The sequence below is a fragment of the Salvelinus alpinus genome, chromosome 21 (genome assembly GCF_045679555.1).
Source record: "Salvelinus alpinus chromosome 21, SLU_Salpinus.1, whole genome shotgun sequence".
In the NCBI taxonomy this organism is placed as follows: domain Eukaryota; kingdom Metazoa; phylum Chordata; class Actinopteri; order Salmoniformes; family Salmonidae; genus Salvelinus; species Salvelinus alpinus.
The window spans coordinates 36,180,111-36,251,159 of record NC_092106.1 but is presented as its reverse complement, the minus strand read 5'-3'; the positions used below and the strand labels follow the sequence as shown (position 1 = coordinate 36,251,159).

The 71,049-nt window shown below is 42.6% G+C and overlaps 4 protein-coding genes across 9 annotated transcripts in view; 2 read left to right on the top strand and 2 right to left on the bottom strand.

The window, feature by feature from the left end:
• Positions 1-10,763, bottom strand: part of LOC139548289 (RAC-beta serine/threonine-protein kinase-like) — an 18,869-nt gene extending 8,106 nt beyond the window's left edge. Inside the window, exon 1 of one of the 2 annotated variants that reach the window (XM_071357875.1) lies at positions 10,636-10,763. The gene's annotated coding sequence lies outside the window, so the exon portion shown is untranslated. Of the gene's footprint in view, positions 1-10,230 lie in introns of both variants that reach the window. The other variant, XM_071357876.1, reaches the window with a different exon arrangement.
• Positions 10,764-18,124: 7,361 nt separating this feature from the next.
• Positions 18,125-37,557, top strand: LOC139548287 (scaffold protein ILK). Its single transcript, XM_071357874.1, has 13 exons — positions 18,125-18,256; positions 19,763-20,050; positions 32,589-32,754; positions 33,229-33,324; positions 33,431-33,527; positions 33,646-33,729; positions 33,989-34,074; positions 34,251-34,360; positions 34,541-34,668; positions 34,881-35,002; positions 35,139-35,238; positions 35,391-35,521; positions 35,656-37,557. Exons 2-13 carry the CDS (start codon positions 19,962-19,964, stop codon positions 35,803-35,805), a joined length of 1,359 nt encoding a protein of 452 aa, XP_071213975.1. The 5' UTR covers positions 18,125-18,256; positions 19,763-19,961; the 3' UTR covers positions 35,806-37,557.
• A 3,434-nt stretch (positions 37,558-40,991) lies between these two features.
• Positions 40,992-58,011, top strand: LOC139548285 (amyloid beta precursor protein binding family B member 1-like). 3 transcript variants are annotated; one of them, XM_071357870.1, is made up of 14 exons: positions 40,992-41,217; positions 41,865-42,540; positions 42,687-42,895; positions 43,024-43,083; positions 48,051-48,127; positions 48,271-48,328; positions 48,521-48,667; positions 49,054-49,181; positions 53,021-53,135; positions 54,871-54,955; positions 55,043-55,138; positions 55,321-55,436; positions 55,554-55,730; positions 55,912-58,011. In XM_071357870.1, exons 2-14 carry the CDS (start codon positions 41,964-41,966, stop codon positions 56,065-56,067), a joined length of 2,001 nt encoding a protein of 666 aa, XP_071213971.1. In that variant the 5' UTR covers positions 40,992-41,217; positions 41,865-41,963; the 3' UTR covers positions 56,068-58,011. The 3 variants fall into 3 exon arrangements, with proteins under 3 accessions (XP_071213971.1, XP_071213972.1, XP_071213970.1); XM_071357871.1 differs by having other exon boundaries at positions 41,066-41,217; positions 41,947-42,540; positions 55,043-55,123; XM_071357869.1 differs by having other exon boundaries at positions 41,066-41,217; positions 41,947-42,540.
• Positions 44,152-47,857, bottom strand: LOC139548286 (putative nuclease HARBI1). 3 transcript variants are annotated; one of them, XR_011669688.1, is made up of 9 exons: positions 47,116-47,836; positions 46,852-47,028; positions 46,700-46,761; positions 46,531-46,617; positions 46,159-46,443; positions 46,044-46,079; positions 45,391-45,945; positions 44,998-45,109; positions 44,152-44,903 (listed from the first exon to the last, which is right to left on the bottom strand). XR_011669688.1 is itself a non-coding variant. In XM_071357873.1 (9 exons), the coding sequence occupies exons 1-5, from the start codon at positions 46,952-46,954 to the stop codon at positions 46,166-46,168; spliced, it is 462 nt and encodes a 153-aa protein (XP_071213974.1). In that variant the 5' UTR covers positions 46,955-47,857; the 3' UTR covers positions 44,152-44,903; positions 44,998-45,109; positions 45,391-45,945; positions 46,044-46,079; positions 46,159-46,165. The 3 variants fall into 3 exon arrangements, 2 of the variants coding, with proteins under 2 accessions (XP_071213974.1, XP_071213973.1); XM_071357873.1 differs by having other exon boundaries at positions 46,159-46,333; positions 46,402-46,443; positions 46,852-47,857; XM_071357872.1 differs by having other exon boundaries at positions 46,852-47,822.
• Positions 58,012-71,049: the final 13,038 nt, after the last annotated feature.

The window sequence follows — 71,049 nt, the reverse complement described above, 5'->3', positions numbered from 1 at the left end:
GTCTTAATCTAATTAAATCAATTTTAAACACACAATAGCAAAAACAGGGTTTAGACAAATCACATTTACAGTTGGAAGTTTACGTACACCTTAGTTTACGCACACATTTAAACTCAGTTTCACAAAATCCCTGACAATTAATCCTAGTAAAAATGCCATGTTTTATGTCAGTTAGGATCACCACTTTATTTTAAGAATGTGAAATGTCAGAATAATAGCAGAGAGAAGGATTTATTTCAGCTTTTATTTCATTACATTCCCAGTGGGTCAGAAGTTTACATACACTCAATTAGTATTTGGTAGCATTGCCTTTACATTTAAACTTGTTTCAAACATTTCAGGTAGCCTTCCACAAGCTTCCCACAATAAGTTGGGTGAATTTTGGCCCATTCCTCCTGACAGAGCTGGTGTAACTGAGTCAGGTTTGTAGGCCTCCTTGCTCACACACGCTTTTTCAGTTCTGCCCACACATTTTCTATGGGATTGAGGTCAGAGCTTTGTGATGGCCACTCCAATACCGTGACTTTGTTGTCCTTAAGCCATTTTGCCACAACTTTGGAAGTCTGCTTGGGGTCATTGTCCATTTGCGACCAAGCTTTAACTTCCTGACTGATGTCTTGAGATGTTGCTTCAATATATCCACATCATTTCCCTGCCTCATGATGCCATCTATTTTGTGAAGTGCACCAGTCCCTCCTGCAGCAAAGCACCCCCACAATATGATGCTGGCACCCCGGGCTTCACGGTTGGGATAGTGTTCTTCGGCTTGCAAGCTTCCCCCTTTTCCTCCAAACGTAACGATGGTCATTATGGCCAAACAGTTCTATTTTTGTTTCATCAGACCAAAGGACATTTCTCCAAAAAGTACAATCTTTGACCCCATGTGCAGTTGCAAACCGTAGTCTGGCTTTTTTATGGGGTTTTTGGAGCAGTGGCTTCTTCCTTGCTGAGCTGGTTTCCTCCAGCATCTTCACAAGGTCCTTTGCTGTTGTTCTGGGATTGATTTGCACTTTTCGCACCAAAGTACGTTCATCTCTAGGAGACTTCCTGAGCGGTATGACGGCTGCGTGGTCCCATGGTGTTTATACTTGCGTACTATTGTTTGTACAGATGAACGTGGTACCTTCAGGCGTTTGGAAATTGCTCCCAAGGATGAACCAGACTTGTGGAGGTCTACAATTTAATTTCTACGGTCTTGGCTGATTTCTTTTGATTTTCCCTTGATGTCAAGCAAAGAGGCACTGAGTTTGAAGGTAGGCCTTGAAGTACATCCACAGGTACATCTCCAATTGACTCAAATGTCATCAATTAGCCTATCAGAAGCTTCTAAAGCCATGACATAATTTACTGTAATTTTCCAAGCGGTTTAAAGGCAGTCAACTTAGTGTATGTAAACTTCTGACCCGCTGGAATTGTGACACAGTGAATTATAAGAAAAATAGTCTGTCTGTAAACAATTGCTGGAAAAATGACTTGTGTCGTGCACTGTATATAATTAATGTTTATGAATTAGTAAATGATCTATCCTTGGCAGCCAATGTGCATATCTAGCCTAGTGCATATCTAGCACCCAATTGGCTTCCTAGGCTACATATTATCATCATATATAGCTATTTCTGTAAATAACCAATATTTAGTTACACCCCTGTTTCTGCATGACCATTTTGTTCCTCTCAAAACATCTTAAGTAGTCTGATGGTGCCCAGAATATATTGTTTGCAACTTATTCGGCTTTCCACTTCTGGGGGTACTTGAGAAGACTCATGAGACCATAGGCCTACTGGTAAAATATACACAAGGGGGTACTTCAGTGGTACTCTGAACAGAGAAAAATTTATTTGGTGTTACATTAACTGAAAAGGTTGGGAAACCATTGCTCTACAGGACAGCAAGGATATTTAAAGTAATTTTTTGTAGAATTCATACCATCTTATGGTTAAAATCACTTGTTTTCATAATTCAGCTGCTTGGCTCAGGATCATTTTAAAACTGCGGTACAATTGCTCAAACCCTGGCAGTCGTGACAACCTCACGTGCCTAGCAAGAGACAACAATAGTCATGTTACTCATGTAAATGTTATCCAACATATAGACGTTAACTTCTTAAAGCATTGTTTGTTAAGGGCTTGTAAGTAAGCATTTCACTGTAAGGTCTACCTACACCTGTTGTATTCGGCACATGTGACAAATACAATTTTATTTGATCCCGGTGGTCACTCTAGAGCTCCAGAGTTCCTCTGTGTAGATGGGGGAAACTTCCAGAAGGACATTCATCTCTGCAGCACCAATCGGGCCTTTATGGTAGAGTGACCAGACGGAAGCCACTCCTTAGTAAATGACATGACAGCCCGCTTTGAGCGTGCCAAAAGGCACCTAAGGACTCTTAGACCATGAGAAACAAGATTCTCTGGTCTGATGAAACCAACATTGAACTCTTTGGCCTGAATGCCAAGCACCACGTCTGGAGGAAACCTGGCACCACCCCTACGGTGAAGCGTGGTGGCAGCATCATGCTGTGGATATGTTTTCCAGCGGCAGGGACTGGGAGGCTAGTCAGGATCGAGTGAAAGCTGAATGAAGCAAAGTTCAGAGAGATCCTTGATGAAAACCTGCTCCAGAGCGCTCAGGACCTCAGACTGGGAGCGAAGGTTCACCTTCCAACAGGACAACGACCCTAAGCACACAACCAAGACAACACAGGAGTGGCTTCGGGACAAGTTTCTGAATGCCCTTGAGTGGCCCAGCTGGAGCCCAGACTTGAACCCGATCGAACATCTCTGGAGAGACCTGAAAATAGCTGTGCAGCGACACTCCCCATCCAACCTGACAGAGCTTGAGAGGATCTGCAAAGAAGAAATGGGAAGAACTCCCCAATACAGGTGTGCCAAGCTTGTAGTGTCATACCCAAGAAGACTCAAGGCTGTAAATCGTTACCTAAGGTGCTTCAATAAAGTACTGAGTAAAGGCTCTGAATACTTTTATCTACAGTTGAAGTCGGATGTTTACATACACTTATTAAAACTTGTTTTTCAACCACTCCACAAATTTCTTGTTAATAAACTATAATTTTAGCAAGTTGGTTAGGACATGTGCATGACACAAGGAATTTTCCCAACTTTTGATTAGCTGTTTAGGAGCCTTATGGCTTTGGGGGTAGAAGCTGCCTTTTGGACCTAGACTTGGTGCTCCGGGTTCTTGGTCGACTCCCTGGCCAAGGCCCTTCTCCCCCGATTGCTCAGTTCTAGGAGGAGTCTTGGTGGTTCCAAACTTCTTCCATTTAAGAACGATGGAGGCCACTGTGTTCTTGGGGACCTTTAATGCTGCAGAACTTTCTTGGTACCCTTTCCCAGATCTGCGCCTCGACACAATCCTGTCTTGGAGCTCTACGGAAAATTCCCTCGACCACATGGCTTGGTTTTTGCTCTGACATGCACTGTCAACTGTGGTGTGTACCTTTCATAATCATGTCGAATCGATTGCATTTACCACAGGTGGAAACAGGATGCACCGGAGCTCAAATTCGAGTCTCATAGCCACGGGTCTGAATAATTAATATATTTTTTCACCCCTTTTTCATGATATCCAATTGGTAGTTACAGTCTTGTCCCATCGCTGCAACTCCCGTACGGACTCGGGAGAGCTGAAGGTCGAGAACCGTGCGTCCTCTGAAACATGACCCCGCCAAGCCGCACTGCTTCTTGACACAACTCATGCTTAACCCAGAACCCAGGCACACCAATGTGTCAGAGGAAACACTGTACACCTGGCGACCATGTCAGCGTGCATTGCGCCCGGCCCGCCACAGGAGTTGCTAGAGCGAGATGAGAAAAGGACAAACCGATAGGCCAAACCCTCCTTTAACCCGGACAACGCAGGGCCAATTGTACGCCGCCACATGGGTCTCACGGTCGAGACAGGCTGCGACACAGCCTGGGATCGAATCAGGATCTGTAGTTGCTGTGCTGCGTTGCTGTGCTTTAGAACGCTGCGCCACTCGGGATGCTAGGGTATGAATACTTATGTACATAATGAATCTGTTTTAAATGTGTTCCTAAATTTTCTAAAATAAAAAATCTTTTCGCTTTGTCATTATGGGGTAGTGTGTGTAGATGAGGGGAAAAAAGTATGTAATCGATTTTATAATAAGGCTGTAACGTAACAAAATGTGGAAAAAGGTTTCAATACTTCCCGAATGCACTGTAAATGTGTTTGTAACATATTCAGTGGCCATTTTTAAAAGTAGTCCTTGTGCATAGTTCTATTGTTTGTTAAAACCTCTTAAGGATCGGACCGTTTTTTCCCATTTCTGCCTAAAATGACCAAATCTAACTGCCTGTAGCTCAGGACCTGAAGCAAGGATATGCATATTCTTGATACCTTTTAAAAGGAAACACTTTGAAGTTTGTGGAAATGTGAAATTAATGTAGGATAATTTAATATTACATCTGGTAAAAGGTAATACAAAGAAAATAAACATGAGTTTAATTTTTGTGCCATCTTTGAAATACAAGAGAAAGGCCATAATGTATTATTCCAGTCCAGGTGCAATTTAGATTATGGCCACTAGATGGCATCAGTGTATGTGCAACGTTTTAGACTGATCCAATGAACAATTATATATCTGTTCAAAATGTCATAACATATGCTCTAACTGTTCCAAAATGTTTTGGATGGGAAGCATGCGGACGCCTTTACAGGCATGCAGGTGTAAAATGAGGAGAGCAAAGAAATTGGACCAGCAAGGCTGACATGTTTTTTATTAAACCATCAAGTCTCTGTGTTGACTGACTCCTCTTTCTGATTCTGGCCCGTGTGTATGTGAATCCTCAGCACCAGAAAGTGTTGGGTCTGTGTCTGTTCTGCAGCCAGCTCTGTTCAGTTAGAGCCCAGCGGCCACCTGTCTCAGCTTGCCCTGGCACAGGCTGGCCGTACTCCCAGTTACCATGGGCACCGTACTGGACTACCAAATAATCCCCACCTTGTGATGCACTGCCCACCGGCTGTTACACAACTAGGCTACACAATCAAATAACTGCCAACTACCTTTCAACTCCCCACCCCCTGCTGCTGCTTCCTTCTCATTTACACAACTCATACACACGTGAAGTCCTCTAGAGCAGATTCCCAAAATGTTTCACTCGTGCTGCCATTCCAGCATTGGGGAACATCCTGCCCCCCCCCCCGCGCACGCTCCAAGTCTTTTTCTATGCGCAGAAGCACTGCTGATGACAAACTATTCACATCCCTCTTGTTGGTGGAGAAATTCTGTGGGTTTAAAGCAAATTTCTTGCAAATCTATATACACTGCTCTAAAAAATAAAGGGAACACTTAAACAACACAATGTAACTCCAAGTCAATCACACTTCTGTGAAATCAAACTGTCCACTTAGGAAGCAACACTGATTGACAATAAATTTCACATGCTGTTGTGCAAATGGAATAGACAAAAGGTGGAAATTATAGGCAATTAGCAAGACACCCCCAATAAAGGAGTGGTTCTGCAGGTGGTGACCACAGACCACTTCTCAGTTCCTATGCTTCCTGGCTGATGTTTTGGTGACTTTTGAATGCTGGCGGTGCTCTCACTCTAGTGGTAGCATGAGACGGAGTCTACAACCCACACAAGTGGCTCAGGTAGTGCAGCTCATCCAGGATGGCACATCAATGCGAGCTGTGGCAAGAAGGTTTGCTGTGTCTGTCAGCTTAGTGTCCAGAGCATGGAGGCGCTACCAGGAGACAGGCCAGTACATCAGGAGACGTGGAGGAGGCCGTAGGAGGGCAACAACCCAGCAGCAGGACCGCTACCTCCGCCTTTGTGCAAGGAGGAGCAGGTGGAGCACTGCAAAATGATCTCCAGCAGGCCACAAATGTGCATGTGTCTGCTCAAACGGTCAGAAACAGACTCCATGAGGGTGGTATGAGGGCCCGACGTCCACAGGTGGGGGTTGTGCTTACAGCCCAACACCGTGCAGGACGTTTGGCATTTGCCAGAGAACACCAAGATTGGCAAATTCGCCACTGGCGCCCTGTGCTCTTCACAGATGAAAGCAGGTTCACACTGAGCACATGAGACAGACGTGACAGAGTCTGGAGACGCCGTGGAGAACGTTCTGCTGCCTTCAACATCCTCCAGCATGACCGGTTTGGCGGTGGGTCAGTCATGGTGTGGGGTGGCATTTCTTTGGGGGGCCGCACAGCCCTCCATGTGCTCGCCAGAGGTAGCCTGACTGCCATTAGGTACCGAGATGAGATCCTCAGACCCCTTGTGAGACCATATGCTGGTGCGGTTGGCCCTGGGTTCCTCCTAATGCAAGACAATGCTAGACCTCATGTGGCTGGAGTGTGTCAGCAGTTCCTGCAAGAGGAAGGCATTGATGCTATGGACTGGCAGCTTTCCGTTCCCCAGACCTGAATCCAATTGAGCACATCTGGGACATCATGTCTCGCTCCATCCACCAACGCCACGTTGCACCACAGACTGTCCAGGAGTTGGCGGATGCTTTAGTCCAGGTCTGGGAGGAGATCCCTCAGGAGACCATCCGCCACCTCATCAGGAGCATGCCCAGGCGTTGTAGGGAGGTCATACAGGCACGTGGAGGCCACACACACTACTGAGCCTCATTTTGACTTGTTTTAAGGACATTACATCAAAGTTGGATCAGCCTGTAGTGTGGTTTTCCACTTTAATTTTGAGTGTGACTCCAAATCCAGACCTCCATGGGTTGATAAATTTGACTTCCATTGATCATTTTTGTGTGATTTTGTTGTCAGCACATTCAACTATGTAAAGAAAAAAGTATTTAATAAGAATATTTCATTCATTCAGATCTAGGATGTGTTATTTTAGTGTTCCCTTTATTTGTTTGAGCAGTGTATTTTGCCATGTGTATTCATGTGATATTTGAGTGACTAAAACAATATATATGGGCTAGAAAACATGACCAGAAGAACTGACGATGCAATACCCAAGGTGCATTCTACAATTACAACTTTAAAGAGTAAGTTGAGTTCCTGCCGACCCCTCAGTTTGGGAACCACTGCTCTAGAGGAACAAGACAAACATAATTAGTGCTACCATCATGGTAGTAACATGACCTTATTGGGTGAAACCTTTTGCAGCTAGCTTGAGCTGTTGCCTCTTTTCGGTTTGTTTACCCATTACGCTGACTTCCAACTGACATTTCAAAAGAGAATGGCATGATGCAAGTCATAATGACAGATGGAGGTAGGCTACAGTACTGGTACTCTGGTGTTGCCAGGTAAAGAGATGAGCTCTCTGCTGGTATGTCACTAGCGATTTGTTTTGTTCCAAGGGATGGGCAACATGCCTGAACACTGCAGTGTCAAATCTCAGATTAGACTTACAAAGCACAATCCAAACTGCAGCTCATCATGGCAACTGGTCTCTTGGCCAATAGATTGACATGTGAGTTTCAAAGAATCACATGTGAAGTTGTTCCGCTTTAGAGGATGAGCTTTTCCCTGCATCAACTAATAGGTCAGACGTCTGTTGGGATCCAAAACATTCTGCTTCCTATCTCCAAGATGGCAGAAATAGCATAACATTATATATTTTAGTCATTTATTTGACACGCTGATTCAGAGCTACTTAGAGGAGCAATTACGGTTAAGTGCCTTGCTCAAGGGCACATCGACAGATTTTCCACCTAGTCAGCTCGGGAACCTTTGGTTACCGGCCCAAAGTTCTTAAAAAGGAAAACTCCACCCAAAAACTATTAGTCCATTATTGATATAGCCCCAAAATGTTTTGCATGTCAGCAATCAAGTTTAAGACATTTAACTTTCAAAATAGAGACTAATGAAACAAATACCGAAAGACCATTTTTGGGTGAAATTTTTCTTTAACCGTTAGGCTACCTGCCTCCCCACAGGGGAACCAGCATTATCAATTCCTAGAAACACAATGGACAACATGTTCTGCTACAGGATAGGCTACATAGATCTAACCATATTCTATTGGGAGAGGAGTAGTCAAATGTTTAATGATTATTTGTTAACACAATAAAATGATAAACAGTGGGAGGGGCCTGACATTACACAGAAGTGACTGGTGTCTGTTTGAACTGTACTGTTTGCAGAGATAAAATCCAATGGATCCCTTGCACTTAGTCAATTCCAAATCTATTATTAAAATAATCAAGTGTAAATCTGTGGGCTATTTATGATTTTGATGAGAACTGGGTACCAATAAGACACTTGAATTGATACAAATTCAAACAGCACCAATAACAGCATCAACTAGGTGGGTAGGTTGCTACTTTCAAAAGAAAAACTAGCATGTGGGTGATATGACTTAGCTAAATAACATTACTGCATGAAACATATGAGGCTACTTCAACTGAAGCGGGCAAGCCTTAAAAGACCGGGCCTTTTCAGAGTAACGTTACGTCGAACGGTGACCATGAATCGATATTAGCCGACTCAACTCATCATAAATCGTGGAGTTTAGTTTAATCGGCTAGGTCGCCATCTACACCTGCCCCTTGTAAAAATGTTGTTGACAGATAAAATGACACCAATGCATGGAGGTATGGGTGAATGAACAACAATGGATAATGGTTAGTTAACACACTCTGAACTAAATTTGCCTCTGCAGGACCTGCTGTGAACAATGGCCGGTTAGCTAGCCATCTGGCTATCTCTACCTAGCTACCAATGACTGATGTTTACAAAAGGAAGTTACAATTAGCCATCCTGTATGGCCTACTGAAATGAAGAGCTAACTAGTGTAGCTAGCTAACATTAACTAAGCAACGTTAGCAAGACAAAACGTTAACCTTAGTAGATAGCTAGTTACTTACTAAACATGCTTAGATAAAGCCACATATTTGATAAAGCCAAAGATGCCGGTAACCTGTGAAAGTTAGCCAACTACCTGACCAATTTGTTCACATTAACGTTCTCAACCAAACAAACAAACTGCTATTTACCAACAAAGACATGGCTTGATTAGTCATTTTCAGCAGCTCTGTTGGTGGTCCAACATGGACTGAGAGACAAGACAAGGAGGGCCTTTAGGATCTGGCAAAAAAATACTTGAAATCAGTTATAGAACCCGTAGCCCTTTATGGTTGTGACGTCTGGGGTCCGCTCACCAACCAAGAATTCACAAAATTCCATCTTCCTTATACAACGTAAAACACAAAATAAAGCATGTAGAGCAGAATTATGCTGATAACCGTTAATTATCAAAATCCAGAAAAGTGACGTTAAATTCTACAACCACCTGAAGAAAAGATTCCCTAACCTTCCATAACAAAGTCAACACCTAGAGAGAGATTAACCTAGATAAGAGTCCCCTAAGCAAGCTGGTCCTGGGGCTCTGATCAAAAACAGATCTCACAGAGCCTCAGGACAGCAACACATTTAGACCCAACCAAATCATGAGAAAACAAAAGATAATTACTTGACACATTGGAAAGAATTAACAAAAAAACAGAGCAAACTAGAATGCTATTATGCCCTAAACAGAGTACACAGAGGCAGAATAACTGACCACGTGACTGACCCAAAAGTAATCAAAGCTTTGACTATGTACAGACTCGGTGAGCATAGCCTTGCTATTGAGAGGCCACCCTAGGCAGACCTGGCTCTCAAGAGAAAACAGGCTGTGCACACTGCCCACAAAATGAGGCAGAAACTGAGCTGGATTTTCTAACCTCCTGCCAAATGTATGACCATATTAGAGACACACATTTCCCTCAGATTACAAAGACCCACAAAGAAATCGAAAACATATTCAATTTTGCTCCCATATATATCGGGTGAAATGCCACATTGTGCCATCACCGCAGAAAGATTTGTGACCTGTTGGCACAAGAAACGGTCAACCAGTGAAGAACAAACACCATTGTAAATACAACCCATATTTATGTTTATTTATTTTCCCTTTTGCACATCATTATGACACTGTACATATCCACATGACATTTAACATGTCTTTATTCCGTTGAAACTTTTGTGAATGTAATGTTTACTGTACATTTTGTATGGATTATTTGACCTATTTCTTATCTATTTCACTTCCTTTGGCAATGTAAACATGTTTCCCATGCAAATAAAGCCATTTGAATTGAATAGTTAATTAACGGTTTACTGCCTATAGTTTTCGGTTGTTAGCAGCTAGCTGGCTGACATTCGCTAGTTAGTTCGTAACATCTAGTTATCATTCATTCGAGTTCTGCGTCGACTGACGATGAGCTCCTTACCTTGAATTCTTTAGATAATTTAGCCAAAGAGACCCTCTCCCCGAAATAATAGCAAACTGGATAACGCTCTCACGAAGTAGCAAATCCTCTGCAGATTCTCCAAGGTGGTGTATTGATCCGTCAGTGATCACACATCCTCCAAAAAATAACCAACGAATGCCAGCTGAGCTTGTTTTTCTACCCACAACGGCGGCGTGTTATTGCAGGTTAGTTAGCTAACTTAGCATAACGTTAGCTAGCAAGATAGTAAAACGGTGGTCGGGTGAACTCGCGAATTGTACGTTAGTTGTTACCAGTCAACTTTTAAAGAATTACAAATCGTTATGATTTGGAATTACAGTCTATATGTATTTTTTTCCGGCATTATTGTTCTCCCTTTTACGTTATAACAATCTTTGCTTTTACCTTCAGTCCCCTGTTATTGCTGGTGCTTCAATTATAATCAGCAGGCCCCGTCCAAACCAGAACAGCAACCCTCCACACGCGCACAAACAGGATATGACGTTTTGAGAGGCCACCCTACGTGAAACAACTGGGAACTCGGAAAGAAACACAAACTATTTGTTTGCACTTGAAAAGAGAAACTACAAAATAAAATCTGTAATGGCACTCAAAATTAATGATGTATATGGGGCGGCAGGTAGTCTAGTGGTTAGAGCGTTGGACTAATAACCGAGAAGTTGCAAGATCGAATCCCTGAGCTGACAAGGTAAAAATCTGACGAACAAGGAAGGAACACTAGGCCGTCATTGAAAATAAGAATTTGTTCATAACTGACTTGCCTAGTCAAATAAAGGTAAAATAATGAAAAGATCCCATTATAATATCTGATATTATCAACATTTGTCAAGTCCTTTTATGAAAACCTTTACAACTCACAATTTCAGGAAGATGGCTGTGAAAGCTACATTTTCCACATTCAGAATTATGTTCCTGTAATTGAAGATTAGTTCCACTGTTTGCGATTCACCTGTGTCAATCGAAGAAATTAGATGAGGCTCTGAATTCAATGAAAAAAGGGAAATAACTTGGCCTTGATGGCCTGTCAGATGAATTCTATAGGCAGTTTTGAGAGATACTAGAATACCCTATTTTTAATATGTTTCAAGGTTTCATTGAAAATTGTAAAATGGTCTCCACTATGAAAAAGGGCCTTATTTCACTGATTCCGAAGCCTGATAAATACCCTTCTTTCATTGACAATTGGAAACCAATTACTTTATTAAATATTGATTACAAATTGATTGCTCTGGTTTATGACAAAGCTCCACCATTCGTTTAGTGTTCAGATGCAATTGACTCAGATGCTGTCATTTTAGTTTTGGACTTCTGTAAAACCTTTGACACAATTGAACATTCATTTCTCTTTCAGTCTCTTAAACTTTTTGGTTTCGGTGAAAATGTTTTCAAAGTCATTCACATTTTTTTTTACATAGATAAATAGTTCTGTGATATTAAACCTTACTACTTCCAAAATATTCAGTATCAACAGAAGTGTACAACAGGGATGCCCAATTTCAGCCTTTTTATTCATTTTGGTAGTGGAACTTCTATCTCTAGATATTCTGAATAATACAAATCTGCATGGCTTATCCATTTTTACATAGAAATCTAAATTCCCCAACTGGCTGATGATACTACTCTTTTTTAAGAGACAAAGACCAGGTCGTCCATACCCTTAATGCTATCACTGCATTCTCTATCACATCTGAATTCAAACATTTCTAAATGTGAAATCTTATGATTATATGACTCTGATGTAAAGAAATAGAAAATATTCCTGTAAAGGACTGTGTTAAATATTTAGGAATACATCTACGAAAAAAACACTTAGTCAGACACATGAATTTCTCTCCTAAAATTAAGAAAACCAAGAATATATTTAATAATTGGCTACAAAGGGATCTTTCTATACTTGGGAGAGTGCTTCTGTCCAAGGCAGAGGGACTGTCTTGCTTTGTGTACACCTCATTATCTTTATTTGTAAATCCCTCTACCTATAAAGAGATCAACAAGACCTTTATTGACTTCATCAGGAAAAATACATTTTACAAACTAAAAAAGTTAGTCCTCTCAAATAAAATATCTGAAGGAGGTCTGGAAGTGTTGGATTTTGTTGACATAAATAACACTTTCAAGAGCAATTGGTTGAAAATATGTTTGGTCAATACAGAATCAATTTGGTATTTAATTCTAAACAATGTGTTTAATAAGTTGGGAGGTATTCAGTTTTAACTGAAATGTAATTATATTCCTGAAAGATTACCCGCTAAATTGGCTAGGTTTCACCAACAAGCTTTAATGTCCTGGAAAATATGTTTCCTGCACAATTTTTACCAACACAAAGCTCTTTTGTGGAATAATTCAGACATAACCGCAAGGAATAAGTAATTGTTCTACCCTAGCTGGCATGAGAAGAATATTAACTTTGTTCTTGATGTTTTTGACAACAGGGGTAATATTCTTTCATGTGAACAATTTATAACATTGAATGAGTTTCCAATACCTTTCAGAGAGTTTATTTCTGTGATCAAAGCCATTCCCAGTGGTCTTACTACACGAATGAAAACTCATCTTAGCTTTGGTGATGACCACAGAGTTTATCCCGAACTCAATTTGGAAGGTGTGAACTTGAGAAATCTTGTTGTAACAAATACATAAGACACATTTTCCATTCACGGAACCAACTTACGGCTAGAGGAACATTTTTCTGGAATATGCTTATTCCTGACATTGTCTGGAAAAAAGCTTGGTTGATGCCTTACAAATATTGTATACCAAATAAATTTAAGGAACTTCACTTTAAGATTCTACATAAGATATATCCATGTAATTCTATGTTGTCGAAATGTGTTGATATTGATGATATCTGCGTTTTCTGTGAAAATGACGGTGAACATCTGACTCACTTGTTCTCTGAATATAAATCTGTGATAGATTTTTGGAAAAACCTTTCAGTGTACTTATTTACCTTTTTTAACACTACCCATGTTTTTAACATGAAGGATATAATATGTTACAATTGCAATGATAACAAGATCATTGAAATGATTGTGAATTTTTTTATTCTTGTTGCCAAATACTTTATACACAAACAAAAATTCCAGAATTCTATACCAAAATTACAAATATTTTTTATTTAATTTAATAATCTTGTTAAGACATTAGCCATAGTGAATAACAAAAATAATAGCATCTTGCTGAATCATTATAATGAGATTTTTTTCTGAGTGAATACAATTGCACTAGGATTGTCATATTTTTTTAATATTTTTTTAATGTTATTTATATATATATTTTTGTTGTTGTATGTATTTAGTATTTTCTTGTTTATACCTGTGTTTTGTTTTGTTAGACATGTTTGTTGTAGGGATGTAAGTTGATAATTTTGTATAATAATAAATATATACAGTACCAGTCAAAAGTTTGGACACACTTACTCATTCAAGGGTTTTTCTATATTTTTACAATTTTCTACATTGTAGAATAATAGTGAAGACATTAAACTATGAAATAACACATGAAATCATGTATAAATCAAAATAAGTGTTAAACAAATCAAAATATATATTATATGGGAGATTCTTCAAAGTAGCCTTGATGACAGCTTTGAACACTTTTGGCATTCTCTCAACCAGCTTCACCTGAAATGCATTTTTAACAGTCTTGAAGGAGTTCCCACATATGCTGAGGACCTGTTGGCTGCTTTTCCTTCACTCTGCTGTCCAACTCATCCCAAACCATCTCAACTGGGTTGAGGTCGGGTGATTTTGGAGGACAGGTCATCTGATGCAGCACTCCATCACTCTCCTTGGTCAAATAGCCCTTACACAGCCTGGAGGTGAGTTTTGGGTCATTGTCCTGTTGAAAAACAAATGATAGTCTCACTAAGCGCAAACCAGATGGGATGGCGTATCACTGCAGAATGCTGTGCTTGCCATGCTGGTTAAGTGTGAATTGAATTCTAAACAAAATCACAGACAGTGTCACCAGCAAAGCACCCCCACACCATCACACCTCCTCCTCCATGCTTCACGGTGGGAACCACAGATGTGGAGATCATCCGTTCACCTACTCTGCATCTCACAAAGACACGGCGATTGGAACCAAAAATCTCAGATTTGGACTCATCAGACCGAAGGACAGATTTCCACTGGTCTAATGTCCATTGCTCATGTTTCTCGGCTCTTATTGGTGTCCTTTAGTAGTGGTTTCTTTGCAACAGTTCCGCCATGAAGGCCTGATTCACACAGTCTCCTCTGAACAGTTGATGTTGAGATGTGTCTGTTACTTGAACTCTGTGAATCATTTGGGCTGCAATTTCTGAGGCTGGTAACACTAATGAACTTATCCTCTGCAGCAGAGGTAACTCTGGGTCTTCCTTTCCTGTGGCGGTCCTAATGAGAGCCAGTTTCATAATAGCTCTTGATGGTTTTTGTGACTGCACTTAAAGAAACCTTAAAAGTTCTTGATATTTTCCAGATTGACTGACCTTCATGTCTTAAAGTAATGATGGACTGTCATTTCTCTTTTCTTATTTGAGCTGTTCTTGCCATTATATGGACTTAGTATTTTACCAAATAGGCCTATCTTCTGTATACCACCCCTACCTTGTCACAACACAACTGATTGGCTCAAACGCATTAATAAGGAAAGAAATTTCACAAATTAACAAGGCACACCTGTTAATTGAAATGAATTCCAGGTGACTACCTCATGAAGCTGGTTGAGAGAATGAAAAGTGTGTGCAATGCTGTCATCAAGGCAAAAGGTGGCTACTTTGAAGAATCTCAAATATTGTAACGGCAGCCATCCTCTTCTTCCTCTGAAGAGGAGGTGTAGCAGGGATCGGACCAAGACGCAGCGTAGTTCGTGTTCAACATGTTTAATAAAAGACGATAACGTGAACACTACACAAATACAAAAATGGCAAACCCGAAACAGTCCTATCTGGTGCAATGAACACAAAGACAGAAGACAACCACCCACAAACCCCAACACAAAACAAGCTACCTAAATATGGTTCCCAATCAGAGACAATGACTAACACCTGCCTCTGATTGAGAACCATATCAGGTCAAATATAGAAACGGACAAACTAGACACACAACATAGAATGCCCACCCAGCTCACGTCCTGACCAACACAAAAACAAAGAAAACCCAAAAGAACTATGGTCAGAACGTGACAAATATAAAATATATTTTGATTTGTTTAACACTTTTTTGGTTACTACAGTTGAAGCCGGAAGTTTACATTGGAGTCATTAAAATGGGGTTTTCAACCACTCCACAAATTTCTTGTTAACAAACTATAGTTTCGGCAAGTCGGTTAGGACATCTACTTTGTGCATGACACAAGTAATTTTTCCAACAATTGTTTACAGACAGATTATTTCACTTATCATTCACTGCATCACAATTCCAGTGGGTCAGAAGTGTACATACACTAAGTTGACTGTGCCTTTAAACAGGTTGGAAAATTCCAGACAATTATGTCCTGGCTTTAGACCCTTCTGATAGGCTAATTGACATAATTTGAGTCAATTGGAGGTGTACCTGTGGATGTATTTCAAGGCCTACTTTCAAACTCAGTGCCTCTTTGCTTGACATCATGGGAAAATCAAAAGAAATCAGCCAAGACCTCAGAAAAAAATGGTGGACCTCCACAAGTCTGGTTCATCCTTGGGAGCAATTTCGAAACGCCTGAAGGTACCACATTCATCTGTACAAACAGTAGTACGCAAGTATAAACACCATGGGACCACGCAGCCGTCATACCGCTCAGGAAGGAGAGGTGTTCCGTCTCCTAGAGATGAACGTACTTTGGTGCGAAAAGTCCAAATCAATCCCAGAACAACAGCGAAGGACCTTGTGAAGATGTTGGAGGAAACAGGTACGAAAGTATCTACATCCACAGTAAAACGTGTCCTATATCGACATAACCTGAAAGGCCGCTCAGCAAGGAAGAAGCCTAAACTCCAAAACCGCCGTAAAAAAAGCCAGACTACGGTTTGCAACTGCACATGGGGACAAATATTGTACTTTTTGGAGAAATGTCCTCTGGTCTGATGAAACAAAAATAGAACTGTTGTGGGGTGCTTTGCTGCAGGAGGGACTGGTGCACTTCACAAAATAGATAGCATCATGAGGATGGAAAATTATGTGGATATTTTGAAGCAACATCTCAAGACATCAGTCAGGAAGTTAAAGCTTGGTCGCAAATGGGTCTTTCAAATGTACAATGACCCCAAGCATACTTCCAAAGTTGTGGCAAAATGGCTTAAGGACAACAAAGTCAAGGTATTGGAGTGGCCATCACAAAGCCCTGACCTCAATCCTATAAAATATTTGTGGGCAGAACTGAAAAAGCGTGTGCGAGCAAGGAGGCCTACAAATCCGACTCAGTTACACCAGCTCTGTCAGGAGGAATGGGCCAAAATTCACCCAACTTATTGTGGAAAGCTACCGGGAAAGTTTGACCAAAGTTAAACAATTTAAAGGTAATGCTACCAAATACTAAATGAGTGTATGTACATTTCTGACCCACTGGGAATGTGATGAAAGAAATAAAAGCTGAAATAAATTATTCTCTACTACTATTCTGACATTTCACGTTCTTAAAATTAAAGTGGTGATCCTAACTTACCTAAGACAGGGAATTTTTACTAGGATTAAATGTCAGGGATTGCTAAACTGAGTTTAAATATATTTAGCTAAGGTGAATGTAAACTTCAACTGTACATGATTCCATATGTGTTTCATAGTTTTTTATGTCTTCACTATTATTCTACAATGTAGAAAATAGTAAAAATAAAGAAAAACCCTGGAATGAGCGGGTGTGTCCAAACTTTTGACTGGTACTGTATATATATAAATAGTGCTGTATTCTCTATTAACCCACATGTTCCCTCTTTGAGGAATGGGAACAGAGGAAGAAAATGTAAAATTGACATGTTGCTTTAGAAATGTATTTGGCCTTTTATTTCCTAAATACAAAATAGATTCTGTGGTTATTCTTATTTCCAATGTGCTGATTTCCAATGTGCTTGATCAGGAGAGACTAGAATGCATCCTCTGCTCAGTTTAATACAGAGGCTTTCATCCAAGTGTGGAGGTTCTGTCCTGGTCAGTCCTACAACCAAAGAGAATGGGTGCATTTGAGCGGGTGAAATGTATGCAGTCAGTCTGGTGTGTGTGTGTGTGTTTCACCAAGTGAGGAAAAAGTGTAAATGTATCTCAATGTGCAAATTCATGAGTGAGCTTGTGGCTTTGTATCTCATCCTCATTAAGATTGCCTGAAGCTTTGATTTCTGGCATAAGATTTTCTAATGTAACACAGTGGAAGCCCCCTAAACCCCCTGGAGAGAAGGAGACAAGCAGAATGAAATGTCATCTTTACTCTTTCAACTCTTTGAGTGAATCTTAAAACAGGCTGCAGGCAGCTTGGGGCTCTGGCTCTTCTGCTCGTCATTGTAGAGAAAAGCTGGTTTATACTCCCACCTAGTGAGAATGATGAGACATTGCATTTACATGTTATTTATTACATAACTCAGCACTTATTCTCAAAGCGTAGAACTCCTTACAATCTTTGAATCACCATCCAAGATGCATGGCCACAGCCAAAAAGGCTTTTCATCATTAAGTCTGGAGGGTACTTTCACTGTCCTCTCCTCAATCTCTCGTCTTCACCACAGTTGGAGCCCCCCAGCAGAGACTTATTAATGGACATGTTTGTTGTCATGTTGGGTTCGGTGAAATGAAAATATACAGCTAAGCCTAGAATAAAGGTGTCATTAAAACCTGAGAGAAAAACGTGCCCTGGAGGAACGGAAATGAATCTTCACACAGGAAAGAAGTGTGTTTTCCGCTAGAGGGCGCTAGTATGGGTAATTTGGTAGTGGACGAGGGCAAATATTTTTCCTCCCACGTAAAACGACGGCGAGGGTGTGGACGCAGACAATCTGCTTCAATCTCAATCTAGCTAACTCTTTCTGTGTAATAATATATCCTGTTGAATCCATAGGGTAAGTTAAATTCAGTTGTCCTTTTTTTCCCGCTGATCTATATTCACACTTAGAAATCATATTATTTATTGGGTTTGTTTGCTATCGAGATTGCTAGCTTCAGGCGTCCGGTCTGAAGTCAAAGAAGAAGAGGAAAAACGTCTCCAACTGGTTCCCTCCTTACGGGGCTTGATAATGTAACTAAGTATAAATGGTTGTTGAACAAAGTTATTAAGTACATAGTGCAGTAACTAGCCACAGTATAACTTTGGACGTTTTCAGTAGCCTATTATCAGTATTCAAAACTGCTACTAAGTACTAACGCTAGCTTTCAAACTAGGTCGTTAGCCAGGTACCGTACTATATATAGTAGGAGTAGCGGGCCAGCTACTTAGTATAACGTTAGTAGCTAGATATGACATTCATGTTGGGCTGCCTTTGGCCAATGATTCCTGATTGTAGCTGTTGTCAGTGTCTACAATGGAAGATACAGTATTTGTACTCTTTGTACATTATTTTTTACACAATAATACACTTTGCTTGAACACAGTAATTTACACAGCACCGAGTTATATTTTAATTAATCTCAAATAAATCATTCGCCACTAACTACTAGGCTAACTACCTATATGGCTATAGCTAACTAGCAATTATATTTTGGGAAAGAACCCTAGCAAGAAAATTTGCTCTAGCTAACTGTCAGGTACTATAAATTAGCTAGTTTTATGCGATTAGCTAGTCAAATGTAATTTGGAATGCTCCCTGACAGCCACTGCTCATGCCATGGGTCTCATGGGCTATTTATCTGTATACATGTACGATAATATCCACCAATAGCACTAATATGACCATTGCTTGGCTTTACAAATATATTAATCTATGAATTTCAAATCAGTCTTCACTAAACTCAAAATGAAAGTGTATGCAGTTTGTGTTCTTCTAGTCCTGAGAAGCATTCAGAAAATTGTTCAAACAGGGTTTTAAATCAACTCCGAGTAGTGGATTACTGCAGAGTTTGTCATCTGTCCCAGAACAGAAGGTGTGAGTCACGACCAGGCGTTAGGTCAGTGTTTCCCAAACTTGGTGCACGTTTTGGTTTTTGCCCTAGCACAGTACACCTCCGATTTAACTAATCATCAAACTTTTATAATTTGAAACAGCTGTGTAGTGTTAGGGTAATAACCAAAACGTGCACCCTCAGTTTGAGGAACACTGCGTTAGGTAAATCACAAACAACTTGGCTGTACTGCACAATCAATGCAATTGATTCAGAGTTTGACTGGATTGCCCTATGCCTGAGAGGTCACCTGTTGCACTGCAACTAGACAATCCTTGTGCTGCAGTGCTGTGAAACTAATGAGGGCCCTGAAAGCCTGCTGTGACCTTGTCAACGTTTTTAGTCTATAGATTACATTGGTTGGAAGTTGGAACAGTGTTCACTCATGTTTTAGAATGTATTTAAGAACAGCGAGGAATCTTTGTAGTTACGTTCGTCGAGCATCATCCTTCTCGTGTTTGTCTTTTCAGGATTGTGTCACTGGAACTCCACAGTGTAGCTGAACGTCTCCTTTCGGTGTCCCTGACTGTAGCTGTTCTCTCCTTGCTAAGGGACGAATGCACTCCAGGCCACCCCTGAATTCCTTTGGCTGCCTCCCTTGTGTATCCCAGTCCCATCAAAGTCTCAGAGTGTGAGTGTAAGTTAACAGAAGAAGCAGAGTGAGCCATCATGGATGATATTTTTACCCAGTGCCGGGAAGGCAACGCAGTAGCTGTTCGCCTATGGTTGGACAACACAGAGAATGACCTCAATCAGGGGTGAGTCTAACTTAAGTACCTTTTTTTAAATAAGCATTTTTGTGTCAGATGTTGAATTGCACGTACAAGGATGTTAATTCACCTGCTATCAGTATCACGTCTCAGAATCATGCATGTAGGCAGGAGCTTGTGACCCGCATCAGGAAGCCATGTCTCTATTGGACACACTCTTCGACGTTAAAATATGATATCACACCCAAATGTTGGACTGCTCAGTCATTATTCTATAGCGTAATACACAAATTATACAGTTGCTTGATGGATTCAGATATTGCCAATGAATACTTTTACATCTGTTCTTTGCCAATCCCCTGTGATGTTATGACCCTTGAGTTGTGTGCATACAATTAGTTCCACACAGCTGAAATGGGGAAAACTTCCAGGAATGTACAGATACCCACCACATCATCCCATGTACAATGAGAGGACATGGATGTGTATTGGTTTACTCGTACATCAAAAGCTGATGGGTAACATTGCTGGGTAATTGCACTGTCATTGTCTTTCTTTTGATGTGGTTGTTGTTGTCGGACTGTGAGGGTTGTTTGTTGCTGGACTCCTAGCCAGCCCGACTCCCCAACTCTGTGATTGTGACCTGAGATTTGAATCCACTTCTTTCCGGACATGTGACTTGGCTTGGAATGTGAACTTAAAATGAAGCCAAGGATGGCAAATGTCTTGGAAATGTTTTCACATGTGCACTGCCCTGAGAATTAGTTTGACTTGCCATTTATATCAGGTTACTGGGCAAAGACGGAGAGAAGATAAAATAAAAATAATGGGTGTTTCCTGCCTTAGCTTGTTTGTGGCTGTTTTCATTTGACTCTATTGTAGACTGCAAAGCTATAGCCTAGCTCTAATGGTTGCATTTGGAGGTCCATTAGGCTGCGTTTACACAGGCAGCCCAATTAAGACTTTTCCCCCCACTATTGGTCATTTGACCAGTCAGATCAACTCTGAAAAATATCTGATGTGATTGGTCAAAAGGCCAATTGTGGAAAAAAATATCACAATGGGCTGCCTGTGTGAACACAGCCGTAGAAAGCAGGCTACATCATGCGTCCTGGCCTCCTCTCCTGTTTGTATCCTCGGTCAACTCGGTGAAGGGAAGCTCAGCAGGGCTTGTCACAACTGCTGGAACTCAGACATTTCTGGAGGAAGGTGACTTAAAATTAAATTAAAATAAAATGTTTACCCCATCTGTCTTATATTCAGGCCTGGTATCTCTGCGTTCAGATAGAACTATAGAGAGACAATTGTTGCCCCCAGGGCATGCTGTCTGAAGCTGTTTTTCTCAGTCTCATGCAGAGGCTTGATTGTTGTTAAGTACCTTGCTTAGACATTTTTTTATTTCACCTTTATTTAACCAGGTAGGCTAGTTGAGAACAAGTTCTCATTTGCAACTGCGACCTGGCCAAGATAAAGCATAGCAGTGTGAACAGACAACAACACAGAGTTACACATGGAGTAAACAATAAACAAGTCAATAACATGGTAGAAAAAAAGAGAATCTATATACAATGTGTGCAAAAGGCATGAGGAGGTAGGCAATAAATCGAATAATTACAATTTAGCAGATTAACACGAGTGATAAATCATCAGATGATCATGTGCAAGTAGAGATACTGGTGTGCAAAAGAGCAGAAAAGTAAATAAATAAAAGCAGTATGGGGGGGTGAGGTAGGTAAATTGGGTGGGCTATATACCGATGGACTATGTACAGCTGCAGCGATCGGTTAGCTGCTCGGATAGCAGATGTTTAAAGTTGTTGAGGGAGATAAAAGTCTCCAACTTCAGAGATTTTTGCAATTCGTTCCAGTCGCAGGCAGCAGAGAACTGGAAGGAAAGGCGTCCAAATGAGGTTTTGGCTTTAGGGATGATCAGTGAGATACACCTGCTGGAGCGCGTGCTACGGGTGGGTGTAGCCATCGTGACCAGTGAACTGAGATAAGGCGGCACTTTACCTAGCATAGCCTTGTAGATGACCTGGAGCCAGTGGGTCTGACGACGAACATGTAGTGAGGGCCAGCCGACTAGGGCATACAGGTCGCAGTGGTGGGTCGTATAAGGTGCTTTAGTAACAAAACGGATGGCACTGTGATAAACTGCATCCAGTTTGCTGAGTAGAGTATTGGAAGCTATTTTGTAGATGACATCGCCGAAGTCGAGGATCGGTAGGATAGTCAGTTTTACTAGGGTAAGTTTGGCGGCGTGAGTGAAGGAGGCTTTGTTGCGAAATAGAAAGCCGACTCTAGATTTGATTTTGGATTGGAGATGTTTGATATGAGTCTGGAAGGAGAGTTTGCAGTCTAGCCAGACACCTAGGTACTTATAGATGTCCACATATTCTAGGTCGGAACCGTCCAGGGTGGTGATGCTAGTCGGGCGTGCGGGTGCAGGCAGCGAACGGTTGATTACAGAGCACTATGCATAGATTTTTTTTTACCAGCATTCATTGTTTCATTTTAGTTTTGCGTTCATACTGTTGTGTGTACTTCACTGTAAGTAGCCTATGGGATACACATGCATGGATCTATTGTATTTGTGTGAGTTTGCACGGCTAACCTAACACGTGTGACCCTTCTTCATTAGCCGATTGCTTGTCAAGTCCCACTTATCGGTTAGGTTGATGAATAGTTTCCCAATGGGAGAAACACATCCGTACTGGGCCTTTCAGCCCCTGCAATAACTGTGATTACATCGGTCTTATAGCTGACTGTACAAACACCCACATCTGCCCTGTTGAATCCCACCATATCCTATATATCCCTATCCCACACTTTCTCATTGATGGTTTAGTGAAGGTGATTGTGAGCTCGTTTCTCTGTGTGGATGCACAAATGTAAATGCGAGACAAGGACCGTAGTGGAATGCTGAATGCCCTTACAAGGAATAACACGGCAAAAATGAGAATCTGTAAGCCAGGGAATTGTTATGGGCTGGACGTAGGGCGCAAACGTGTGTGTTAGGCAGCGTGTAGACAGGCGGTCCATTTCTGATCTCTTTTTTTCACTAGTTGGTCTTTTGACCAATCAGATCAGCTTTGAAAAATATCTGATTTGATTGGTCAAAAGACCAATTAGTGGGAAAAAGATCAGAACTCAGCTGCCTGGGCAAACGCAGCCTTAGTGTGTGCAAGGAGTTTTCTGCCATTGAAATCCTTGAGTTGGCCGCTTGTGGATTTTCGGGCCGCCTAAGTACAAACAGTATAAAAAATGTATATATTTTTAAAATACATTTCTGGGATGGTAAAATGCTTTCTGTGCAAACGTAAATGACTAAAAACATATACAGTATGTAGAAAAGATAATGGACCTATATTTTTTTGAATAATCTTTGAGAACTAACAATTACTAAAATAGAAGCTAGACAGTCACCTGACTTTAGCAGTATTGGATTTTTTAGCAATGGCAAAATGCATGAAATTGCAGTAAATTTGTTTTTAACAGGCAAACAATTATCTCTGCTCCATGAAGACATTTGTAGAATTGCTGCAAATTGGTTTTAAAATGGCAAGATTTCTCTACACTGCCAAGATGTGGGCCTCTAAAATGTTATCTTAAGCCCCTAAGGTCGATGTTCACGCCACCGCAGAAGTCTAATTAGCGTAATAAAACAACTCGTCTGAAGGTCCCTGGTAGCAGCTGAAAAAATGAATGGAAGTATATATGGAGCCCTTTTAGTGCCAAAAATAAAGGGTTAAATACACATAAAATAAATAATGGAAATGTTTCCTGATCTTTCCTGTCTCTTAGATATAGGACAGACACTTCAGAACAAACTTCCTTTAGATTTTGTTGGGGGACAATCTGTTCCATGTTGTGAATCTGTTATTCAATGCGTTTGTATGGCAGTAAAGCAAACACTATTTTTTTCACGTTTTTTTTTTTATATACTTCAAGGTGTCTTAATTCAATATCAAATAGTAAAATGATCCTTGGTATGACCTTCTTAAAACAATTTCATATAACTTAGTTGATGTGTCTTTTTTTTTTGCATGATGAAATTTACAGACACACAATGATCCCTCCATGTCGAATGAACAAATTTTGTAGCCATTTATAAAATTGTACCGAAACTTCCTATTTCCATCACAGCTATTGTGTTTTTTCTTTTATACGGAATTACTTGACTATGGATGGAAATGTGGTTTGTGTGTTTTTGCAGAAGGAATGCACAGGCAGAGCCATAACACCTTCCTCTCAATCATTCTTCTGTTTCCTGTACTCCTCTCCCAGTGGTATTATAGTGCCACTCATTTCCCCTCAACATTTCCTCATGATGGACCAGCTAATTACAAACGTACACAAATGAGTGACACTTTTTTTAAATGCAGCATAAGGCTATTTTCTCTTATACCCATCTCTGATTTTAACTGAAACTGTAAATAAACATTTTAGAAAATTCCTACACTGAAGATCGAGGCTCTTAAAGATAATATTGGCTACGTTTACACAGGCAGCCCAATTCTTATCTTTTGACCAATTATTGGCAAAAGAGCTGATCAATTTGCCAAAAGACCAGAATTGAGCTGCCTGTGTAAACACAGGTTTTTCAGACGGTCAGTGTATTTGGTCCACTTAGCATAGAAAAAGCCGACACCAGAACATTACAAACGTGACTCCCTGGCTCTGCCCAACCCCACTCTTGAAAATACTGTGTTTGTGTTGTGGTCTGTAGTGGACTGTTCTGCCAGTTTGCTGGGTGGCAAAGGAGTGTGAACCATGGCTGTAAGCGTAGTATAGTCAAAGCACATTCAATAAGTATAATTCATGTTAAGGATTCTTGCTTTAATATCTTCTCTAGTCTAGCTGACTACTTCTGTAGATTTCTGCTGTGGGTGAAAAGCTGTCATTAGGTCTATATTCAGTGCTGTGATATACCATGGTAATGAGTTAGAGGCTCCTTGTTTGGTGAGGGAGGGAGGGTGGGTTGTGTATGGTCACGGAGAATGCTGTTTATATTTAATTCCCCGGGGGAGGTTGGTAAATATTGTTAACCCGCCTAGCCCAGCCCCTGACTGGGCAGATCAGACAGTGGTCTGGGAGGGTCACCAACCTATTGTTACATCTGTGTGAGAGGGGCTGGCCCAGGACTGGGGTGTGAACTGTAGAGCCAGCTGTATACTCCGGGCCTTCCCAGCTCCCACTGGAGCCAGCTGCAACTAATCCTACTGTAGGCTAGTCAGACACGAAACAAGTATGAGATTTCTCAAATCAAGGTCATACCTCTTTAATTGGTAGCTTGACTCTCCTTTCTGTGGCTGTGTGGATGGCTTGTTTCTTGTGCGTTTAACAGTGTGCAAATAGACTAGTGTGAAAGAGTAAATCCGTATCAGCCTATTGATGTGGGCATATGATCTCAGTGAGCTCAGCATAGAGACAGACAGGGTGTAGATGGGGCTCTTCAGTCTACAAAATCTGAGCCTTGTTGGCAGGTGGAACTTCCTGAAATAACCCCACCCAGGGGGTTGGGAGGGGGGGACAGGCAGGAGAAAGCACCTCGGAAGCAGTTAGCAACTTTTGTTAGCTACTTTTCGTCACTCAACTCAGACAACTAAACACGCATTATTTTCTGTGAAATATTCTCCCCTGCAGTGGTGTAGTGGAGGGTATACGCTGTAAACCCACATATTCTTCAATTGGCATTGAGTATACTCACTACTTAATCCCCACACATCGTATCAATTAAGACTGATGGAACAAATCAGAATGTTTAGCTTAAAATGTTCATGGTTAACATTTTAGGCATAGCAATGGGCACACGGCGGTAGGTCTACGCCAGTAGATGCTCCTCAAAGGAGGAAGGGTGAATTTTTTTTATTTATAGAATTTCAAAAGTTATCCTATTTAGATAACTACTAAATATATTCACATCACCAAATAATAGATAAAACACACTGTTTTGCAATGAGGCTACTGTAGACCTTCAACAGCACTGTAGGGTAGCACCATGGTGTAGCCGGAGGACAGCTAGCTTCCATCCTCCTCTGGGTACATTGACTTCAATACAAAACCTAGGAGGTTCATGGTTTTCACCCCCTTCCATTGACTTACACTGAAATTATGACAACTTCTGGAGGATGTCCTCCAACCCTTCAGAGCTCTTGCAGCATGAACTGACATGTTGTCCACCCAATCAAAGGATCTGAGAATGAACCTAGTACTGAAAGCATAAGCTACAGCTAGCTAGAACTGCAGTTCATCAAATGTGGTGAGTAGTTGACTCTGAGAGATCAATACAATAGTTGAACAGTTTTAAAAAAATGAATTTCTTCCAAAATGAAGAAGCAAGAGATTTCGTATTTTTTTCCCAGTTTCACTTACTTAGCTAGCAAATGCAGCCAGCTAGTTTAGCCTACTCAAACAGAGGGATGCTATGTTAGCTAGCTGGCTATGACTATCCAACACAACACTGGAACTCTTCCAAATCATGGTACGTTTTTGGTTTTACTAATTTATTACCGTTGGTGTAAGTGCTAAACGCTTACTGACTGTACTCTAACATTACTGTGTGCTTGTAGCAGGTGAACTAACACGTTAGTTCTATTAGCTATGTTGATCTTAGGTAATATGGTGTCAACGCTGTAAGTTGTGTGTAGCAGTTAGGATATGGTTTGGCTTGGAAAGTTGTTTTCTTTTGGCCTGGTAACACACCTGATGGGTTGTGCATTTCAAGTCCACAAACGAAGGGAAAAGGTCTTAAGAGGAGAGCACATAGATGCAAGAAGGAATAAAACGTGGCTGCTATGAAAGGGAACTGTGTTTACGTGTGATCAAGGGTGTATTCATTCTGCCGATTCTGTTGTATTTTTTTAATGGAAGTGAATGAAATGGGGTTAAACATACCTGAATTTGTCCAATAGAAACTCTCGTTGCAGCTGTTGGACTAATGATTACACCCTAGAGCAGCTAGATACAGGCAAGAATGTGTGAGGCGTTATTGAATGTGTCACTGTCTGTCCATGTGTCACCTCAATCTTCTCGACCTGTGCACCTACGTTGTAAACTTTCATTCATTAGGTTGTAGCTACCTCATGATGGGAATATGGAAAATTAGAGTATCATGTAGTAGCCTAAACCTACTGCTGTCAAATTGAACTGGGTGAATGGAATATGAATGACAGTCATCCAATATGCTGTAATAGAAATAAGGCCATGCTCATGAAGAAAAAGAAAAAAAAAGAATCGTCCTCCCTCAACTTAAACGGCACAATCCGCCACCGGTATACGTGTGAAAGTTCCAAAATGCAATTTGTGGGCAAACACCATTCTAAAATGCGCTCTGTTTATGTGAGCGGTTTCATGGACAGAGATGGAAATATCTGTTAGAAATGTAGAGAGCTCTTATGATGGAACAACTATCATGGGTTGCTAATATGACTAGGAATAATGGCTTTGGCTTCTAGAAAACCAAGAGAATGCATATGAGGAAGCCTTTATCAAATTATTGCCTCCATGTTTCTATGGTGAGATTTGGGCAATAGGGTACTTTGAAGCAAGTTAAGACATGTCTCATAATATGAAGTGAAACGTCCAGGTTTCAAACAATTAAGGAACAGTAAAAATATAGCAATGCTAATGATGGGCCTAACAGTCTTCTGGTGGAGGGGAAGGCTTTCCCAAAAACCTTCTCAATTAAATGTTAACTAGCTACAAAGTAGCCTATGCCTACCTGGTGAAAGACACTGATTATTTGCATCAATCCAGTGGCCATTTCTTTAGCAACCTCCATCTCATGTGCTAGAGAAACCCTATTAACCAAACAACAGTTCTAGGTGCCCCAGCACTGGAATTAACTAACTACACAGACCTCAAGTGGTTTCCTGTTGTGGTTTAAGCATTGTTATGGACTTCGACAACAGAATTCATGTTTTTTCTATTTAAAAGTGTGACTGAAAAAAAAGAGAATCTGAAACCTGTGAATTTCTGGCACAGTTGACACTCTTTTTACAGCTTGGGTTGGCCTGACTGTGAAAGACCAATATGTGATTGATCATTTTAGGTCATTCAGAGGGTATGTCACTGTTTCGCATTTCATTTTTCACGGGGGGTATCTTCGCCTGGTGGGCCATTTGGGAAATGTTTTGCTAAATTTGAGTATACCCATTTCTCCAAGCACCACTACACCGCTGCTCTCTTTAGTGACCCACTGAGGGGTTGATAGGTCGCTTTAAATGGCCTGTATGGACTATGGCTGCACAATTAATTGAATGCACATTGAAATTGTAATATTGACGCGCAATATCCATATTGCATGCAATATTTTGAAATGCATCTCCATTTGTTTACTCTGTTTTTCTTCTCCTTGTGGCTGCTTCCCACACACACCAAGCGCCACCCCCTGTCACTCAGAGTGCAGTTCCTCCTCCCCGCTGTTAGATTCAATATAAATGTGCATGCTGTTCTGTTAGGTCAAATGCGGTCAATCGATTGTTCCAAACTAGAACGATGCTGCTTTCCACTTTACTTCATAATACAAGTCATTATATTTCTTTGATTCCAACAGTTCACCTAAGTGTTTTGCTTCATATTGTGTGTCAAATCGCAATATTTGGTGAAAACAAATTGAAATTCGATTTTTTTGGGGGGGCCCATATTGTGCAGCCATAGTATGGACTCATCCTGAATGAACTCTGCTGGGATCATTGATTTACAATTACTGTCCTACTTGATATCATTGTCTGCTGGAGAGGGCTGCTGTATGAGTACATTGGGCTAAATCTGTTCTGAGCACATCTACAGAAGGTCATCCACCCAGGTTTCTGGATGGTGTGTTAGGGGTGGCCTAACACACACACTCTGTGGGCCTCATTGATGCTGTTTTCCCTGGAACACTGTCTCCTGTGTGTGTTGTTGTGGAAGTGGAGGGTTAGAACTCCATAAAGGGGGCTGTTTTCATCACAATACCCCCTCAGATCTAAACATTCAGCACTTTTCTCTCTGTCGTGTTTCTAGCAAGTGCAGCATGATTTAATTTATACACAGAGCTTCATACATCTCGGCACAAATCATAAGCACATCAGAGCCCTATGGAATTCTTCTAACATTCAGGAATGAGTGGAGAATGGAAAATTTCATCGTCGAATTCCTCTCCATTTGTTGACGGGCTGCGAGAGAAGGAAAGAGGGAGGGAGCTAGTGGTAGAAGGGAGGGTAGTGGAGAAGTTTTGGCGTGTGAGGGAACAATCTGTGGAGGGGGGGCCTAGGTGATGAAGGCCAGTGACAGGATAACGCAGCAGAGGCACGAGAAATGCAGCATGACATAACACATAGCAGCTGGGGAGTCGTGTGTGTGTGTGTGTGTGCCCCTGGTGAAGGAAGTCTCCCCGACCCTTTTAAGGCCTGCAGAGAATGCTTGTCCTGCTGTTGTTTTAGTCCCCCTTTCGTGACTGCCTCACTACTATACGCCAGCCAGCTCTGTCTGTCCCCACTGCCTCACTACTATACCAAATTTTAGTCGTCACGTGCGCTGAATACAACCGTACAGTGAAATGCTTACTTACGAGCCCTTAACCTCTAACGAGTCACCCTCCCGGATCCGGGATCCTCCTCATCAAAAAAGCTGACTAGCATAGCCTAGCCTAGCGCCACAGGGATATCATATAATATAATTTCATGAAATCACAAGTCCAATACAGCAAATGAAAGATAAACATCTTGTGAATCCATCCATCATTTCCGATTTAAAAAAAATGTTTTACAGCGAAAACACAACATATATTTATGTTAGCTCACCACAATAGCCAAACACACAACGCCATTTATTCACCGCCAACATAGCTTTCACAAAACCCAAAACCAAAATAGAGATAAAATGTATCACTAACCTTTGAACAACTTCATCAGATGACAGTCTTATAACATCATGTTATACAATACATTTATGTTTTGTTCGAAAATGTGCATATTTAGAGGTACAAATCGTGGTTTATATTGTGAATACGTAGCCATAATGCACCAAATTGTCCGGAGATATTTTGGACAGTCACGTAATCTAACCAAAAAACTCATCATAAACTTTACTAAAAAATACATGTTGTACAGCAACTGAAAGATACACTGGTTCTTAATGCAACCGCTGTGTTAGATTTAAAAAAAAAAAACTTTAGTACAACGTACAGCATGCAATATTGTGAGACAGCGCCCAACAATTCTCCGCCTTGTTGGAGCCAACACAAACCACAAAAATACGAAATAACATCATAAATATTCTCTTACTTTTGATGATCTTCCATCAGAATGTTTGCAAGGAGTCCTAGTTCCAGAATAAATCGTTGTTTTGTTTTAGAATGTCCATTTCTTCTGTCAAATTAGCAACTTTGGCTAGCCATGTGGAGGGCACATGTCCAAGAACTCTTGGCGCATAGAACGAAAAATTCCAAAAGTCCCAATAAACGTCGAATAAACTGGTCAAACTCGGTTGAAAATCCAACTTTATGATGTTTTTCTCATATGTATCCAATAAAATCCGAGCCGGAGCATTTCGTCGTGTATACCTAACGCATTTCAGAAGACAATGTGAGGTTCCCTGGTGCGCAGTTGAATACTGCCAATAGAGCGGACCTGTCACTCCAAAAGCTCTCATTCGGTCTCACATCAAGCTAGACACCCCATTCAACATTCTACTGCCTGTTGACATCTAGTGGAAGGCGTATGAAGTGCATACAGATCCATAAATATAAGGCAATTGAATAGGCAGGCCCTGACAGAGCCCCATTTTCAGAATTTTCACTTCCTGTTTGGAAGTTTGCTGCCAAATTAGTTCTGTTTTACTCACATATATTATTCAAACAGTTTTAGAAACTTCAGAGTGTTTTCTATCTAATAGTAATAATAATATGCATATTGTATGATCTAGAACAGAGTACGAGGCCGTTTAATTTGGGCACGATTTTTCCCCAAAGTGAAAATAGCTCCTCCTATTACGAAGCAAATAGTCTGGGTAGCCATTTTGATTAGATGGTCAGGAGTCTTATGGTTTGGGGGTAGAAGCTGTTTAGAAGCCTCATGGACCTAGACTTGGCGCTCCGGTGCTGCTTGCTGTGCGGTATCAGAGAGAACAGTCTTTGACTAGGGTGGTTGGAGTCTTTGACACATTTTAGAGCCTTCCTCTGACACCGCCTGGTATTAAAGGTCCTGGATGGCAGGAAGCTTGGCCCCAGTGATGTACCAGGCTATTCGCACTACATTCTGTAGTGCCTTGCGGTCGGAGGCCGAGCAGTTGCCATACCAGGCAGTGATGCAACCAGTCAGGATGGTGCAGCTGTAGAACCTTTTGAGGATCTGAGGACCCATGCCAAATCTTTTCAGTCTCCTGAGGTGGAATAGGCATTGTTGTGCCCTCTTCACAACTGTCTTGGTGTGCTTGGACCATGTTCGTTTGTTGATGTGGACACCAAGGAACTTGAAGCTCTCAACCTGCTCCACTGCAGCCCCGTCGATGAGAATGGAGGCGTGCTCGGTCCTCTCTTTCCTGTAGTCCACAATCATCATCTTTGTCTTGATCACGTTGAGGGAGAGGCTGTTGTCCTGGCATCACATGGCCAGGTCTCTGACCTCCCTATAGACTGTCTTGTCGTTGTTGGTGATCAGGCCTACCACGCCGGCCAGCTCTCGTACTGTCCCCACTGCCTCTCTACTATACGCCGGCCAGCTCTGTCTGTCCACATTTCTACTTCGCTTTCCTTTTCCTGCACACATTCTCTGCCTGGGCTGGGTTCAGTATGAAAAGAAATGTGACATTTTCAGTTAAACAGTTCCTGTGAAGAAGGTTTTGGAGAAACGTGTTCAGTACAAAGCATTATGCAACGTACCAAACGTTCAATCGAACTGAACCCACTAACCATGCTCTCTTGCCTGTCTGTTTGACTGTCATTGTCACTGTTATGGTTGTTAAGGTCATCGCGGGGACGCTGTCATGAGGTGTCACTCCTGTCCTGTCACTGAGGCCAGTCAGGCCACTGTTCTAACATGTGTTTCTGTCACTGTGACTAAGGCAGAGTGGGACGGGTTGCCACTGCCAGCAGCACATCCCCTCTGTGGCTGGCTGCAGGGCAGGCTGAGTTCACATTTAGTTCCTGTTTCCTGGCTGGACGTTGACAGAATTTCAGTATCAGTCATGATCATCTGTTTTCACCATTTCTCTGTTCTTTGCTCACAGCTGTGCATCGCTGCACTGCATTCCCCTGCCTACTGCCTAACTCTGCTGTTTTAACTAGATATGCTTACTTAAAGACACTTCATGTTTCTAGAAGCCATTAGGCCAAGCAGGCACAGGGAGTTTTTGCCTACCTCTCATTTACTAACAGGGTGATGCTGTAAGTAGCAGTATCTCATGTCCTTTAGTACTGAGAATCCAGATAGGCCTACACCATTACTCAGAGTCCTGCTAGGTGCTTTCAGTTCTATACTGCTGTTATATGACAGGGTTATGTGGTCTCATAATTACCCTCTGGTCATTGCTAAATGACCAGGGGCTAGTAGTTTCCTCATTGCTAATAGTAAACAGTCCGTGGTGTGATGTTATTCTGTCCTCAGTGATGACCATGGCTTCAGTCCTCTCCACTGGGCATGCAGGGAAGGACGCTCCAGCGTGGTGGACATGCTCATCATGAGAGGGGCTCGCATCAACGTCATGAACAGAGGAGATGACACACCCCTGCACCTGGCCTCCAGCCACGGCCACAGAGACATCGTGGGCAAGGTGGGGCTGAGTGGACACACTGCACAAAAACTACTTACACACTGCACTCACTACACACACACACATATATACGAACACTTGAGGTCAATTATATCATTGGGTTGAAATAGCTTCTGTTTAGGTTGATATAGCTTCAGCTATAAAAGCCCAGGAAGGAACTTAAGAAACCAGAGTTGATGGCTGCCCAACACCCCAACTCACTGCATGTTTAAGACTTGTCTGCTCTTGTTGCAGTGCTGACTGACATCAGTCGCAGTGCTGACAGTCGCAGTTTCTGGTTTGGTAGCGCTGCATAACCATGGTTATGATTTGGTTTAATATTAGACATGTCACGATACCTCTGGAATGTGTGAGCAGGCAGGAGATATCCTTTTCCAGGCATGCCATAGGTGGATTACTAGTGCCACTGTAATTAATCCAAACAGGATCTGGACAGTTTTTTGTTGTATCTAATCTTGTGGTTCTGTCTCCTAGCTGATCCAGTGCAAAGCGGACACCAACACTGCCAATGAGCACGGCAACACACCATTGCATTACGCCTGCTTCTGGGGACAGGAGTTAGTGGCTGAGGTCAGTATGCCCCCTGGTGGCCTACTCTGGCTACTGTCTCTGTTTTCTGTGTGAACAACAGCTTGTTATGTACCACTGGAGTTACATTGATGTCTGTCTTCCTCAGGACCTGGTGACTAACGGAGCTCAGGTGAACATCTGTAATAAGTATGGAGAAACTCCTCTGGACAAAGCCAAACCTCACCTGCGTGAAGCCCTCCAAGGTATTCAACATCCCATTACTCTGCACCATCCAGTGTTGGCAAGAAAAAGGTGATTTATTATCTGTGTGTTAACCCTGTTACCTAATCAATGCGTGCTTTGTGTTCACCCCCCTCTCAGAGAAAGCAGAGAAATTGGGCCAGAGTTTGACCAAGGTCCCCTTCAAGGACACGTTCTGGAAAGGCACCACCAGAACTCGACCCCGTAAGTCCCACAGCCACAAAGCCATTTACTAGCTGCCTGCTTTTCATTACTACACTCTGAGAAAAAAAGAAGTGAATATCAGGCACAGTTTGTAGGAATGAACATCCAGTAAATGTCCCACTGAGGTCCCCAATGTGCCTGATGACATTTCCACTGCCTTTCAGTGTGCTAAATTGTGCAGAAATAGTAGGTATTTTTGCCAGACCTCGGGCCTTAGCTATGCTCTTCAACTCTGTCCTCTGTGTGTCAATGCCTACAGGTAACGGCACGTTGAACAAAGCAGCGGGCATTGACTTCAAACAGCTCTCCCTCCTGGCTAAGATCAATGAGAACCAGTCTGGAGAGGTATGAAGCTGTTCTACATGACTGCTGTTTCATCTGTTACTGATGTCCACAGTAACGCATGTTACAAAGTGATCAATCTCACACAGCATATGTTTTGTTTTGCGTAGTTATACTGTATATTGTCATATTGTGGAGGTTATGCTGGAACTTTGTCTCAATGCTTCTTTCTTCTTTAGTTGTGGCAAGGCCGCTGGCAGGGGAATGAGGTTGTGGTGAAAGTGTTGAAGGTTCGTGACTGGTCCACCAGAAAAAGCAGAGACTTCAATGAGGAGTATCCCAAACTCCGGTAATAACTGTTTACCAGCTTATTGTTCATTGTAGGTGTATTTTCTCCTGTTGTGTGGATATCATGTCTGTCTTCCTCTTGTACCTTTTTTATTTACTGGATTGTCCCTCATATGTCCCATCCTATATGCATATTTGTCTGTCTCCTCCCCCCTGTCCCTCTTCCTCGGGCCCATCCCAGGATATTCTCCCACCCCAATGTGCTGCCCATGTTGGGAGCGTGTCAGTCTCCTCCCGCCCCTCACCCCATCATCATCACACACTGGATGCCCTATGGCTCCCTCTACAACGTGCTTCACGAGGGCACCAGTGAGTACCACATTAACCTGCTCTGCACTAAAGACTTCCACTAAGGTCATTGATTCATAGAATGTTCCTGGACGTCTGTTTGAAGTGCAGGCTTAAGTATTGGAAAAGAGAGCAATTCATATTACTGTACTAGTTACTAGAGAAGGAGTACAATTTTACAGCTGTTGCTTATGTGTGAAAATGACTGACATGGCTCTGTTGTCTTCTGTCAGACTTTGTGGTTGACCAGACACAGGCGGTGAAGTTTGCTTTGGACATTGCCTGTGGGATGGCCTTCCTCCACACGCTCGAGCCCATGATCTCTCGACACTCTCTCAACAGCAAGAGCATCATGGTGAGAGCTCACATTAACACTACATATTCACTACAGTGATGTAGTTGTCATGTGTTTCACTCATGCTTCTTATGCCTTGGTGGATGACTGACTTTGTTCGAAACCCACTGTATAATGCCCTGATATTCCTTGACAGATCGACGAGGACATGACAGCCAGGATCAGCATGTCAGACGTCAAGTTCTCCTTCCAGTGTCCAGGCAGGATGTACTCCCCAGCATGGGTAGCCCCTGAAGGTACATTACACACTCAGCAACTTTTTCTCTGCTTACCGCTTTTCACCTTTGAGAATGTAAATATTTGCTTTTTGTAACTATGAGGTATACATCTCCTTCAGCTATGAACGTGTGTGTGATCCTCTTTCTCTCTCTGTCCTGTGCCCATGCAGCCCTGCAGAAGAAGCCTGAGGAGATCAACCGGCGGTCGGCAGACATGTGGAGTTTCGCTGTGCTGCTGTGGGAGCTGGTGACCAGGGAGGTGCCCTTCGCTGACCTCTCCAACATGGAGATCGGCATGAAGGTGAGACCGCTGGAGCTCAGGGTGCTAGAAGTTATAGGATTCGTTACAACATAGGAATCTCAAAACGCATGTCTCAGTTTAGTCTTGTCCTTCCCAGTGTCTCTGACATGGCTCTATCTCTGTTCTGCCCTCAGGTGGCCCTGGAAGGCCTACGACCCACAATTCCTCCGGGCATCTCACCCCACATCTGCAAGCTCATGAAGATCTGTATGAACGAAGATCCAGCCAAGAGGCCTAAATTTGACATGATCGTACCCATCCTGGAGAAAATGCAGGACAAGTGAACTGCTTTTTTGCTCTGCCTTGAGCAGAGCAAAACCCCTGATATCTTGCCCCAGATATCATCCAGAGATGTGGTGCTGACCAGTGTTGCCTTAGACCTACTCTCACTACTTACCGCTGCCCTCAATGTCACTAACTTAACCCTCTGAAAACGGCCACAGTCACTTATTCTATTCTTGATTATGATTTTTACTTGACTTATCAAGACAAGTTTTTATCAGTACTTTCATCTACGTCACTGTCTTATCGCGTCCATGCTGGAGCTAAAAATGGACACTTCCGACCGTTGTGATCTAATCATGTGGACTGAGTACAAGCCTCTGACTGAATAACCTGTGGAGGTCAGGATGACAATCTGTCTTTCGCACTGCTTCCTTTCTTTACCTTTGGAGGAGGTCTCACTAACTAGGGGTCAGACACTGTAAAGTGACTTGCAACCATTTATTCCTGATAATGAAAGCTCTTACGAAAACAATACGTTGCTGTATTATCCTGGAGCTTGTCTTGTGGAACTGAGTGTGTACTATATGGCTTGTTTCCTCCTCTATTGTTTCAAGTGCAAGTAGTATGTATGCAAACACGGTTATAGGACTGCTCCTGCTGTTAGACTATTTATCCAACAAAGCATTTCAATGTCCAGTATTCTTCAGGAAGTGCAGGGGAATGAGCGGAACCACTTTTTACACGTGCGCTACTTTGTGTTAATTGTTCATCTTTGATTCCAATGGATGTTGAAAGAGAGAACTACCCTCTGAGTGGGAAGTCAGAAGTATAGTATCTGACTTTATAAGGCATCTGCATACTAGGTTCGGTTTAATCATAGCATAACTTGGTTAGGCGACGGGAATGTCTGCCTTGCAATACTTCATTAAGACATTTGCTTGAAAAACGAGAAAGAAGCGTCAATATTACTTTAGCCCGCTTCAGAAGCCGTACAACAACACAGCCATAATACTTCCTCAAAATTGCCTGAATTAATCTAACATAAATCAAGGAATCTATAATCAATGTTGACCTTTTTGCTGAGGTCTTAGTTGCACAATTTTACGTCTAAGCTGTATGTTGCAGTATTTCTCAAGTTAACTAAATGTGTGTGAACTTGTCTCATAGAATGACAACATGTAATTGAAGAATTCCTGTTGACCAATCACTGATGAAAGGGCGTGGTCTTTGGTTACCAAACTTCAGCTTGCCTCAAGGAAAAGAAGTGTGCTGTAACAGGTGAAAAAACACCTGTCGAATGCTGCTGAACACCAAAACAAACAAAAGTGACAACATTTTGTCAATATATGCACAAACTTTTTCGACTGGGAAACACCTCTGTGCACTGCATCAGACATGCTTACATAGAGAGATTGTTATATTTCATCCACAGTATTTTCTGCCCTCAGATCATTGGGATTTGTTTTCTTCAACTCATCTTCGTTGAATTCTGTGGCTATGTTTATGCCTGAGGCAATTCTCAACTTTTCACAGGCGAGTGAAGATGAAATGGACAATAAGGGGATAACATTAACATTCTGCTATCTGTTACTTTGTTTCCGCTTGCTTTTTGACTTAACTCCCTGATGAGTTAGATCCGTCTTTATTGGCCAATGTTATATTGTTTTTGAACATGCGTTCTTTCTGTGCCTCCACCAGCTTGCTTATTTCTGCTGAATCACTGGGGTAAAAGCCAAAACCAAGCATGTCTTATACAAATGTATGTAATTTATAAGTATATTAATAAAAAAAATTTGGCGTCTAGTCCGAAAGATCTTGTTTTGGTGTATTTCTCAGGCTAGTGCATGATAGTGGAGGTTAATTCATGCAGGTAGGCACAGACAGGAAAGTATCTATGACAGAATTACCAGCATTTACTACAAAGTTTTCTGTCAAATCAAATTTTATTGGTCACATACACATTTAGCAGATGTTATTGTGGGTGTAGCGAAATGCTTGTCCTCAATTATCTGACTTTATAAAATTATGTCTACTATACTGAACAAAAATATAAGTGCAACGATTTTACTGAGTTAACATAAGGAAATCTGTGAACTTAGAGCCTAATGAATTTATTTCATATGACTGGACAGGGGCGCAGCCATGGGAGGGCATAGGCCCACCCACTGGGGAGTCAGGCCCAGCCAATCATGAGTTTTTCCCCACAAAAGGGCATTATTACAGACAGAAATATATTCCTCAGTTTCATCAGCTTTCGGGGTGGCTGGTCTCAGATGATACTGCAAGTGAAGAAGCTGGATATGCAGGTCCTGGGCTGGTGTGGTTGTGAGGCCGGTTGGACGTACTGCCAAATTCTCTAAAACGACATTGGAAGCATCTTATGGTAGAGAAATGAACTTAAAATTCTCTGGCAACAGCTGTGGTGGACATTCCTGCAGTCTGCATGCCAATTGCACGCTCCCTCAAAACTTGAGACATCTGTGGCATTGCGTTTAGTGGCAAAACTGCACATTTTGGATTGGCTTTTTACTGTCCCCAGCACAAGGTTCTTCATATGCCACATCTGTCAGGTGGATGGATTATTTTGGCAAAGGAGAAATGCTCACTAACAGGGATGTAAACAAATTTGTGCATACATTTTGAGAGAAATAAGCTTTTTGTGCGTATGGAAAGTTTCTGGGATCTTTTATTTCAGCTCATGAAACATGGGGCCAACACTTTACATGTTGCGTTTATATTTTTGTTCAGTGTATATCAGGGGTTCCAAACCTTTTCACTTGGGGGGCCCCCCCCTTCCAGCATTGGGGGAAAACATAGGCTAGTTTCTGGACATTTCTGAGAAGTTATAGATAGCTCTCTAAGGTATGCAATGATTAACATGACAAGAGGAACTGATGATGCACTACACAATTTCTGAATTGTACCTTGTGCATTTTACGATTACAACTTTCAAGAGTAATTTTAAACCCGGACTTCCTTTAAAAAATATATATCTGCTAAAAAATATATATATATCCGCAAAACACCAATCTCAACGTCAACAGTGAAGAGGCGACTCCAGGATGCTGGCTTTCTAGGCAGAGTTCCTCTGTCCCGTGTCTGTGTTCTTTTGTCCACCTTAAACTTTTATTTTTATTGTCCAGTCTGAGATATGGCTTTTTCTTTGCAACTCTGCCTAGAAGGCCAGCATCCTGGAGTCACATCTTCACTGTTGATGTTGAGACTGGTGTTTTGCGGGTATTATTTATTGAAGCTGCCAGTTGAGGACTTGTGAGGCGTCTGTTTCTCAAACTAGAAACTCTAATGACCCTGTCCTCTTGCTCAGTTGTGCACCGGGGCATCCCACTCTTTCTATTCTGGTTAGTGCCAGTTTGCACTGTTCTGTGAAGGTAGTAGTACCCAGCGTTGTACGAGATCTTCCGTTTCTTAGCAATTTCTCGTGCATGGAAAGGCCTTCATTTCTAGGAACAAGAATAGACTGACGAGTTTCAGAAGAAAGTTCTTTGTTTCTGGCCATTTTGAGCCTGTAACCAAACTCACAAATGCTGATGCTCCAGATACTCATCTAGTTTAAAGAAGGCCAGTTTTATTGCTTCTTTAATCAGAACAACAGTTTTCACCTGTGCTAACATAATTGCAAAAGGGTTTTCTAATGATCAATTAGCCTTTCTAAAATGATAAACTTGGATTAGCTAACACAATGTGCCATTGGAACACAGGAGTGATGGTTGCTGATAATGGGCCTATGTAAATATTCCATAAAAAATCTGCCGTTTCCAGCTACAATAGTCATTTACAACAATAACGTCTACACTGTATTTCTGATAAATGTTGTTATTTTAATGGACAAGAAATTAGCTTTTCTTTCAAAAACAAGGACATTTCTAGGTGACCCCAAACTTTTGAACGGTAGTGTACATATGAGATGAGTAATGCAACATATGTAAACATTAAAGTGGCATTATTTAAGTGGCTAGTGTTCCATTTATTAAAGTGGCCAATGAGTTCAAGTCTGTATGTAGGCAGCAGCCTCTCTGTGCTGGTGATGGCTGTTCAAAAGTCTAATGGCCTTGATATAGATGTTTTTCAGTCTCTCGGTCCCAGCTTTGATGCACCTGTACTGACCTCGCCTTCTGGATGGTAGCGCGGTGAACAGGCATTGGCTCGGGTGGTTGTTGTCCTTGATCTTTTTGGCCTTCCTGTGACATCGGGTGCTGTAGGTGTCCTGCAGGGCAGGTAGTTTGCCCCCGTTGAAGACCGCACCACCCTCTGGAGAGCCCTGCAGTTGTGGGCGGTGCAGTTGTCATACCAGGCAGTGATACAGCCCGACAGGATGCTCTCAATTGTGCATCTATAAACGTTTGTGAGGGTTTTAGGTGACAAGCCAAATTTCTTCAGCCTCCTTAGGTTGAAGAGGTGCTGTTGCGCTTTCACCACACTGTCTGTGTGGGTGGACCATTTCATTTTGTCCGTGATGTGTACGCTGAGGAACCTAAAACTTTCCACCTTCTCCACTACTATCCTGTCGATGTGGATAGGGTGCTCCCTCTGCTGTTTCCTGAAGTCCACGATCATCTCCTTTGTTTGGTTGACGTTGTGTGAGAGGTTATTTTCCTGACACCACACTCTGAGAGCCCTCACCTCCTCCCTGTAGGCTGTCTCGTCGTCGTTGGTAATCAAGCCTACTACTGTTGTGTTGTCTGCAAACTTGATTGAGTTGGAAGTGTCATTGGTGAACATGGAGTACCTGGAGGTGGCTGAGCACGCACCCTTGTGGGGCCCCAGTGTTGACGATCAGCGAAGTGGAGATGTTGTTTCCTACCTTCACCACCTGGGGGTGGCCTGTCAGGAAGTCCAGGACCCAATTGCACAGGGTGGGGTTGAGACCCAGGGCCGCAAGGTTAATGATGAACTTGGAGGGTACTATGGTGTTGAATGCTGAGCTATAGTCAATGAACAACATTCGTAAATAGGTATTCCTCTTGTCCAGATGGGATAGGGCAATGTGCAGTGTGGTGGCGATTGCATTGTCTGTGGAGCTATTGGGGTGGTAAGCAAATTGAAGTGGGTCTAGGGTGACAGGTAAGATGGAGGTAATATGATCCTTGACTAGTCTCAAAGCACTAAATGATGACAGAAGTGAGTGCTATGGGGCGATAGTCATTTATTTCAGACCACTGTACTATGGCACTGATTTAGTACGAAAACACCTCTATAAATATATTTTGATAATGTATTCTGTGGACTCCGATCAGCGATCGTAAGAGGGTTGAGGCAGAGAACCTCGAGGCAACACAGAGCGACAAATTCGTGACGTACGCCCGCCTCCCCTTCCCATCTTTCATCATCACTATACACAACAGCGCAGCATCAGTATTGACTGGGAATCCAGATAAACGACCCCTCTATACGTGTGGAAATATGTAACAATAACGAGAACATATTTAACCGAAGACACACTGACAGCACAAGTAAGTATATTTAGTAGCTAATGGCGCATATTTTAAAGTGCCGTCCTTTGTGTTCGTGTAATGTTACCAATTCTGGCCATATTATGGAATGATGATGGCGGATGATGCCCGTTATTTCAGATGGTCACCTAGCTACTTTCTGTAGCTAGCTAGCAAGGAGGCTAACGAAGCCGCCTACCTTGCATTTTAGTTGACTTAACGTTAGCTAACCCACATTGCTGGTATGCTAAATTAGCAATAATACAGTAGCTAGCGTTTGACATTGTCATGGCATTTAAGTTGTTATTGATTGCTTGCTAAATGAGTAACTAGCAAGCTAGCTAGAGAGGCCTAGCCAACTGTCGATATCTAGTAACGTTTGCTAGCTGTATAGCGTAGCGATTTGTGTCATCATGGATAATGTACTGTAGCTAGCTAATGGCGCAGTTAACATTAGCTGACATTAGCTACCTAGCTTACTACTTTAATATGTCAACGTTAGTTAGCGAACTAGTTAGGCTGGGTAGCTAGCTACCCGGCTAGCTTGCTAACATTACCTTTACCTCGCTAGCAAGTTAACAAATGTTAGTTCACGTTACAATGTCAAACAGTTGACTAGCCAGCCAGGTCACTTTCTCTCATTACTAAACTGACACATCTCTCAATAGTTATTTTCCTGGACATTCGAGTGATCAGATGGGCAAAGGCATCTCTTTTCTCTCAAACCATACCCTCCTGTATTCCCCTCAGAGCTGCTGTATAGTACCATGGGTGGCCATGATGATGATATGTCTTATCATGTAGCCAACAACCATCATCAAGATGAAGTGCTGAAAAACAAATTGAATGACAGCGGCCTTTGGAGTGACCAAGAATCCACTGGCTGCAACAATGCTAAGTGGGTCAAGGAGGGCCAGAACCAGCTGAGGAAAGTTGCTGAGAAACATCAGGACCAGAATGGGAACCAAGAGGACTTCTCCCCTCATAACACCACTGAGGAGGAGCAGAGGAACGAGGAGCAGACCAAATCTCCCAACACCGCCAAGACCATCCTCAAGGAGCCACTACTCATTGATACTCTACTGTCTGAAGAGGGCGAGGGTGAAGAAGATGACAAAGAGAAGGAAGATCCATCTGAGGAAGATGAAGAGGCCTGCAGTCTTATAGAGGAAGAGAGGGAGTCCGAACAGAGTAATGTGGAGGCTGAAAGAGAGGGAGGTGGTGTGGCTAGAAATCCCTGTCTGCTGTTCTCTAACGTGAATGGAACACCAAGTGATGAAGAAACCAACTGGCCAGCAATGTCTCAGGAAAGCACTGTTGAAAGCCCTCCAAATGGAAACAAAGGTAAGGGCGAGTTGTTGAAATCAGCCGTGTGACTGTTTTGTTGGAGCAATGATGATTATAGTCTAGTCTAACATAACAAGTGCTTCTCAGGTTGCAAGCAACGTTAGCGGACTCCTCGTTCTAACCCTCCCCTTCTCTCCACACAGAGTCCTTCTGGGACTCTGAGGCCTTTGAGGCGGACACAGACCTGCCCTCTGGGTGGATGCGGGTTCGAGACACCTCTGGCACCTACTACTGGCACATCCCTACTGGCACTACTCAATGGGAGCCCCCCTCCCCTCTGGACAAGGTGGGAGACTCCATGATGTCCTCCAGTATGTCCCTGGAGACAACACCCTGTGAGGAAGAGCAGGAGGTGAGCTCTTACCCATAGGCCTTAGGGATGATTTGTGACATGTTCTGTTCGTAGAGAACTTAGATCTATGCTCTCCCAATTTCGAATATTGGGAGAAAAACGGCATCATGTTTTTGTCTGACTCCTAGGAAACATGGGGAGACCTCTCTAACCCAGATGAAGGGACTAGTGATGGAGAGCTGTGGAAGGTAAGAGACAGAGTGAATATTAATAAGTACTAATGAGAATCTGGACATGGCTAAGACCTCACATTTAGGATATCCTATACCAAAAGCGCAACACTGACACCACAGTTAAAATACCTTCTATTTATTTTAATGAGTATGGAAAAAGTTATTTTTATATCTCCGATTATTCATTGAAAAACATAATTTGTAATATACATTCAACGTAAACTCTCACCACAGACTCAGCGGATAAATCATTATTATGTGGAAAATAGTTGACATGGAAAAAGTAGGGTTACGTTTTGTTTTTTTACTGTCTTGGCGTGTACTAAGGGACAGAAGCAGGGGCCTGTTGCACAAAACTAGGATAAGGGATTAAGCCAGGATATCTTGGTGATCCTGGCTCAATTGATCCGTAATCCGGTTGCACTAAAGATGGATAGGGGGCAGGAGGATATGTTATGGTATAAATTACCATGGAGATTTATTCTGTGGAGCTAGCCTGCTCCAGACCAGGCTAAATTCCAGGATCTATTTAATCTCATCCCTAATGTCAGTCAGCAGTCACCACAAATGGAAACCAATAGTTATTTCACTGCTCACTATACATTGTTATCACATATAACTAGACCCACTGTTATTATTTAAACGTTTGTGATCATTAATTTCAATGATTTTGGATAAAAAATGATTTTTAGATGATGTTGCTATCATTAGATAATTTACAGTTTCCCATAGACTATAAGGCTATATATAAAATGATAGAATATTAGGGCCACAGAGGGGAAAAAAACACAAGTCATAATATTGTAACCAGTTGTTTTAAAGGAGGACAGTTAAAATGACAGATGTGGGGCATTTCGTGAAATTGTACTTCAGTATGGTTTCATAAACAAAGACATGCTGATGTGCCAGAATATTAAGTATCACATTGTCATAAGTATCAAAACTGTAAAAACAATATGTAGCTTTTCTGCAGAAAGAACCAGCCTCATAAATTTATGACTTTATCCTTTTTCTTCAGTGTGGCCCTAGTACTCTGTCATATAAACAAATACACATTCCATATGAATATAAAAACACAATGTGTAACATTATGTTCCTTTATTGAATAAGGACAAAACAAAGCAGGTAAACCATCAGCTCCTTTCGAAACTGAAGTCACAGTGACTCTACAAGATGGAAAGCACAGAATCCAAGCATATTATACAAAATGATACATACACATTCAAAGGTCTGTATATAACACACCCTGCATGTCTGCACACTAAAATAAATGCAGGACAAATCCATACACATCAACTGAACAGACAAATGAATGGATGCAGTAGCCTCCCTGCAGCCTTGTATTACACACAGTATACCGCACAAACATCATAAGAGGCCAAATTCGTCAAAAAACGAACCCAAAAATACCCAAATTCCTCTGCCACCGCAGGACATATTTAACCAAAATTGAAAGCACACATACTAACTAAAATAATTCAACACATATTGGTCCCTCAGCAGCCGACCACTGTCGTCATCAGGGAAGATTGCCGGATTGTCCCAGTCCATGGCTGGTGGCACTCTGGGGGCCCTCTCCTTCCTCAGGCAGGCCACATTGTGGAGGACAGCACAAGCCACAGTAATATCACATGCCCTAACAGGGCTGACCCTTAATTTGTGAAGGCAGTGAAAGCGTGCCTTCAGGAGGCCAAAGGTCATTTCAACTCTGGCCCTGGTCCTGGCATGGGCATGGTTGTAGGCCTGCTGTGCTTCCTGGGGGTCTGTGAAAGGTGTCAGGAGAAAAGGCTGGCAGCCATACCCCCTGTCTCCCAGCAACACACCAGAGAATTCACCTGTCAACACAAAATCTCATCATTACTACCTCATAAACACAGTGACATTCTTGACACAGCCATGATGGTTATAAATAGGGGTTGTGTGGCTTACCTTGTGATAGGCACTGATAGATTTCAGAGGCCCGAAAGATTCTGGAGTCATGGACTGAGCCAGGCCATTTTGCCACAACATTGCTGATCACACAGTCAGCATTGCAGACCATCTGAAATCATAAGATGAGGAATATTACACCAATCAATGCACATCACTGGCAATGCAGAGTGTTCGTCAATGGACAATATCAAAAAGTTATGTTCACCTGAACATTAATGCTGTGAAAGGATTTCCTATTCACAAAATCGGCCTCATGGGCACCTGAGGGGGCTTTTATCCTTATGTGTGTGCAGTCCACTGCACCAATGACATTGGGGAAACCTGTCACACAAAGTAATGAGTATCCTACTATGTGTTAACAGTTGTCCTGTAATTTGTAGATCCTCTTACCTGCAATCCTATAGAACTCCTCTTTGATGTCACAGAGTCTTCTGTGGCCAGGGAAGGAGATGAAGACATCTGCTAATGCTTTGATAGCCAGACACACACTCCTTATTGTGCGGCAAATTGTGGCCTTGTTCAGCTGTTCTGCATCCCCCACTGAGTACAGGAAGGCTCCACTAGCAAAAAAGCGCAAGGCCACACAAACCATTTGCTCCACACTCAGTGCATGGCTCCGTGCAGTGCGGTGCTTAATCCTGGGACCCAGTAGTCTGCATAGATACCTGATGCCATCTGCAGAAAACCTGTATCTTTCATATAGATGGTCATCAGGGAAGGCCAGTGGGTCCAACCGGTCCCTGAAGACCCTTTCTCGCCTGAAGGCTCTCCTCAGCACAAGTGCTTCTTCATCCACCACATCTCGCACGAATGGGCATGCCATTGTCAGAGCAGAAAGGAACACACAATTTTGGGCCTTCATATAGGCTAGTGGCCACACCTGGTGCTGGGGGGGTGGGCAAAAGAGGGCGATGCCTTATAACGATGACTTGGTTGTACTGATTGCTGGGAAAATAAAAAAAACCTTAGAAAGATGCCACCGTACTGTGTGCTCACAATAAGAGCTCATATGTCATGGCTCACTTGACTTTACGAGAATATACCTAATTTTTATTTTGAGCTGTGTCATCTTCTTGGAGCTGGGGGAGGAAAGAAAAATAATGATTAATACATTTGTGTTACAGTTAGCATACAGTGTACATTGAAGGCATATCTCACCTCCCTCTCAAGTTTTTTTTATTTCAAGGTCCAGTTTCCTAATTGTCCTCTTTTTTATTTCGGACTCCAGTGCAAGATTTTCCATCTTTTTCTTCTTGTACTGAATGTCTATGTCTGCCAGTTCTATTTGGCGCCGGAGGTGGTTGCCATACAACTTTCTGATAGCTTGTGAGCTCTGTGAACACAATACAATTAGCGCAGCTGGAATTTGGCAGGATGTGGTGTCCTTTTATTAATACGCACTATGTTGCCAGGCTGGTTTTCCCACTGTATAGCATCTGGGTCCTGTAAAAGAAATTAGATTTTTTGATTTTGATGAGGACTCCTCACCATTGTAGAGTAAATAGTACTTTCACAGTCTTAACATGATACCTCATGCCTTCTGGAATCCAGAGAGATGGTCTCCTCCTCATCATCGTCTCCATCATGTGCTGTTGCTGCTGCACTGGGGCCTTCACCCTATCACATTTAATCGGATTCATATTGAAGCTAGTAGACAAGACATGCCAGGCCTACAGTATGCCTTTGATGGAGTACTCACTGGATCAGCATCGTCTGGTGCTTGTGCTGGTGGCTCTAACAGGAACACAGTGCTGCCAGACACTGCAAGGCAATAGGTAAACCAAAGTCAGACAGTCCAAATTGATTCAATAGGAATGTGGTTGTATCCCATGTAGAGATGGAAGGACATACCTTGAATGAAGCGGGTGGCATCTTGGGAGGAACCTATGCTCGTCTCTTTCCCCCCAGGGATCCCCTCTAAGACGGGCCTGCCTTTATTTAGCTCCAAGGCCATGTCCTCTGCTGGGGTAAGGTCAGCCTTTGGTGACCCACCACCCGTGCCTTGTCTGTGGGTATTCTTTTTCACTGCTAAAACAGTACAGACAATGTGTGAGCAGGCACCTTCTGGGTACAATATATGCTTGTGCTTTGTTAAATATTAGTCAGGGACCATACCATTCTGCAGAATGTTCTTGTATTTGATTTTGACCTGCTGCCATGTCCGTTTTGGCCCGTTCATGTTTAATCTACACACACACACACACACACACACACACACACACACATTTAATGGAGTCACACTGCAAAAAATTACTTGGTATTTTTGTCTTGTTTTCAGTAAAAATATCAAAAAATTTATCATAGCTTTATACAGTGTGATGGAGTTACTTTACACAATTTCACTCATATCTGCAGTGCATTTCAATAAAAAATTTAACCGTTTCATAATTACAGTACAACTGCATTTTTGGAGATGTGAATTAAATATTTGAATTGTAATTGTGATGTTTCAGCGGAGCGGTGAGTGTGTAATTGTGCACTACTTACGCATTCAGGCGGTCTGCAATACTTTGCCACGCTTTTTCTCTTTGCTTTATCACTGTGGCGGTGTTGCCTTTCTTCTTAATTATATCTTTTACCTCCTCGTATGCCTCCATGAGGATTTGTGCTTCCGACGGGGAAAAGTACGCGGCTCTAGTTGCCATGGTAAATCAGTTAATCTGTGATCTGTGGCGGGGTCTATTTGAGTGAGCCGTGAGCGCGCACCTATCCAGGATTGGTTTCACCTGGCTTAATGAATCCGTGTCTGCTCATCCTGGCTTGGTCTTTGTGCAACCAATTAAGCCTGGACGCACATGTTTTGGCTTCATTGAGCTCAGCTGAGTCATTTATCCCGGATGTCTTAATTCTACTTTTGTGCAACAGGCCCCAGAGCATTACGCTTCAATAGCCAAAATAATAATACAATAACAGAGCACATGACATTTCCCAGCTTCAACCCACAATATTTCAGTTTTAGAAACAGTGGAGTTTAGAAGGCAGCACATCTGGATGTTGATCAACTTGGTGATAATGAATTGACAAATTCTTCGTATTTTTCCGGATTCCAGGAGGGAGAGGTGGCTTCTGATCAGAGCCTGAAGGAGTTTGAAGGGGCAACCCTGCGCTATGCATCCATCAACCTGAAGTAAGTGGTGTTGTGGTAGTACATTATGTGATAAGCTTTCTCATTCTCAGCCAAAACAGTCTCTCTTAAACCCTTCTCTTTAAACCCTTCTCCCTTCTCCCTATTCTTTCTCAAACTATACCTGACTGGTAACTGCCTTATAGCTGTTCTCAATCTGAAGAGGAGAACCTTGATCCCCATTGCACTGACTTGGAGGCTAAGGTACATTCAAATTCACTTACATTTACACTCACTAATGCACTGAGGCAGGAAGACTGTAGTCGTCTGGCTGTCCCTTTCCTGTCAACATACAACTACTCTCCCCTTTCCTAATTGGACTGCATCTGTCGGTTTATCCCTCTCCCTCTCTCCGGCCCATCCTGTGTTCTCTCCTGCCTCAATTTGCTATTCCAGTATTTTGCTGTGCGCTCTCTGGGCTGGGTGGAGATGTCTGAAGAGGATATGGCACCAGCGAAGAGCAGCGTGGCTGTCAACAACTGCATTAGACAGCTGTCCTACCATAAACACAACCTCCATGACACTGCTGGCATCTGGGGAGAGGTGAGTCTGAGGAGCAGGGCTACAGTAAGGGACTGGGGTGGGCTCTTCCTGTTTGGGGGAAGAGCCTGGGCATGGGGTTGATGTCTGGGCAACACCCTCTGTTTACCTTGCTTGGTCTATTTTTACCCAGCAACCTCTCACATTTACTGCTATTCCCTGCAGCTGCTCTGTGTTGAATAATGTTGAACATCAGAGTAATTATAGTCATCCATATGCACCAATGCTTGGGAATGTCTCTTCATCTAAAACGGGATCAAGTCTAACAGGTGTTTGCTAGAATATTATCAGTTGTAGAACAGATGGCACATTCAAATGTAATTTGGTTCAATTTCCTATGCATGGTGTTGCTTCAGGAGGATCGTGATATGTTTGTGTTGTGTTACCAGGGTAAGGACATGCTGATGGTCCTGGAGAATGACACGATGAATCTGATCGACCCACTGGGCCAGACTCTGCTGCACTCCCAGCCTATTGCCAGCATCCGCGTGTGGGGTGTGGGCCGAGACAACGGCAGGTGAGTGTCCACTACTTAGTCACCGTTTGGCACCACATCTGGAGGTTGTAAAGCACTGCACAACTTTGGCAGTCCGATTAAGTGGTGTAGCTACTTTTACAGGAACAGAAAATGCTGTTTAACTCTTTGGAATTTGTACTATTTTATATAGTGTTTATTTAGCACAATCTATTAGTAACTTGTTTATCTAGTCTTAGCCGTCACTTAACTATTACTTCATCGTGACCCATCCACACCTAATTAAGAGATATTAGACACTGGGATACAGTGTATAATACAGAAGTATTATTAAAACATGTTCATCTTCATGCCTTAGGGTAGCGTTTTCCCATCCTAGACCTGTGGATATGGGTCTGTTTTCCTTCTGAATTTGCACATAGCAGTTCTTTGCCCAGCTGTGGGAGTCATTACAGCTGCATTTACACAGGCAGCCCAATTCTCATATTTTTACACATTTTGATCTTTTGACCAATCACATCAGATTTTTTCACATTAGAATTTTTTAGAGCTGAACTGATTAGTCAAAAGACCAATTAGTGAAAAAAATATCTGAATTGGGCTGCCTTTGTAAATGCTGCCTATGAGTCCTAACTGGATTTGAACCCAACTTGGCAATGGCATGCTTAAATACAGAACTGCAACCATGAGACAACACCGCCCTCTGGTGGGTTGTCCATGGTATTGCATTAACACAGCTGCTCTGGTGGGTTGTCCATGGTATTGCATTAACACAGCTGCTCTATGGTGGGTTGTCCATGGTATTGCAATAACACAGCTGCTCTATGGTGGGTTGTCCATGGTATTGCAATAATACAGCTGCTCTATGGTGGGTTGTCCATAGTATTGCAATAACACAGCTGCTCTATGGTGGGTTGTCCATGGTATTGCAATAATACAGCCGCTCTATGGTGGGTTGTCCATGGTATTGCAATAATACAGCTGCTCTATGGTGGGTTGTCCATGGTATTGCAATAATACAGCTGCTCTATTGTGGGTTGTCCATGGTATTGCAATAACACAGCTGCTCTATGGTGGGTTGTCCATGGTATTGCAATAATACAGCTGCTCTATGGTGGGTTGTCCATAGTATTGCAATAACACAGCTGCTCTATGGTGGGTTGTCCATGGTATTGCAATAACACAGCTGCTCTATGGTGGGTTGTCCATGGTATTGCAATAACACAGCTGCTCTATGGTGGGTTGTCCATGGTATTGCAATAATACAGCTGCTCTATGGTGGGTTGTCCATGGTATTGCAATAATACAGCTGCTCTATTGTGGGTTGTCCATGGTATTGCAATAACACAGCTGCTCTATGGTGGGTTGTCCATGGTATTGCAATAACACAGCTGCTCTATGGTGGGTTGTCCATGGTATTGCAATAACACAGCTGCTCTATGGTGGGTTGTCCATGGTATTGCAATAATACAGCTGCTCTATGGTGGGTTGTCCATGGTATTGCAATAACACAGCTGCTCTATGGTGGGTTGTCCATGGTATTGCATTAACACAGCTGCTCTATGGTAGGTTGTCCATGGTATTGCAATAATACAGCTGCTCTATGGTGGGTTGTCCATGGTATTGCAATAATACAGCTGCTCTATGGTGGGTTGTCCATGGTATTGCAATAATACAGCCGCTCTATGGTGGGTTGTCCATGGTATTGCAATAATACAGCTGCTCTATGGTGGGTTGTCCATGGTATTGCAATAATACAGCTGCTCTATGGTGGGTTGTCCATGGTATTGCAATAATACAGCTGCTCTATGGTGGGTTGTCCATGGTATTGCAATAACACAGCTGCTCTATGGTGGGTTGTCCATGGTATTGCAATAATACAGCTGCTCTATGGTGGGTTGTCCATAGTATTGCAATAACACAGCTGCTCTATGGTGGGTTGTCCATGGTATTGCAATAACACAGCTGCTCTATGGTGGGTTGTCCATGGTATTGCAATAACACAGCTGCTCTATGGTGGGTTGTCCATGGTATTGCAATAATACAGCTGCTCTATGGTGGGTTGTCCATGGTATTGCAATAATACAGCTGCTCTATTGTGGGTTGTCCATGGTATTGCAATAACACAGCTGCTCTATGGTGGGTTGTCCATGGTATTGCAATAATACAGCTGCTCTATGGTGGGTTGTCCATGGTATTGCAATAATACAGCTGCTCTATGGTGGGTTGTCCATGGTATTGCAATAATACAGCCGCTCTATGGTGGGTTGTCCATGGTATTGCAATAATACAGCTGCTCTATGGTGGGTTGTCCATGGTATTGCAATAATACAGCTGCTCTATGGTGGGTTGTCCATGGTATTGCAATAATACAGCTGCTCTATTGTGGGTTGTCCATGGTATTGCAATAACACAGCTGCTCTATGGTAGGTTGTCCATGGTATTGCAATAATACAGCTACTCTATGGTGGGTTGTCCATGGTATTGCAATAATACAGCCGCTCTATGGTGGGTTGTCCATGGTATTGCAATAATACAGCTGCTCTATGGTGGGTTGTCCATGGTATTGCAATAACACAGCTGCTCTATGGTGGGTTGTCCATGGTATTGCAATAATACAGCTGCTCTATGGTGGGTTGTCCATGGTATTGCAATAACACAGCTGCTCTATGGTGGGTTGTCCATGGTATTGCATTAACACAGCTGCTCTATGGTAGGTTGTCCATGGTATTGCAATAATACAGCTGCTCTATGGTGGGTTGTCCATGGTATTGCAATAATACAGCTGCTCTATGGTGGGTTGTCCATGGTATTGCAATAATACAGCCGCTCTATGGTGGGTTGTCCATGGTATTGCAATAATACAGCTGCTCTATGGTGGGTTGTCCATGGTATTGCAATAATACAGCTGCTCTATGGTGGGTTGTCCATGGTATTGCAATAATACAGCTGCTCTATGGTGGGTTGTCCATGGTATTGCAATAATACAGCTGCTCTATGGTGGGTTGTCCATGGTATTGCAATAATACAGCTGCTCTATGGTGGGTTGTCCATGGTATTGCAATAATACAGCTGCTCTATGGTGGGTTGTCCATGGTATTGCATTAACACAGCTGCTCTATGGTGGGTTGTCCATGGTATTGCAATAATACAGCTGCTCTATGGTGGGTTGTCCATAGTATTGCAATAATACAGCTGCTCTATGGTGGGTTGTCCATGGTATTGCATTAACACAGCTGCTCTATGGTGGGTTGTCCATGGTATTGCAATAATACAGCTGCTCTATGGTGGGTTGTCCATGGTATTGCAATAATACAGCTGCTCTATGGTGGGTTGTCCATGGTATTGCAATAACACAGCTGCTCTATGGTGGGTTGTCCATGGTATTGCAATAATACAGCTGCTCTATGGTGGGTTGTCCATGGTATTGCAATAATACAGCTGCTCAATGGTGGGTTGTCCATGGTATTGCAATAACACAGCTGCTCTATGGTGGGTTGTCCATGGTATTGCAATAACATTTATTTTCAATGACATTCACCACGAATCTGATTTTAATTTTCTGCTAGTGTTTTTGTAATAACTGTGTTTAACTGATCATTATTTATTTTCATGCTGCATTTCGCTGCCCTATACAGGGAAAGGTATTGTACAGATATGATTATTTGCAGTTTTTCTTTTAGAAATGTATTCTCATGTCCGATGGTGTTTATCCTACGTATAGTATAATTTATTGTATTGTCATATCTAACATGATTGCATGCAATCATTTTTGTTTTGCCAGTTTTTTTCTTGTGGGTGGTTATCATTAAAGATGGAGAAATGTATGGGTTCATGTACCAGTATGTAAAAGGTGCACTTTTCTGTATTTGTTAAAACAGAGACTTTGCTTATGTAGCGCGAGACAACCTAACCCAGGTCCTCAAGTGTCACGTGTTCCGCTGTGACTCACCTGCCAAGAACATTGCCACCAGTCTGCATGAGATGTGCTCCAGGGTGAGACTCCCATGTTTTCTACAGTTGAAGTTGGAAGTTTACATACACTTAGGTTGGAGTCATTAAAACTCATTTTTCAACCACTATGCAAATTTCTTGTTAACAAACTATAGTTTTGGCAAGTCGGTTAGGACATCTACTTTGTGCACAACACAAGTCATTTTTCCAACAATTGTTTACAGACAGATTATTTCACTTATCATTCACTGTATCAAAATTCTAGTGTGTCAGAAGTTTACATACACTAATTTGACTGTGCCTTTAAACAGGTTGGAAAATTCCAGACAATTATGTCCTGGCTTTAGACCCTTCTGATAGGCTAATTGACATAATTTGAGTCAATTGGAGGTGTACCTGTGGATGTATTTCAAGGCCTATCTTCAAACTCACTGCCTCTTTGCTTGACATCAAGGGAAAATCAAAAGAAATCAGCCAAGACCTTAGAAATTAAATTGTAGACCTCCACAAGTCTGGTTCATCCTTGGGAGCAATTTCCAAATGCCTGAAGGTACCACATTCATCTGTACAAACAGTAGTACGCAAGTATAAACACCATGGGACCACGCAGCCGTCATACCGCTCAGGAAGGAGACGCGTTCTGTCTCCTAGAGATGAACGTACTATGGTGCGAAAAGTGCAAATCAATCCCAGAACAACAGCAAAGGACCTTGTGAAGATGCTGGAGGAAATAGGTACAAAAGTATCTATATCCACAGTAAAATGAGTCCTATATCGACATAACCTGAAAGGCCGCTCGGCAAGGAAGAAGCCACTCCTCCTAAACCGCCATTTTAAAAAAACAGACTGGTTTGCAACTGCACATGGGGACAAAGATTGTACTTTTTGGAGAAATGTCCTCTTGTCTGATGAAACAGAAATAGAACTGTTTGGCCATAATGACCATCATTATGTTTGGAGGAAAGAGGGTGAGGCTTGCAAGCTGAAGAACACTATCCTAACCTTGAAGCACGGGGGCTGGCAGTATCATGCTGTGGGAGTGCTTTGCTGCAGGAGGGACTGGTGCACTTCACAAAATAGATGGCATCATGAGGATGGAAAATTATGTGGATATTTTGAAGCAACATCTCAAGACATCTGTCAGGAAGTTAAAGCTTGGTCGCAAATGGGTCTTCCAAATGTACAATGACCCCAAGCATACTTCCAAAGTTGTGGCAAAATGGCTTAAGGACAACAAAGTCACGGTATTGGAGTGGCCATCACAAAGCCCTGACCTCAATCCTATAGAAGATTTGTGGGCAGAACTGAAAAAGTGTGTGCGAGCAAGGAGGCCTACAAACCTGACTCAGTTACACCAGTTCTGCCGGGAGGAATTGGCCAAAATTCACCCAACTTATTGTGGGAAGCTGTGGAAGGCTACTTGAAACGTTTGACCCAAGTTAAACAATTTAAAGGCAATGCTACCAAATACTAATTGAGTGTATGTAAACTTATGACCCACTGGGAATGTGATGAAAGAAATAAAAGCTGAAATAAATCACTCTCTACTATTATTCTGACATTTCATGTTCTTAAAATAAAGTGGTGATCCTAACTGACATAAGACAGGGGATTTTTACTAGGATTAAATGTCAGGGATTGTGAAAAACTGAGTTTTAAATGCATTTGGCTAAGGTGTATGTATACTTCCGACTTCAACTGTATGTCACATCTAATATACTATTTCCTGTGGAATCTCGTTTCACGATGAGCTGAACATGTTTCTCTCTACATTCAGATAATGACAGAGAGGAAGTTATCCAAGCCATTTCTGAGCAGGTACAATTCTGACCAGTGCAAAGCCATGGAGATTCCTGCTCAAGGTAACCCCTGTGATAGTTCTACAGTTAATTTTAGAACAGAAGTAAAACACCAGACACTAACTCCATCCCTATCTTCTTCCTCTGCAGAGTTTCCCGTTCCAAAAAATGAGAATTTCCAACGTTTCCTTGTGTATTACCTTGGTAACGTACCTGTGACCAAGCCTGTAGGTAAGGGACGCATGGGTAAGGAAATCTTTTATTTACTTAGTAGTTAGGTAAATATATCTAGCTGTGCAATAAAGCATATGGCTGTGCTTTGTGTGGGACTGTGTTTTGCTTCACTGCACACGTAGCTAGCTAGCTACTCCCATGCAGTTTACCTTACCCTGTGGATACTGATACTGTCAAACTTTCTCGTCTCCTAGGTGTGGACACAATCAATGATGCTTTGGAGGCGGCAATGAACAGCACAAGGAAGCAGGATTGGACCCCTGTCTCTGTCAACGTGGCCCCTGCCACTCTCACCATCCTCACCAGAGAGGTAGTTACTAACTAACTAACCCATCCACAACATCACCTCTGTTACACACAGACATTTGGTAGCAGTCATGTCAGTATGGCTCTCTCCTGACCATGCTGTCTCCTCTGTCCTTCCCAGACTGAGGAGGTGATGTCAGAGTGCCGGGTGCGGTTCCTGTCTTTCATGGGTGTGGGAAAGGACATCCACACCTTTGCCTTCATCATGGCCAAGGGCCCCGGGGACTTCATCTGTCACATGTTCTGGTGTGAGCCCAACGCTGCCAGCCTGAGTGAGGCGGTGCAGGCCGCCTGCATGGTGAGTCAACAGACTGGACAGTGGACTCCATTATTGATTAATCAATGGTCTAGAGAGACGGGCTGAAGGATGATATGTTGTCTATAGTATAGAACATTGTATTAATAAACTGGAATGGTATTTATGTGTTTCAGTGTCTGTACTGATGGAGTCCTGCTGTGTGTGTGTGTTCTGTCCACAGCTGCGCTACCAGAAGTGTCTGGATGCGAGGCCTCCCAGCCTGGGCTCCTGCTTGCCCACTCCCCCTGCTGACTCCATGGCCCGCCGGGTCAGGATTGGGGTCCAGAGTCTGCTGGGAAGCTTCAAGCAGTACAGGTCAGGGTCCCAGTCCCCCTGAGCAGAAGAGAGATCTCCTCCCCACCAACACTAACCCATCACAGCAGCTCCAGCTCACTCCTCCACTCCTCTCTTTATCTCTCTCTTTCTGCCGTTTCTGTCGGCCTTACACTCCTTTTGACCTTCCTTAGAGATAGTCCTTTCATTAGTGCATGGAGTTATATGTAACTGAGGAAATGCTTACTTACTAGTGATTGCAAAGTGTTTTTCTATACATCTACTGTATAACTCTCCTTTAGCTTTGTACTCAAACTGAATGAGCCCTGACAACGGCCCATTATTTGTTCTGTTGTTGGGATTTAATCTGTTTGTCACTATTTTTGTGTTTTAGCAGAAACCATGTCTGGCAGGAAGTGTTCGTATGATGGGATGTAACTACATGTTTCTTCACTGTAGGAAGCTAGGAGGATTCCACACAGAAATACATCTAATTTCTTTGCAACTATGGTTGAGTCATGGGGCCATGCTCTTCCCCAAACAGTAACAGCACCTCTTTTAAAAAAATGTTCTACTGGTGTCTGCAGAAGGTCATGCAGTCACCGTCGAGCCTAGTAGAGTCTCCTGATGTTTGTTTTCTATCATGTCATTACCCTGCACACTCCTCAGCCTCTACTCCTGTCCAACTGAGGTTCTAAGAGCCCAAGTAGAGGGTCACCTAGAGAGCTTCATGTTCCCCACTGCAAAACAGTGTGTTTTAGTCTTCCATTAAAGAAGTGATATAATAATCACGTGTCACGTCGTAGTGAACAACCAGTGATTTCAGAGTGTACTGTAGTTGCGTTTCCCCTACATTTGCATGAACATTTGCAAGTTCAGTGCTTCTGTGCAATAATCAGACTTTCCTGTATGTGGTGGTGGTAGAATGGCTTGCCAGGCTTCCAAACGGTTATATAGCAGCACTCACTGTGCTGTGGGTTCTTTAATGTAGGGGCCTGGCTATATCTGACTAGGGCTTAGCCAACAAAAAGAGGCAATGGTGAAAATAGAATTCTGATCATGGAAAAGTGCCCTGAAAACACAACAGCTCATCGCCTGAGTTTTCTATCTGAGTCAGTCAACCGCAGCTGGTAACCACCTCCACTGTATAGTAGTGTAGGACCTCACCACGCACTGCATGTTTTAATAGCTTTGAGGAATAACCAGGGTCATATCTGCCTGCAGCGGTTTAGTGCTGAACTCTTAGTAATTGTAACATACTAGATGTGTGCTACTTCATGGTAAAGAGGGCTGAATTCTGTACCTGTTAATAAGTGTTTGTAAGGCATGTCACTAGCCTGTATCCGTGTCTATCAATATATAAGCTAGCTAGTAGTAGATTAGTTGTCACTGTCAGGTCCTTTCCACTGAGTAGCTGAGAGCAGGTCAGTATCTGTCTCCCTTAGTCACCGCCCTGGGACAGGGATAACATTGAGAGAATGATTTATGATTTTATTTATTTACATTTTTTTACCACTTTTTGCTCTGTTTGGGCCATGGTCCCTCTAAGTAATGTATTTTGTATTGTTTTCATACACTATAATGGACACTACTGAGGAGCAGTTGCACAGTTGCTCATTATTGATTGTATTAGAGAACATAAGTCAGACTAGTTGTGGTTTTTATGTAAAAAATAAAATACAAATGAAATGTGTTTGTCAGAAGTATTTAGTGCAATAGTTATTTGGCCTATAACAAAATGAAACATGTAAAATATAGAAACACTATCTGAAATAATTAGACTGGATTTAATTGTATAATACTATACTGTATCTCATGTCACTGTTCACTTATCATTGTGCTCCTTTTTCTAATTCTGTTATGTTAGTACTTCCAAAGTCAACATTAAAAACGAGGAATATTGGAACACTAGCTGATACATTTATTTCACAATTCATGTAAATTAGGTGTATAAAATGTATCTGTATATAAAAGTCCCTGCACAAGAAATAAATGTGAACATATCTTATTTTTGGTGTTGCATATTTTTTTCACCCGCTTAGTGGAATAATTTGCATGGTTTTGGTGTGACGTGTTGAGTGAAGCCATGTGGATTGGTGAGATTGTATTCCAAAAGGCAGTTGTGGATTAGTCTGTAAATTGTCTCCTTTCGTAACCGGTGGTAGAACCACATAAATCCTCAATTTTCAATCAATGTTTTTTTATCTGACATTCCTGGTAATCCCATTAAAATGGAAGCGAAGCCAGACCGGGCAGGCTGTCTAGTCCTTTGCATATGTATGAAACCTGCTGACATTGGTTTTACCATATGTATTGTGTGAGGTGCAAGCATAGAGATAGATAGAGGACTACTCTCTATCTGTGCCATTGTAGCATATGTGACAGCATGGGCAGCGCCATTGAGGATCATTTTTAAGTAGTCAATTTGCTTCTTCACGATTGGCTGATCCCTCCTGATGACCCGGTACGACATGACTCCAACAGGGTCACCAGGAGGGATCAGCCAATGAATTTGGAAGTCCCACCCAGTTGACTAGATTAAAATGGTGGAAGCCCTCAATTGCGCTGCCCATGCTAATAAGGCCTTTTGGCCACGAAAGGCCTCTATCATTCTCTATTGGTGCAAGGCCCATGCATGAATAACATGCAGAGGTCACCCCATGTCACCTGTTCATTCATGTCTGTATGCTTTCCCCCTCCTGTTGTATTGAAAAGGCCCAGGGAGTGATCAAATCAAAAGGCCCAGTGAGGGATGCTGTATATAGGCTGGTTATTGTTTCCATAGGAGATGGCTTTGGGGGGAAAGGTGCACATCAAGTGGTCCAGGCCCGGACGTGTAATGGACACTCCTTCACGAGGATATCTCTCCTATTCCCTGCCAGCGGGACTGCACTGCTGTGCTGTGGGACACATCAAGGGCTTGGGTCCTTTATAAGGGATTGGCCAGCTCCCCGCCCCATTCAGACTGGGTTGGTTGTGTGTTTGGGGTTTTGCTTGTGTTCCCTCATTTTTACAATGTACTGTAGTTTGATTAATTTGAGGTGTGCTGGCTCACAGTGGGAGGGTGTCTGAATTCAGTGGGAGGGTGTCTGAGTTCAGTGGGAGGGTGTCTGAGTTCAGTGGGAGGGTGTCTGAATTCAGTGGGAGGGTGTCTGAATTCAGTGGGAGGGTGTCTGAGTTCAGTGGGAGGGTGTCTGAATTCAGTGGGAGGGTGTCTGAATTCAGTGGGAGGGTGTCTGAATTCAGTGGGAGGGTGTCTGAGTTCAGTGGGAGGGTGTCTGAGTTCAGTGGGAGGGTGTCTGAGTTCAGTGGGAGGGTGTCTGAGTTCAGTGGGAGGGTGTCTGAGTTCAGTGGGAGGGTGTCTGAGTTCAGTGGGAGGGTGTCTGAATTCAGTGGGAGGGTGTCTGAGTTCAGTGGGAGGGTGTCTGAGTTCAGTGGGAGGGTGTCTGAGTTCAGTGGGAGGGTGTCTGAGTTCAGTGGGAGGGTGTCTGAGTTCAGTGGGAGGGTGTCTGAGTTCAGTGGGAGGGTGTCTGAATTCAGTGGGAGGGTGTCTGAGTTCAGTGGGAGGGTGTCTGAGTTCAGTGGGAGGGTGTCTGAGTTCAGTGGGAGGGTGTCTGAGTTCAGTGGGAGGGTGTCTGAATTCAGTGGGAGGGTGTCTGAGTTCAGTGGGAGGGTGTCTGAATTCAGTGGGAGGGTGTCTGAGTTCAGTGGGAGGGTGTCTGAATTCAGTGGGAGGGTGTCTGAGTTCAGTGGGAGGGTGTCTGAATTCAGTGGGAGGGTGTCTGAATTCAGTGGGAGGGTGTCTGAGTTCAGTGGGAGGGTGTCTGAGTTCAGTGGGAGGGTGTCTGAGTTCAGTGGGAGGGTGTCTGAGTTCAGTGGGAGGGTGTCTGAGTTCAGTGGGAGGGTGTCTGAGTTCAGTGGGAGGGTGTCTGAGTTCAGTGGGAGGGTGTCTGAGTTCAGTGTTGTTGATGGAGGTGATCCATATCAATGTCCTGCTACCATCCGCTACTTCCACAACTGAGTTTCTTTAGCCTATACATCTTTATGCTTAAACAACAAGCTATAGATTTGATCTTGGTTATTATCTCTATTAGAAAATAATGTACTTACATGAAAATATGCTCTTCAAAAGCAAGGAAATATAATTATTTCTGTCTCTGATTTTCCTGTTTCCTCAAATGTATTCATACTGTTCCATATAATTATGAATGAGCGGTGGTATGTTTTTAGCCATCCATGCTGAGTCCCATTGTTATGTTTCTTTATTCTACTGTTTGCCATCACGCTGAAACACATTTCTAAAGCATATTCAACGTGTGTGAGTGTATGTGACTAGATTTATTTATTCACATGTGCCTGTGTTAGTCTTTCACACTATGTGTCAATCACAATTTAAAGGAGTTCGGCTCACGGAGAAAATAATCACAACTATAATTATTTCTATAATTATGCATACGGCATTTGTGTAATGGAGATTTATTTTGAGTAATGAATGTGTAGTCTTGTGGAACATTGCTTTTCCTCTCAGAGCCGTGGAGTGGGCTCACATCTTCACTGCTGGGCACTTTAATCACACATCTACAGTAGAACAGCCTGGATAAAGGAAGTGAACAGTAGCTTCATCTTAAACCTGGTATCAAGGTCTGGGAGAGATGGTAGAAATCCCTGTAGGATGCATCCTCCTCGTGGTTCTCATGGTGTGAATATATCCACTTCACTGAATGAGGATTGTCAAATCCCTGAGAGGCTTTCTGGTGGAAATGTGCGTTTATTGAGAAGGTTACTTTTGTTTTTCCTCTTTTTTGGAGATCTGTAGTTTCTGGTCGTCAGGAAAGACATTGTTGGACTCTGAGTGTCAGTCAGGTCGTAGTGAATCAATCACAACCACAGGAGAGGAGTTTGCACAACACAGAGGTGGATCAACTTCACACGAATCAGGAGGGAAAGAGAGAAAGAGAGGGAAGGAAACAATGGATGGACCGCGCCAGACAGCCTCTCCTGCTGAGCTAGAAAACTAGGATGTACTGGAGAGATGGAAAAAGGGATAGACAAGAAGCTGTTGCTTTGTAGGAATTCATCATGTGGGCGTATTGATGTTGGCTTTCAGATGTTTTGTTTGCATTTCTACCCTTTCATGGCAAAATGAAAATGTAACTTCTATCTTTAGACATCCTGTGTGTCAAAAGCTTTTTAGTATTTTGAGGTAGTACTATACATAATCAAGATAAATGTAGGCTACAAATAATGCCAGAGTTTTTCTATTACGTTTTCTCTTCAGGGCTGATGGGTTTATGTCAATGTTTCCTTTGACATGTCTCCTGTAACACTTTGGTAAAAAAATGTGCACAATATTCAGAACACATAAAATCTAATGTGACTGAAAATGGTTGATTGATTCAGTTTGATTTTGGGGATGTTCATAGGGAATATATTATGCAAATACATGTGTCTGGTCCTATTAGTGGAAGGTTCCTTCGGTGTCTTTTGTTTCTCGTCCCATGTGCATTGAGTGAAAGGTTCAAAGGGCATATTCCTTAACCCTCTCTCCTCTGGTAGTCACGTTAATGGGCGTGACATACCACTAAGTAGAGGTGTTAGAAGCTGAATTTCCCCCTTGGTTTTATCCTGCTTTGCAGGAAGCTGACTTTAATTTGTTGTCGCTGATATGGAGGGTGAATGTTTTCTTCAATCAGAGAGTGTTCATTTTAGACATGGATTAATCTAAATGACAGCATATGCTTTCTGGACATGTAAAATATCTCCACAGCATGCACTGTAATTCTCCTTATTGAATGTATCATTGAATCCTTTGTCAGAGGAAAAGGGTGGAGATAGGGAAGAAAATAAAAGTGCATGTTTGGAAATTGACATCTATGTGCCCTGTGATTTTGATTTCTCTGACATTTATCTTAAATCCCAGCTTGTATTGCCTCAGACATAGCGTATATCTGCACCTGTTGTAAAACACAGCGGATCTAGAATGCATCTATGTACTACCAGTATGCACACACAGCCTCTGAACCTGTCGCAAGTCTTTCACCAGAGACATTGGCCTTTTATTTCCAGACAAATATATTCTTCTCTCCCTCACCTTAGTCCTCTCCTCCTTCACCTCTTCTGTATTAAAACTGGTCCAAGTCTATTACAGAGTAATTACTTTGGAGAATAGGAACTGTCATGTTCATGAGTGGATGGCAGGCCATTTTTCTTTAGCGCTCTACTGTCTCCCTGGAATGTTTCATCGTTAGCCTAAAATGACAGACCAATTCCTATTCCCATATCAAACCTGTTCAGAGAGCACTGTCAGTCTGTTATGGTCAGTGATTATAGTTCATAGAAATGACACATCTTATTAGTTTGAAGGAAACACTCTGAAACTGTGTCTGAGATGTTTCTAAATACAACAGAATCCTGGCAACACACCTTGTTGTCTGTGAGCTCAAAGAACTGAGACACATACTTCATTTAAGTCATGATTCCTCCCCACTCTTTAGAGTCTTAGTGAAGCAGAGCCCATGCTTAAATTAACTTGTTGATTGGTTTACAGGTGTACTCATCAAGTGTAAGAATAATCTACTGAAAACATGAGTCCTTTTGAGAAAGAGATGACTTCTCCATTCCATTCTCGCTCCAGAGATCCTCCCAGTTTCATAGGCCCCAATCCTTCTGTGGCGCACAGCAACAAATTGCATTGTTACTTTGCAAATTTGTTCAAGCAATGAACTCAATCTCACTTGGGGTACCAATCTGACAACAGACATGATTATAATCCTGGGTGGCTCACTGGCTGTCTCCAGGGAGAGGAATGAGAGAAGCATGAAGATGAGGCTTGAAATGGTTTATTATTATTATTATATTTCCACCTTTCCCTATTTTCTCCATCCTTCCTCAGCCTAGGCCCAATGCTGCTCCATCCCAATGTTTCAGCACACCCAAACTACCACCACTATGGCACACACCACTGTGATAGGGTCTTGCATGTAATCTTTATGGGGTTGGGGACTGAACGTAGCGGCAGTATGTTCAATTAAAGACCTGCCATTGGCAGAAAGGAACATCTGTGATGTTTTGGGATGAGGAATAGACCTATGTTAAGTCTGAGTCAAAGATTAGCTATTGATTAGAACTGATGATGAGTGCCCCTTATTAAAGTGGCTGTGGATAGAGTGTGGCTGTGGATGGAGTGTGGCTGTGGATGGAGTGTGGCTGTGGATGGAGTGTGGCTGTGGATGGAGTGTGGCTGTGGATGGAGTGTGGCTGTGGATGGAGTGTGGCTGTGGATGGAGTGTGGCTGTGGGTGGAGTGTGGCTGTGGATGGAGTGTGGCTGTGGATGGAGTGTGGTGGCGACTATTCTAAAGATACACTAAAACCTTTAAATCAAGTCTTTCCATGTAAATGCACCAAGAGAGACTGCAGGTCTATTTGAGTTTGGACCAAGTACATGAAATTGACCTGAGGAATGTCTGAGTCAGTTGCTTTGTATTTATATGTTTCTTTTCACATGTTTCCATGGAGGCGTAGCAGGAGGAGATGAAATGACCTGATGGGAGGTTGGAGAGGAGGGGTCCCAGGCTGTTGATTCTCATTTCACCGCCCGTCCTCATGTCCCAGTAGGGTTGTCTGAGACAGAGATAAATACTGCCAGCACTGTGATTTATAAGCTGTGCAGTGGACAGAATTCCACCCGTTACCTGACTGGACAAGACACACAGGGCTACACAGAGTCTACTGCATACAGACTATGGTGCTTCCAGACTCTCCATCCCTCTCTCCCTCTCTCTCCTTCTCCCTCTCTCTCCTTCTCCCTCTCTCCCGCTATCCTCCCTTCTTCTCCCTCGTCCACACCACAGAATGACAATCTCCTCCCCGCTGACCCAGTCCTGCTTTGGTTTGAAATTTTACTGTGTGTGAGAATAACGTTAATTCTGTTTCAGAAATAATAGAGATGATGTATTGGCATGTGTGATAGTGTTGTAACATGCATTACCATGAAAGCATAAACATAAAATATGCCCCAAAATAAATATGATGAAACTATGAAAATAATGTGCTATTACTTGTGATGATAATTGCTTATTAACCTTTAAGGTAAGAACAGAATACAACTTGATGATACAAAATTGATTCTGTTCATGTTCCTTTTGATTTAGAAAGTACAATAATCTCAGTCTGAATATACCATTATGGGCAAAAAAGAGGCAAAACAATCAAACTTGTCTATTGCCGTGTTCACGTGCCAGGACTAGGAAACTCAGAAATGTCCGACTTCCTAACTGGTTGTAGTTATACATGCGCCGTGTTCAACCAGTTAGCAAGTCAGAAGTTTCCAAGTTTCCTAGTTGCGACTAGCACGTGAACGCAGCATATCATCCCCTGAGCTAGGACTTCTCCAACATTATGAACTCTGACATCATCTACTAAGAAAATGACCTTGATAACAGCATTTTAGGCAATTAAATGCAACAAACCATTATTTATACAAATCTATCAGTATGCTTTTTTAACACTACAATTTGTTTACGACCATGAAAGCTGTAGGCCTACTTTTACATAATGTTTGATGCAGCTTGTCAGGCGTTCTCAACGAGTTCAAAGCCAGTGAATGCACACACCTCTTTGCTCCCAGTTTACAAGTAGTATTTTCAGTTTCCCACTTGTGAACGCAGCATTCTGCTTTAGGCCCACTGCTTATTACTTAAAGGGGCAATCAGCAGTTGCTACATCCATATTTGGACACCCATTGATTCTTGAAGAATATAACTTAGAAATGCCTCATGCGCTTAACTGTCATACCCCATCAGAACCCAAAATATAAGCTTGTTTTACTTTGTTTGTAAGCAAAGTTAATGTAAACAAACACTGTATAGCCTCAAAACATTGTTAAAACTATAATGTTGATATCATGGATGGTCAGTCCTTGCATCCATTGCTCTGTCTATGAATTTGAGAGTGATTACATTTCTCTAGCCCCATCCCCCAGCTTTTTACAGAGGCAGTGGCGGGGAGGGGAGTGCATTTGTTATTGTTTCAACTGCTGATTAACACTTTAACCAATAACTGTCATTCTTGCAGTCATTTTTGTTGACATATGACGTCTGAGAGGTGCCAGTGGGGAAACTTGGAGCACGGAGATGATAGACGTGTTTCCTACTAATAATCCCCAGTTGAAGGGGCTTCTGAAAATGGCGCCGGAAGAAATGGCAGCAGTTATACGGGCGTCCAACCAATTGTGCTATTACAGTTGAAGTCAGAAGTTTATATACACTTTTGTTGGAGTCATTAAAACTCGTTTTTCAACCACTCCACAAATGTCTTGTTAAGGACAACAAAGTCAAGGTATTGGAGTGGCCATCACAAAGCCCTGACCTCAATCCTATAGAAGATTTGTGGGCAGAACTATTACTATTACTGCACTTCAAGTTCCCCAATCTTTTATTTCTGGCAAGTTTGTGTTTTATGCAAGTTACAGTGTCTGTTTTGGTTGGTGCTTGTGTCTTTACAGTATGTGTGTGAGAGAGTTCATGTGTGTGTGAGTGTGTCAAATGTCACCTAACTCAATTTTGATGGAACATTGTCTACCCTGTTTTTATTTGGGCCCTTATGTTTTTGGTTCTTGACATGCGTCTTTTGTTCAGAGGTTGAACACCAAGCCACCAAAAAAACAAAAACTAAACGGGCATTTGTACATTGCCTTTCAGTCACCCACTATCAGTTATTTTCTTGTTATGGAGAGAGTTGATGTGAGACTCCATGTCATGTTTCATTTCTCCCATCTCTAAAATCTGACCAGTGTCTGTCTGGATGCCCTCCACTGTAACCTCTGTGATATTAGGCTTCTCTCTGAATTGCCGCCTGTCGAGTGTATTACACCATGTCAATCGATTCTGAAATCGAGATGGAGCTTGATGATTCGCGGGTGACTTTCTCTTGACACACGCCGGGAATGCTTTTTATAAATCAGTGATAAGGAAGGCTTCTCTGAGACAGCTGTATAATAAACTACCTGTATCTGAGAGAATATTGGGATCTCTTTCTATATTATCACAGATTGACAGGGAGAACAATCAGAGAGTATTTCATCAGAACAGGTTTTTGGCAGATCATTCACCAAGGACGCGTCTCTCTCTCTCTCTCTCTCTCTCTCTCTCTCTCTCTCTCTCTCTCTCTCTCTCTCTCTCTCTCTCTCTCTCTCTCTCTCTCTCTCTCTCTCTCTCTCTCTCTCTCTCTCTCTCTCTCTCTCTCTCTCTCTCTCTCTCTCTCTCTCTCTCTCTCTCTCTCTCTCTCTCTCTCTCTCTCTCTCTCTCTCTCTCTCTCTCTCTCTCTCTCTCTCTCTCTCTCTCTCTCTCTCTCTCTCTCTCTCTCTCTCTCTCTCTCGTGTGTGTGTGTGTGCACTGGGGCTAGTGGTTGTAAATTCTAACACATCAGTAGAGCATCACTGTATAAGGATCATGTAATAGCATGCCCATAATGCTCTATTACCGTTTGTCCTGTGTACTGGTTGATAATGGTTGAAGTTCTTTTAATATACCAATTATGTTTATGTGTGTACAATGGGTCCGATTCAAAGTGGATGATTGAATGTGTACATCTATTATAGATAGTATCTAAATGTATACATATTGTTGTGTATGTAGCAATACATGGATCCCCTTTTCATGGACTAAAATGCAGAAATGGTAAATGACGTACTCACACACATACATGTAAGATCACACCAACTATCACAATGAGTCCGTCACAAAAAGGATTGGGCAACATGCCATTGAACATATCCCAGCTGTTTATTATACAGTACTCGCTAGCTGTAAACAGTAGCTTAGTGTGACCATGATTTGAAAAGAGAGGCTTAGAAACAAAGTTAGCCTGCGTTTAGCATCCCATAGCAGAAAGTATAAAACAAAATAATCTCTGCACTGCAGGCTATTGTGTTTCCATCAGTATTAAATAGCACTGGCTCTCCCCCCATACTCATTCAAAGCCAAATCACTCCTTCTAGGCCTGCCGGTAATATGGGTTAATTGTTCTGGATGGTTGGATCACTTCCAACAGTTCATCCAATTTCCATTTAAATTGAGCTATCGGAGCGTGACATGGGTGACGCTCTGCTCCGCTCGGCACTGTCACACGCAGCCATGGGAGGCCTGGCCCACTCCTGGGCTGGATGTGGAGCGGGGAACCTTGTATACAGGTCTGTCTGGGGGTTCTCAAGTGGCACACACAGAATGGAATGCACGTGCACACCTTGCCTGGATTTCCCAATAGGGCTGATCCGTTAAGCCAGAGGCAGCCGAAAGCCCCCTCATATAGTTAGAGCAGTGGAGTGTATACGCATAGCCACAATCTCCTGTTGGCAATCATCACAGTTTGTCGTGACCTACCAGTCTGTACAGTGGAGGAGAGGGGAGGCCATATGCATCTCCTTTAATAGTTCTGCTCACTTTCAATGGGAAATGTGATGGTTTTCTCTTACAATTTCATCTCTTTTCCATATTTAATTCAATAATTGCATGTTTAAAATCAAAGGAGGTGCATTTTAAAATGACTGATTTATGATGACTGATATACAGTATAGTTCTAAATAATGGTGACAATGTACAATTACTTCTGAATGTTACAAACAGCTTATAGACAACACATACAGTACATTTGTCTATTTTAGCACCCTCAGCCACACCTTGCATTGGCCAGATATCCACAGTGATGTGGAGCACTGCAGTGTGTCATTCAGAGTCAGAGAGTCAGAGTCAGAGAGTCAGATTTAGAGAAGGGTAGTGTCTGTATGTAGCATGGCCTTCCAGTGAGCTGCTATCCTCTCCCTATCGCCTGTCCCCCCTCACTGCCCCTATACATCATACAGACAGGTCCTGTGCTCCTGTGGACGTGGCTCCTAACAGCCATGCACTAGGGCTGAGCAAGCATAACATCCCATAGGACCCTATTGTATCATCAATCTGTTCCATTCTAGAAACCACCCCCATGTCGTACTTATTATTTCTACACTCTTAGAAAAATGGTGCTATCTAGAACCTAAAAGTGTCTTTGGCTGTCGTCATTAGAGAATCTTTTGAAGAACCCTTTTGGGTTCCATGTAGAACCCTTTCCACAGAGGATTCTACATGAACCAAAAAAGGTTCTACCTGGATCCGAAAAGGGTTATCCTATGGGGACAGCCGAACAACCCTTTGGAGCCCTTTTTTCTTGGAGTGTAAATGGGGTTGAGGAAAGACCTGCATTAAATCACATGCTTCCTATCAAACAGAGAAAGTAGACTTTAGAAGTGTGTTTTGATAGAATGGCTGCTGTGGAAAGCCATTGTCTCAGTAGGCTATTCTCTGTGCTTGTCCCTAACCTCAGTGGGCCAGACCCTCCATCACTGTCTGGTCCGATGCTGTGAAGAGCCCCCCCCCCCCCCCCCCCCCCCCGGCAGGGTGGTTGGTGTGGAATCTGATGCTGAATTAGGTGATTTAACTGAGCAGAGGGCTCCTCACCCTCAGACTCCAACCCAGGGCTTTAATGGTCGGGTCATGAGGAGAAAATGGAGGCCACACACACTTTGCCACTGTAGACTAAATTACATCATGATGAATGGGAGGTCTACTGGGACTCACCTCTGACCTCTGTGTTTAGCTTCTTCTCAAGGTGCATGTACAGTACCGGTCAAAAGTTTTAGGACACCTTATCATTCAAGTTTACATTTTTTTTTTTTTACTATTTTCTACATTGTAGAATAATAGTGAAGACATCAACACTATGAAATAACAAATATGGAATCATGTAGTAACCAAAAAAGTGTTAAACAAATATATTTTATATTTGAGATTCTTCAAATGGCCACCCTTTGCCTTGATGACAGCTTTGCACACTTCACTTTGTGGTGGAATTTTAAAATTTGATTTATTTCATTTTTTGTTAACCAGGTAGGACAGTGGAGAACAAGTTCTCATTTACAACTGCGTCCTGGCCAAGATAAAGCAAAGCAGTGCGACAAAAACACAGAGTTACACATGGGATAAACAAACGTACAGTCAATAACACAATAGAAAAATCTATATACAGTGTGTGCATGTCACGATCGTCTAAGGTGGAAACAGGGGACCAAAGCGCAGCGTGGTGAGCGTACATACTTTATTTTTAAGATGTCGCCAACAAAACAATAAACATCACAACGAAAACGTGAAGCCAACGTAGTGCTCACAGGCAACTATACATGGACAACTACCCACCAATACAGGTGGGAAAAAGCAACCTAAGTATGGTTCTCAATCAGAGACAACGATAGACAGCTGCCTCTGATTGAGAACCACACCTGGCCAAACACACAGAAATACAAATCATAGAAAAAGGAACATAGAATGCCCACCCAAATCACACCCTGACCAAACCAAAATAGAGACATCAAAAGCTCTCTAAGGTCAGGGCGTGACAGTGCAAATGTAGTAAGATTAGGGAGGTAAGGCAATAAATAGGCCATAGTGGCGAAATAATTACAATTTAGCAATTAAACACTGGAGTGATAGATGTGCAGAAGATTAATGTTGAAGTAGAGGTAATGGGGTGCAAAGGAGAAAAAAAATAGCAATATGGGGATGAGGTAGTTGGGTGGGCTATTTACAGATGGGCTGTGTACATGTGCAGTGATCGGTAAGCTGCTCTGACAGCTGATGCTTAAAGTTAGTGAGGGAGATATAAGACTCCAGCTTCAGTGATTTTTGCAATTCGTTCCAGTCATTGGCGGCAGAGAACGGGAAGGAACGGCGGCCAAAAGAGGAGATGGCTTTGGGCATGACCAGTGAAATATACCTGCTGGAGCGCGTGCTACTGGTGGGTGCTGCTATGGTGACCAGTGAGCTGAGGTAAGGCTTTACCTAGCAAAGACTTATAGATGACCTGGAGCCAGTGGGTTTGGCGACGAATATGAAGCAAAGGCCAGCCAAAGAGAGCATACAGGTCGCAGTGGTGGGTAGTATATGGGGCTTTGGTGACAAAATGGATGGCACTGTGATAGACTACATCCAGTTTGCTGAGTAGAGTGTTGGAGGCTATTTTGTAAATGAAATCGCCGAAGTCAAGGATCAGTAGGATAGTCAGTTTTACGAGGGTATGTTTGGCAGCATGAGTGAAGGATGCTTTGTTGTGAAATAGGAAGCCGATTCTAGATTTAATTTTGGATTGGAGATGCTTAATGTGAGTCTGGAAGGAGAGTTTACAGTCTAGCCAGACACCTAGGTATTTGTAGTTGTCCACATATTCTAAGTCAAAACCGTCCAGAGTAGTGATGCTCGACGGGCGGGTGCCGGCAGCGATCTGTTGAAGAGCATACATTTAGTTTTACTTCCCTTTAAGAGCAGTTGGAGGCCACGGAAGGAGTGTTGTATGGCATTGAAGCTCGTCTGGAGGTTTGTTAACACAGTGTCCAAAGAAGGGCCAGAAGTATACAGAATGGTGTCGTCTGCATAGACGTGGATCAGAGAATCACCAGCAGTAAGAGCGACATCATTGATGTATACAGAGAAAAGAGTCGGCCTGAGAATTGAACCCTGTGGCACCCCCATAGAGACAGCCAGAGGTCCGGACAACAGGCCCTCCAATTTGACACACTGAAATCTATCTGAGAAGTAGTTGGTGAACCAGGTGAGGCAGTCATTTGAGAAACCAAAGCTGTTGAGTCTGCCAATAAGAATGCGGTGATTGACAGAGTCGAAAGCCTTGGCCAGGTCGATGAAGACGGCTGCACAGTATTGTCTCTTATCGATGGCGGTCATGATATCGTTCAGGACCTTGAGCGTGGCTGAGGTGCACCCATTACCAGCTCGGAAACCAGATTGCATAGCGGAGAAGGTACGGTGGGATTCAAAATGGTCGGTGATCTGTTTGTTAACTTGGCTTTCGAAGACCTTAGAAAGGCAGGGTAGGATAGATAAAGGTCTGTAACAGTTTGGGTCTAGAGTGTCTCCCCCTTTGAAGAGGGGGATGACCGCGGCAGCTTTCCAATCTTTAGGGTTCTCAGACAATACGAAAGAGAGGTTGAACAGGCTAGTAAATGGG

Coding starts and splice junctions, on each gene's coding strand:
- LOC139548287 (XM_071357874.1), top strand. CDS start 19,962: ATGGATGATATTTTTACCCAGTGCCGGGAAGGCAACGCAGTAGCTGTT. Junction 20,051..32,588: donor GAGAATGACCTCAATCAGGG/GTGAGTCTAACT, acceptor TTCTGTCCTCAG/TGATGACCATGGCTTCAGTC. Junction 34,669..34,880: donor CGTGCTTCACGAGGGCACCA/GTGAGTACCACA, acceptor GTCTTCTGTCAG/ACTTTGTGGTTGACCAGACA.
- LOC139548285 (XM_071357870.1), top strand. CDS start 41,964: ATGGGTGGCCATGATGATGATATGTCTTATCATGTAGCCAACAACCAT. Junction 42,896..43,023: donor CCTGTGAGGAAGAGCAGGAG/GTGAGCTCTTAC, acceptor TCTGACTCCTAG/GAAACATGGGGAGACCTCTC. Junction 55,731..55,911: donor CGGTGCAGGCCGCCTGCATG/GTGAGTCAACAG, acceptor TTCTGTCCACAG/CTGCGCTACCAGAAGTGTCT.
- LOC139548286 (XM_071357872.1), bottom strand. CDS start 45,459: ATGTCTTCATCTCCTTCCCTGGCCACAGAAGACTCTGTGACATCAAAG. Junction 45,110..45,390: donor GGAGTTCTATAGGATTGCAG/GTAAGAGGATCT, acceptor TTATGATTTCAG/ATGGTCTGCAATGCTGACTG. Junction 44,904..44,997: donor CTATCAGTGCCTATCACAAG/GTAAGCCACACA, acceptor TTGTGTTGACAG/GTGAATTCTCTGGTGTGTTG.